Source organism: Onthophagus taurus, unplaced genomic scaffold (assembly GCF_036711975.1).
Source record: "Onthophagus taurus isolate NC unplaced genomic scaffold, IU_Otau_3.0 ScKx7SY_15, whole genome shotgun sequence".
NCBI lineage: Eukaryota > Metazoa > Arthropoda > Insecta > Coleoptera > Scarabaeidae > Onthophagus > Onthophagus taurus.
In genome coordinates, this window is record NW_027248940.1 from 4,861,779 (window position 1) to 4,933,867 (window position 72,089).

Genomic DNA, 72,089 nt, shown 5'->3' on the forward strand with positions numbered 1-72,089 from the left:
ATTGAACTAGAATTTTTTCAAGCTTTTCAATGATATATAATACTCTATACTTACCTTTATAATTAACCTCGAAATTAAAAAAACCACATTATTTTATAAGTAGGTTATGATAAATTAAGTGATCGCGTTGCTAGGATACCAGAATAAACAAAGAATTTTGAAAATACTATATACTAATACTAATACTAATATTAATTATTGACTTATTAAAAAAATGTATCTATTAAATTTTGTTTGCTAAAAACGAAAAATTATTAAAAACTAAACATTATGCAAATATAGCTTCACGTTACAAGAATTGTTCAGAGTTGTTACCATTTTGATGCACACATTGTTCACAAAGTTTAGTAATGCGTTTAATTGCATTTAGAATAGTTATGGGATGTTGCTGTAAATGTGAAAAAGCATCAGTTACAGCAATTTTCAATTCCAATTTTGTTCGATTCTGGGTACTATATACCCGATTCTTGATATATCCCCATAAAAAGAAGTCCAAAATAGATAAATCAGGTGATCTTGCTGGCCATCGCGTTGGACCTTGTGTGCCTATCCACCTACCAGGAAATTCTGCAGTTAGGTTGCGACTCACTAACTGCGCATTATGAGCGGGAGCTCCGTCCTGCTGAAAATAAATATTATTTAGCCGAATAAGAGGAATATCATCCAAAATCTCTGGCAAAGCCTCTTGCAAGATGGCCAAATAGCGATTAGCGCAAAGGTTTCCTTCAAATATTTTGTAAACAATTCGTGGCCCAATAATAAAACATGCCACGCTAAAACCTCGCTCAATTATAATATGTTGGTTTTCTTGATGCCAATGCCTGTTATTATGACGATTATAGATTCCTGTGCTGGTAAAATATGCCTCATCAGACCATATAATAGAGGAACTAAATTCAATATTATTTTGTGCATGGTTCAAATACCAGTTACAGAATTCCAAACGTCGTTCGGCATCTCCCGGGTGTAAGTGGTGAACTATTTGTTCTTTGTAGGGTTTATATTTATACTTTTTTAGAATCGCACAGGCTGTCGATTTTTTAATTCCAACGTGACATTCAATTTCCCTACATAATGTTTTCAGGAAAGCAGTGATGTATAAGAGGAAATTCCAGCGCCAGAGTATAACATCCTAAAGAAATAAAAGAAAATTATTACCAAAGAAACAACTTTTTAAGCAGTCAATTTCAAGTTTAGACAGACTAAAACAATCCTTTTTTTTTGAGCCAATATGACAACGAAGGAAGAAGGTTGCAGGGGAGGCGTTATACACTTGAGACAAAATATTGGCATTACATTTAATGCTACAAAATGGAAAGGGGTATAAGGTGTTATAAAGTGTAAAATTACAGTGTGAGGAATAAACAGATTAACACCGTATTTTTAACATCTTTTAACAAAGTTATTTTGACATTCAAATGTGTTGCAACCTATTAGAATTTAGTTAAATTTACCACTTCTTCGCGGTAATATTTCATCTTATATCGAAAGAGTTAAATCACTTCGTAAAATTTTTAACAGTTATCATTAATCATTAGATTATTACACATTGTTTATAGTTATTGTTCTTTTATATTAAAATAAGACTTTATGGTTATGATAATAATTTTAATAAAAAGATTATTAAAATCCACAAATGTCTTTATTTTTTTTATTTAATTCCACACAAAAAAATTAGAAAATTTTATATTTAAGATTTATCACGTTAGCCGCTATTTAATATTAGTATTGGTCCGAGCCGTTCGGAGCGCTGGTGCTGTGTACAAAAATTTTACGTAAATGTCACATCTATATAAGTTATCTATGACAGTAATTAACTATATTTACTTTGTTTATTCCGGTATCCTAGCAACGCGATCACTTAATAGACAACCTAAGCCTTGACGTAACAGAGATGGGCGGAGCTTATATCGACTCCAAACATTTTCATAGCTAACTGTGTTGCTAACGGTAAATCACCATATGCAATTTTTCAATTAGTGTTAAAATAAAATAAACTAAGTGACTTTTTATGACATTTCAAATGACATTTTTATTACGGTTTATCATTAGCAACTGTGGTTAGCAACGAAATTGTTTGGAGTCGATATAAGCTCCGCCCATCTCTGTGACGTCATGCTAGGCAGTCTATTTATCATTATTGCCTACTTATAAAATAATGTATTTTTTTTCAATTTCGAGGTTAATTATAAAGGTAAGTATAGAGTATTATATATCATTGAAAAGCTTGAAAAAAATCCAGTTCAATAAAAAAATAAAATATAGGTGGTTCCATTTAAAAAAACCTAAGTTGTGTTTATAACTCAAAAACCGTGATGACTAGAAAAATTCTACGTGCACCATTGGATTCTCCGTGAAAAAATCTATTAGAACCCGTTTTTACTTTTTTACTAAGTTTCCGGATAGCCGAGATACGGGGGGTGTCTGAAAATCATAAATTTTGAAATACCAAAAACAGAGGTCTATGAAAATTTGGTTTGCGGCATTATAAGTTTCACAAAAAAGTAGCTCAGGTTCGCGAAAACCGCAACTTTCTATCTTTCATAATAACTGAGATATCCTGCAAACCCATCGAAATTTGGACACCCTGTACATTGAAAAAAAAATCTGTATGTCAAAATTGTGGTGATCTAAATAATAACTAAACCTAAATAACAAACAAATAATATTATTACTTTTTATGTAAATAGATGTATATACAGGGTTCCCCATAATAGACTACCCATTTTATTTTATTAATAAATTCCCTATGAGATAACTAAATAAGTTTTTCTCTGTGGGAATATCTTCTGTAGTCTTTGGGATTTAAGTTAATTATTAATCAAGTAGTCGCCTGTCACAAATAAGTTTTAAATTATTAATTATTATTATCGAGATAATATTCGATATTATTTTTAGTTTCGTCATTTTTTTTCAACATCTGTTTGAACTTTCATGGATTACTCAGTCCAACAACGTGTGTTTTGTGTAGAAACTTACATTAGAAGCAATTCGATAGAAGAAGTTAGGCGTGCATTCCGGCGTCAGTTTAATAACAACAATAGGGGTCACACGCCAAATCGTAAAACTGTTAAGTTATGGGTTCGTCATTGGCGTGAAAATGGTTCTGTACAAGATTTGAAGAAGCCTGGACGTCGAAGAACAATTCGTACACCAGAAAATATTGAACGAGTTAGAATTGCGTTTACAAGAAGTCCTAAAAGGTCTGCTAATCTACAAAGCCTTATCCTAGGAATATCAAAGGGAAGCTTAGATCGAATTATTCGAAAGGATTTAAAATTTCATCCCTATAAGTACCAAATGGCACAGCACCTTAGCAATCAAGATAAAGAAGCAAGGTTAGCATTTTGTCAAGAATTTTTGGATTTACATCAAGTAAATTGTGAATTGCTCCACAATCTCCTAATGAGCGACGAAGCAAATTTTTATTTGAATGGCATGGTTAATAAACAGAATTTTAGATACTGGTCAAATGAAAATCCTCGTGAAATCTTTACACAGAACCTCCATAATCCAAAAGTTATTGTGTGGTGTGGAGTAGGATCTTTTGGTATTATTGGTCCATATTTTTTTGAGGATGAAAATAACCGCGCTGTAACAGTAACATCCGAGCGCTACGTAAACATGCTAGAGACATTCCTCATTCCAGAATTAAATAGACGAGGATTACTAAACAATCCCTTACTATTCCAACAAGATGGGGCAACAGCTCAAACCGCCAGAAACTCAATGAGGGTTCTGCGAGAAATGTTTAATGGTCGACTCATTTCTCGATTCGGAGATTTACCTTGGCCTTCGAGGTCCCCCGACTTAACGGCACCCGATTTTTTCCTGTGGGGATATTTAAAAGCCAAAGTGTTTGCGAGTCGTCCAGGTACAATCGAGGAACTCAAAGTCAAAATTCGTGAAGAAGTTGAAGGAATAGACGAAGGTTTGCTACGCCGTGTAATGAACCACTTTTTATCTAATATTGAAAAATGTGTTGAAGTTGGTGGAGGTCAATTAGAAGACGTGATTTTTAAAAGTTAGAATTAAATTAGCCAAATATTTATAAGTTATCATAAATCCCAAAAAGTTAGCTGTAATTTAGTATAATAAAAAGTTTGTTTTGTTAACTAAAAAAATTTTAATTCAAATTTCGAAATGGGTAGCCTATTATAGGGAACCCTGTATTTAAAACTTTTCTCTGCATTTTTATATTTCCTCAACTATACAACAACTCTTGGTAGTTCTAGTGTTAATCAGTCTTTCGAATCGGTGCAGTAATATATCAGCGCGACAGGTAGGTAAACGTCCCGAGGTTTTCATGCCATAGCTGGGATTCGTCAAAATGCCTAAGTGTACTTCGGTTATGGAGATTCTGCGGGGCGCAAGTTAAGAAGCTGTGAGACATAGTTCCCGACTAAGGTAGGCTTCTTAGACAACGAATAAAAGCCCCGGAATATAGGAAATGGTTAGAAAAATTTCATTTTCGGATCTGAAACAATAGGCGACCAGGAATACGATGCCGTTGAAATAGATCGATTAGAAACCCCGAACAGACCGAAATTTGCGATTGTTTGAAGAAAAACTATTTTCCCGGAATATAAGAAGTGGTTAGGAAAATTTTCTTTTTGAATCTGAAGTAAATGGGCACCAAGAATACGATGCCGTAGAAATTAGATCGATTAAAAACACTGAACGAGCCGAATTTTGCGAAAGTTTGAAGAAAATCGATTTTCCCGAAAAATAAGAAATGGTTAGGAAAATTTTCTTTCCGAATCTGAAGCAAGAAGCCACCGGGAATACGATGCTGTTGAAATTAGATCGATTGAATACCCCGATCACGCATTTTTTTCAGTTTAAAATCTATGGCCAACTTCACACGCGTACTTTTTTTTTGACCTAACAAGGTAGAAACCTCCCTTAATATACAGGATTAATGGCCTGGGAATAAAATTACACGTCATAATTCAAAGAACAAGAATGGAAATATTAAATCATAATTTTTAGCAAATAAAACAACATCTCTATATCAAAATCTATATACACATTTCTTAATCAGTCACCAGAACCTCATTTGCTGCCTAAATTATGTTACAGTTTCCACATTAATTTAATTATCACCCAGTCGTCCACACAAACGGTTCCAAACGATCCTCAATGTCCAAATAATCATTCAACGTCTCAATCGACTCCAAAGTTTGATTCAAAATCATATGACACCGATTTAATTGGTGCGATAACTCTTGGATTTTCATTAATCGTTCGGCGTATCGCGAATATTTCTTTTGCCGGTCAGTCGCGACGGACATAATCCCTTGGATTTCAGCGTCCGTTTCTTTAATCCGTTGTGTAATTTGATTTTGTTCGGTTGAAACTAAAGTGGCGCACGAATTTAAATGATCTTGATAGCGGAGACAAAGTTTTGTCAACGGGATCGGATCCAAACGTTCCAAAACTTCGGGATCTCTCGCTGCGGGGAGATTTAAAGTTGCTCGCATTATCGGTAAAAACATTGGGATACTCTTAAACAAAATAATCAAATTAAATAAGTATTACTTAAAGGGTTAAATATTTACTTGTAGTTTTAAAATGTCGGGATCTCTTTCAACGTTAGGCCCCACAAGGGCTGGTTTTACAACAACGATGCTATGAGTCGAAGACTTTTTGATGCTTTTTTGTTGTAATTTCCGCTGTACTGGTTTCGATTTGTTTATTTGCTTGTTAGTTAGTTTGGGGGAATCTCCTATTGGGCGATTTACGGTGTAACTAATGTAGGGTAAATCGGAATCGCTACAAATACTGGGGCCCGGAGATGTTGATCCGGGTCTCTCCACATCATTACTTGACTCTGGATTTGCGATTGTATGCTGTTTGCGTAATACATTATTTGGTTGTTTATCACTGTGCAAGCTATTTTGGCGCAAATTTGATTGCTCAGAACCCATTTTTAAACACTTTTAAAGAATTTATTGATTTATTTATATTTTGAGGTTATGTAACGTGGCGACATCTTCTGATAAAATTTTGTAAGTTAATTATTTATTTAATATTAATTATATTTATTTATAATTTTTGGGGAAAATAAGTTGGGGAATAAATGTTGCTTTAATTGATTGTTTTAAATAAAATTTTTATTTTATTAAAACGGATTAATTAATTTATTTGTGTTTTTAGAATTTGTAAAGTGGCGACATCTGTTGGAAAATTAATATAATTTAATTATTTAATATAAATTATATTTATTTATAATTTATTGGTGAAATATGAAAAGTTACTTTAATTTTCTATTTTGAATAAAAAAATTAGGGAATTGTATATGCTTAAAGTTATTGTATAAAAAACGCCGTTAATTGTATAAAAAGTACAAGAAATTGTTATAATTCAAGCATTTAATGTTATATAAATTCATAACTTATTTAATAATCGGTTTGGAATCATGAAATTATCAGGAATTATGTTAAAAAGTATGTAGATTCGATTAAAAGAAGCGAAACTGCTCTCAAAATTGAGATTAAACTCTTCTGGGTGATTAAATCAAAAAGAATCAAAAATCAATGCGTTTTTGTTATAAAATATCATAACTTTTTAAATATTAAGTTGGAATCTTCAAATTTTTAAGGGAAGCTCTAAAAAGGGTGTAGATTTAAATAAAAAATACGATTCTGTTTCAAGAGTTGTTTATAAAAACGTTTTAGGTGCTTAAAGTTGAAAGTACAAGAAATTGTTAGTATTCAAGCATTTAATGTTATATAAATTCATAACATTTACTAATCAGTTTGGAATTATGAAATTTTCAGGAATTATGTTAAAAAGTGTGTAGATTCTATTAATAGAAGTGAAACTGTTCCAAAAATTGAAACTAAAGTGTTTTTGGGTGATTAAATCAAAAAGTATCGAGAATCAACGTTTTTTATTATAAAGAATCATAATAACTTTCTTAAATATCAAATTGAAATGTTCAAATTTTTAAGGGAAACTCTAAAAAGAGTGTAGATTTAAATATGAAACACGATTCTGCTTCAAAAGCTATTTATAAAAACGTTTTAGATACTTAAAGTTGATAGTATAAGAAAGCTGCAAAAATTCAAGCATTTAATGTTATATAAATTCATAACTTATTTAATGACAGGTTTGGAATCATGAAATTTTCAGGAATTATGTTAAAAAGTGTGCAAATTCGATTAAAAGAAGCGAAATTATTCCTAAAGTTGAGACTAAATTTTCTGGGTGATTAAATCAACAAATATCGCAAATCATCGTTTTTCGTTTTAAAAAATCATAACTTTTTTAAATATGTAATTGGAATCTTAATTTTTTTAAGATAAACTCTAAAAAGGGTGTAAATTTAAAGTATAAATACGATTCTGCTTCAAAAGCTGTTTATAAAAATGTTTTAGGTACTTAAAGTTGATAGTATAAGAAAGCTGCAAAAATGCAAGTATTTGATGTTATATAAATTCATAACTTATTTAATAATCGGTTTGGAATCATAAAATTTTCAGGAATTATGTTCAAAAGTGTGTAGGTTCGATTAAAAGAAGCGAAACTGCTCCCAAAATTGAGATTAAACTGTTCTGGGTGATTAAATTAAAAAAAAATCAAAAATCAACGTTTTTTTGTTTTAAAATGTCATAACTTTTTTAAATATTAAGTTAGAATCTTCAAAGTTGTAAGGGAAACTCTAAAAACGGTATAGATTTAAATAAAAAATACGATTCTGTTTCAAGAGTTGTTTATAAAAACGTTTTAAGTGCTTAAAGTTGAAAGTACAAGAAATTGTTAAAATTCAAGCATTTAATGTTATATAAATTTATAAAATTTAATAATCGGTTTGGAATCATGAAATTTTCAGGAAATATGTTAAAAAGTGTGCAGATTCGATTAAAAGAAGCGAAATTATTCCTAAAGTTGAGACTAAATTTTCTGGGTGATTAAATCAACAAATATCGCAAGTCATCGTTTTTCGTTTTAAAAAATCATAACTTTTTTAAATATGCAATTGGAATCTTAAATTTTTTAAGATAAACTCTAAAATGGGTGTAAATTTAAATTAGAAATACGATTCTACTTCAAAAGCTGTCTATGAAAACGTTTTAGGTACTTAAAGTTGATAGTATAAGAAAGCTGCAAAAATTCAAACATTTAATGTTATATAAATTCATAACTTATTTAATAATCGGTTTGGAATCATTAAATTTTCAGGAATTATGTTAAAGAGTATGTAGGTTCGATTAAAAGAAGCGAAGCTGCTCCCAAAATTGAGATTAAACTGTCACAAACTAGCTCTCGAGAACTGCTCGTTTCCCGTAGTGGGTTTCCTAGCTAGGTCCACGGAGCGGCTCGCGTACCCAACTGTCCACGCACTACCGTTTTCTTGATAGCTAGCAATGACTGAGTTAGGGTTTGGCACACTGCATTCGTTCACTTGAAAGCGAACGGCAGTAATTTGAAATTAAGAATAAAAATAGATTGAAAGAAAACGAAATTTCACTGCTAAAGAATAAGTTTGCTTTATTTTTGAACAAGAACGTATTATATTATATATAAAAAAAAACAACTGACAAAGGTTTTAAAAAGTAAAAATTACATGACATAAGCTATTCAACAACATCATTACGAAATTTGCCGAGGTGGTTAGCAGGTTCAATGAGAAATCGGAAGTTTAAGATTTTAATAACGCTTACCCGTTTGTTAAAGTAAAATATTCATCGAAGAAAGAGAATCCAATTCAACGAATTTTATAACTAAATTGCTATAAGTTCAAATCGCACGACTCGAATTTAAAAACACAACAAAAACTTTAATTTCCCGGTTTCGCCCGATGCTTTTCTGTTCCAATCCCGTAACCGACTCCCCGATTTTTTCTTCATTTCTCCCCTGCTCCATCTACTCTAACTGCCACCTCGGCACATTCCTGCCAGAACCGCCTACGTAGTATTTAGTCTGGACCCTCGGTTCTCAAGACGCAACTTCGTAATTAAATTACAAAGTTCTGCCTGTATTGCGTTTTATTATTTTTTTTTAATCGCTTTCGAATCCCAAAATGCGGTTTGTTACATCCCTCCCACCTTTTTAAAAGAAGGCTCCCCTAAGAGCCTTATTTATGATACCAAAATGAACAATACAAACCGCATTCTAGTATTTCCGATATCTACTTGAAATCTTAAGAATCAACAATCTCAATCGTTACAAAAAGTCTACATCTAAACACTTCTCAGTAACATAGAGTCCAATTTTCACATAATTTTAATTACGAAAACACATTTTTAATGATATTCTTTTGAAACAAAAAGTCAATTTTTTTTTTTTTTTTTTTTTCATATGCATTTTAGTCACTTTCTTAAGAGTCTTTCACCGATTTTAAACTTAATTTATTAAAAATTATTTTAAAAGTTGTAACATAGTCCTTCACACCAAAACGTTTAAGAACTACCACGCACGCACAGTCAAGTAGTCGAAGTAGAGAAGCTGTCATCACATCTCGGGGCGACCTGACGGGTGCTACTACATTTGTTCGGTGGAAAATAAACATGTTCTCAGCTGGCTCCATTTATGTGTCGACGATAAGACATTGTTGATTTATTTAGAATGTTTTTTTTTTTTTTTTTTTTTTTATTTAATGATTATTTACAAATGATAGGAATCGTATATTTCAGGATTTTTTTGAATGAAGGACAATTTCGGAGTAAGTATTCTTGGTTTAATAGGATCTGTAACAGACGAAGTTTTCTGAATCTTGGTTACCATTTATTTCCGCATCCAACTTGGAGAGGTCGGTACCTCAGAATATATATTTGAAACCATCACTTCAGGGCTTGTGGAATTGGTTGCCTCAGGAACTATGTTAGTCGGAGTTTCTGGCGAAGCAAGATCCTCACCCCTTCTCTGATTAAAAAGCCACATCGTAAAATTTTTCCACAACTGGCCAAGATGACGATACCTCATCCCAAGGTTTTAAATATTGCGTAGCCATTCAATATCACGCTAGCGAGTCCCTTTACGAAACACAATAAAACAATCACTCGTGCGATAACGTGCTCTTAGCAAATTTACGCAACTCTTCCGCATGAAATAGTTGAATCCAGTCCTTATTTTTCTGTCTTCTTTCCCTGGATTTTTCTAATAATGACATTGTTTATAGCTGATCGTTCCAAGCCGACTTGTACTAGTTCTTGTGCTTGTCTGACGTCTTCGTTGTTATAAATTTCGGCCACTCCCAAATTCATAATGGTACTAAATTTTGATTTCTGAATCTTCATAAGGTAGAAGTCCATCAGGTGGTGTCTGGGATACCTGCAGTGGAGTTAAGGCTACCCAGGGCTTTTCAATCTGATACATTGGTGAACTAATGAGGTTGCGGTCAACCTGGTCTGCATAGTCCAGGAGTACATGTGTCATTGGCGACTCAAAATAGGACCGGTTATCCGTATCAGAGACAGGAAGTTCATGGTAACAAGTATACGTTTTTCTTACTTGCACTCTCTTTGGTACACATTTCAATATGTACAGGACTTCTCCGATTGCACGGCCGACATAACTCGTTTCATTCTTAGCGAGCAAACTAACGGTGGTTGGTGATAACGGGGCCAATAATAAGCGATTTTTATGTGTTTCTATATACGATTTGTCGGTGAATCCGGGCTCTTTGGACTATTTGCACTTGTAACATGTTTTCTACATAATTGGACCTTATTTGTGAACAATCTCCAACTTTTTTTTTTTTTTTAGCGATATGAGACTAATATTAACACTACGGGCGCTACAATCGTATGCGATAATAAATTGTTAATCCTATATTTATGTAGGCTCCAATCGCCAATAAAGTAGTTAAGAGCGCTGAAACAAACAAAAACAAAAATCCGATTTTCCGGTGTTTAGTAATCAACAACAAAATAGACAATAAAAGCTATTAATTATATATTTTTTTTATTATTTGAAAAGAAAAAAAAAAATAAATTTATTTTCTTTTTAATTTTAGTATTTAACTTATTAATTTACTTATTTTAATATTAATATTTTTATTTATTTATTTATTTTTTTTTTTTACCTGTATACCTTATACTTTACCTATACCTAGCTGGAAGTTTTATGGCTCTCCTCTCCCGTCGTATTGCCAACGGTTCTTCAAGGGGTTCATCTATTAATTCTGGTGCCTTAATAATAATACTATCGTCCTCACGTTCTCTTTCTATTTCTGAAGGGTTTTCAGAAGGTTCAGCTATTGACTCCAACAACTCCTTACTCATACATTCATTTTTCCCTTCCAGATTTTCTGCTGTACTAGTATCATCACTCTCTTCCAGAATTAATCGTCTCGGACATATATTAATTTTTGGGCAGGGGGTCTCATTTAGTAAATCTGTTACTCCTGTATTTTTTCGAAAAGTCAGATCCGGTGTATGTAAACTGATTATCGGCATATGTGGCTCAACATACCGGTCTTCGTTTATTTCTTCGAGGTGTACATTCGAATCTAGGCTTTTACACTCTTTCGGGGTTGAGTCTTTATTAGTTCGAAATGATTTCAATCTATTACTATGTACAATAGATTTTAGCTTTCCGTTTACTGATGTAATTTCGTAGTTCTCTGGTCCTTTAATTTTTGTAATCATGTACGGTCCTATCCAAGGTTGGGCTAATTTTCTATTTAGACCTGGTTTTATAGATGTGTCTTTTAAGAGTACCAACTCTCCTACGTAAAAATCTCTGTGCTTACTTCTTTTATTATAATACTCAGCCTGTCTTCGAGCGGCAAGCTGCAAACTTTCAAAAACCGTCTCATACACGTGGTTCATTCGCGCTGCCAATTCCGTCACATAGTTCTCATCACAGTCGTACTTACACCTGGAGGGTCGGAGAAAAACATCCACTGGTAATTCCATTTCCCTGCCGTATAACAAAAAGTGGGGGGTATAGCCCGTACTACTATGCACCGTTGATCTGTACGCCAGAAGAACATAGGGTAGCCATTCATCCCAGGTTCTTTGGTCCTTTTTAACATAGTGAGATAGTACGTCCTTGATCACCCGATGACTTCTCTCGATAAGACCATTGCACTCGGGATGATACGGTGTGGTTTGTATTTTGTCGATATTTAATAGCTTACAAATTTCCTTCATGAGTGACGACACAAAATTTGTACCCTGATCGGTGAGCAACTGCAGAGGAGTACCGTGGCGACTTACTATTTGCGTTACAAAAGCTCGAGCCACAGTATCAGCCTTCTGATCAGGTAAGGCTACTGCCTCTAAATATTTGGTGAAATAGTCCTGGAACGTAAGTATATACTTGTTTCCTTTGTATGTTGTTGGTAACGGACCCACTATGTCCATTGAACTTCTTTCGAATGGCTTTCGAACAGTTGTAAATTTTTGCAAGGGTGCTCTAGACATATGGGGGGAAGTTTTACGTCTATTTCATGACTCACAATTCGAACAATACTTTTTAACATCACGTGTCATAGACGGCCAAAATACCCTATCCTTAAGTAAAGCTAATGTTTTCGCTTGACCGCCATGACCTGCAAATGGTAAATCGTGGTAATCATGCAAAGCCTTCTGCACAAATGATTTCGGCAACACTAGTACTTCTTTTCCTAACTCATCAGTTTTAAATAAGAGCTTATCATTATCTATGAAATAACTATCCCTAAGATCTTTGTTTGATGAAAGCGAATCCCGTATTTCAATGCAAAACTCGTCCTTATCTTGTTCTTTCAAAATAACATTTTTATCCCAAACTGGCGTTGCTATATTTTCCTGTATTTTACATAGTGTTTTATTTTTAACGAAAGGTAATTTATATACCATTATCATGGTATTCGTTCCCTCAAAACATTCTCTTAATTCTTCTTTAACTAGGCTCCACTTTAGTTTATCGAGACCACATCCTATTCTGGGTATTGCCAAATATCTCTCCCCAGATTTATTCATTTCCTCCCGTAACGTTTCTAGACACTGTCTCAACATGTGGTACGTTGGTTTATGGTAGTATTCGTCCTTTGAAATTAAATGGTATATTTTTCGTTTCTCCGCTATTTGCGGTACTATGTCACCAACTCCTTTCTCCTCGGATCTTAATTTTTCAACGGAGCCAAATCGCTTTTTAAATTCCTTTGCAATACCAGCTCCCATCGCAAAATCCGCCGAAACGCAATGAGCTAATACCCAACCTTGGGGAGCATCAAACAAATTTCCCTCTACTTCATTAATGCATAACTTATCTTTCTCATCCTTTCGGATTAGGGAAACTATACTGTTTCGGCTGAGAGCATCCACGTTTCCATGCTTTCGGCCCGGTCTGTGGATAATCTCGAAGTCATACTCCATTAGCATTAAAGCCCATCGTGCTAGTCTCGAGCTCGGGTCTTTGATATTCATCAACCATTTCAATGGTCTGTGGTCTGTTATGATAGTGAAACGGCGTCCATATAAGTAGCACCGAAATTGCTTTATCCCAAATATGACAGCAAGACACTCTTTTTCGGTAGTCGAATAGTTTAGCTCAGCCTTCTTTAGTCCTCTACTAGCGAAAGCCACAGGGCGTTCATTTCCCTCTCTCACCTGGCTAAGTATAGCACCTAATCCTGTGTTACTCGCGTCTGTAGCCAAGATGAAAGGCTCATTGAAATCTGGGAAAATTAATACCGATTCTGATGTTATCGCGGCCTTTAAGCTTTCCACCGCTTCCAATTGCTCTTTTTCGAATTTAAACGCGACATCTTTGCGCGTTAACTTCGTAATTGGGGCCGCTAATCGGGTAAAGTCCGGTATAAATTTCCTATACCATCCCACCAGCCCTAAAAATTCTCTACAATTCCTAACGTTTTTTGGAACGGGGAAATTCTGTATCGAGTTGATTTTTCCCGGATCCGGTTGAACGCCTTGGGCAGATATTATGTGACCAAGATAAGACACCTTTGGGACCGCGATCTGGCTTTTCTCCATCTTAAGTTTTAGTCCTGCATCTCGGATTCTATCAAAAATAGTTTGTAGTTTGTTCAAATGATCGTCGACACCCGTTCCATTGAAAATTATTATATCATCTAAATAGACGAGGCAATGAGTACCTAACAATCCCGAAAATGTAAAATTCATGAAGCGCTGAAACGTCGCGGGGGCATTTACTAGCCCAAACATCATTCGGTTGCTCTCATAGTGCCCGAACGGCGTGGAGAAAGCTGTTTTTTCTCGGTCATTCTTCTCCACTTCTATTTGATGGTACGCCGACGCTACATCAAACACGCTAAACAGATTAGTCTTCCCTAACACATCTACTGTCTCTTGCAGATTCGGCAACGGGTACACATCTTTCTTAGTTACCGCGTTGAGTCCTCGGTAATCTATACATACTCGGGGTTTTATCGATCCGTCTGACATCTGCCGGTTAACGATTACAACCGGCGCCGACCAGGGTGAATGAGATGGTTTAATAATATTTTTCTTTAACAGCTTATCTATTTCTTCCTGTAAGAACTCTCGTTGATGAACTGATACTCTATATGGACGTTTACTAATTGGTGGTACATTCTCAGTAATAATTTGATGTTTGACCTTGTGAGTTTTCGTAAACCTTTCGTCACCATTGTCGAAAATATCTCGATAATCCAATAACAATTTTTCAACTTTCTCTTTGTCTGTTTCTGATAGATGAGCCAATGAGATCGATTCCAAAAATGTTGATGTCTCTCCGTTTTCTCTTATCATTGCAACCATCTCGCTTTTTACTTCTGGATTAACCTTCTTATTCGGTATTATACAACTATACGCTCTAGCTATCTCTGTATGCTTTGGGATCGTTATTGATTCTTCTCCTATGTTTGCAACCAATACTCGTGGTTTTTCCCCTCTTGGAACAGCACATCTTCCTATTAATATATTTGGATGAAAGGGCGTTTTACTTGATTCAATTACAATGTCGTTCTTTTTATTATTATTACGCACGTCAACCGCTAACACCTTCTCTGTAAACGGTTCAACGATATCTTCTTCAACGGTGATAACAGGATTACATTGACAGTTTTTATGATTGTTTATTTCGTTTTCTTTCGTATCTTTCATATTAGTTTCATCCTTAATTTCTTCTTCATTTTCGCATTCCCTTAACTCATTATTTTCTGCAACAATTCGTGACTTCTGCGTCACTAATCCACTACTTCCGCTGGGGTCTTCTTGAATTTCGCCTTCTCGGCTCTCCCTATGACTTTCTTTAGTCTTTAATTTCTCTATTTTTTTTTCTTCTTCTTCTATTCTTTTATCGTGACAATCCCTGTCCACATTTACATCGATCATTCGGCGATACCCGGTTTCATAGTCATCGTTGCTATCTGAACTTAACTCCCCAAACTCTTCTACCAAAACATTTACCTCGAGTGGCATAAACCTCGTTCGTTGATTCGTCTCCTCGGTTACGTACTTTTCTTCGACTTCACGTTTCTTTATTAGATACTCCGTCCTCGTTACTTGCGGTTCGATTAAATTTATTTCCGTTGATAATTCTGATACATAATCATTCGCGAGTTCCAAATTATCTACCTGACCTACACCCAAACCTGATGTGGTGGATTCTCTACATTCAAGGGAATCTGTAGACACAATACGCTGCGACCCCAAATTGACGTTCATGATACTTGAAAATCTAACATCAATACCTCCTACATTTAGGCTACCTTTACTAAAATCAATAATTACATTGTGAAATTCCATAAAATCGCGTCCCAATACTCCATCTGTGGTTAAAGGCAAATTGTCCAAACATACATAGCACGAGAAATCTCCTAAATTCGATTCATTCCCCAATGAAAAATTTAACTCAGTCGTACCTAGCATGTCAATTCCGTGTCCCGTTATTCCCGAAATACTAAAATCTCCTGACATAGGTTTAATTGCTTCCGAAATTACACAAGAATGTTTAATTATCGTAACAGGAGAACCGGTGTCTACTAACATCGTTATTGGTTTGTTTTTATTGAACAATTTAATAGAAAAAGGTGTTTCAAAAATGAGTCTCATATGCGGTATAATCTTATTTACAGTTGGGTCATAATTTTCGACAGGCTTTATTGACTTATCGTAACCCTTTAATTCGAGTCTCCTGCGGTTCGGGTATTCACCGCAGGACGATATGCGTTTAAAGAGTTCGTCTCATTGTACCTGTTATTTGCGGGAATTTGCGGTGATCTAGTAACCCGCGGGGGCGATTGTCGGCCCGTATAATTGTTATCGTTTACATTACGTCGCGGTTCGTTTTGATAATCTCGCTGTTGGTAATAAAAATTTCTTCGGTCGCGGTTGTTTACCTTATCGGATGAATGACCCTCTTGAAAACTAACACGGCGTGGGAGGTCACGCCTTTGGTCGTAGTTCGGTTGCATTTTATTTGAAGGTAACCTACATTGTTTACTAATATGACCGGGTTTTCCGCAATTATAACAATTAAACACGGTTGTCTGTGCATTACAAAATTTCGCAAAATGACCTGACTTTCCGCATCTGTAACATAATCTAGTAGTCGTATCCACCGCTCCTATATTAATTCGATTTGGACGATTTCGGTTTGTAGCCTGATTTAATTCTTCAAATGATGCGATCTCTTCCGCTTTATCTAGAGTTAAATCCGTTTCACGCATAAGTAACGTTCCTACCATTTGACTTAATTCACGTTTCATTCCCACTTTAAATTGACTTAGTGCTAATTCATTAATTTTTATAATAACTCCCGGTAATTCTGCTGCTGTTACTTTCGCTTTGTCCTCCTCGATAATCTCATTCGCGATAGACTTTATACTGGTTACGTAAGACGACACGGATTCATCGTGTTTTTGGAACGCGCGCATTAATTTCCCTAGTGCTTCTCCCGGTAATTTTCGCGGGGTAAACTTTTTAATTAATTTTTCCCGTAATTCTACATATGTGACCTGATTACTCTGTAAGTTTGTTTCCGCCTTATAAAATTTATAAGCCTCTCCACTCAATCGATACCTAACAATATGAAGCATTTGTGTTTCATTCCAATTATCTAAGATCGCACGTTGCTCTAACCTTTCAAAATACAGTTTAACATTTTCTCGACCTGAAAAAGATTCTACCGTTCCTGCTAACATTCCTAAAGAAATCGGTGTAACCATCATTGGTGTTGTTAGAATAGAACCTTCAGCTTCGCCCGGAATTTCTGCTACGTTATCATCGGCGTTCATAGTGATTAAGATTTTTATTATTTTTAATGATAGTCACAAAATATTCACCTACTAACCCCTGCACGACAAAATTTATTACTTTATACGTACAAACAAAAGAATGATTGACAAAACATTAAAGAAAATTAACTCGAAATCTTTAAATTTTGAAACAGGAAATAGTAACAAAAACAAAATAAAAAAATAACAATTAGATTTTATTTCTACTTTTACATCAAATTGTGCCAACCCCACACCTGACACCAGTTTGTCACAAACTAGCTCTCGAGAACTGCTCGTTTCCCGTAGTGGGTTTCCTAGCTAGGTCCACGGAGCGGCTCGCGTACCCAACTGTCCACGCACTACCGTTTTCTTGATAGCTAGCAATGACTGAGTTAGGGTTTGGCACACTGCATTCGTTCACTTGAAAGCGAACGGCAGTAATTTGAAATTAAGAATAAAAATAGATTGAAAGAAAACGAAATTTCACTGCTAAAGAATAAGTTTGCTTTATTTTTGAAAAAGAACGTATTATATTATATAAAAAAAAAAACAACTGACAAAGATTTTAAAAAGTAAAAATTACATGACATAAGCTATTCAACAACATCATTACGAAATTTGCCGAGGTGGTTAGCAGGTTCAATGAGAAATCGGAAGTTTAAGATTTTAATAACGCTTACCCGTTTGTTAAAGTAAAATATTCATCGAAGAAAGAGAATCCAATTCAACGAATTTTATAACTAAATTGCTATACGTTCAAATCGCACGTTTCGACTTTAAAAACACAACAAAAACTTTGATTTCCCGGTTTCGCCCGATGCTTTTCTATTCCAATCCCGTAACCGACTCCCCGATTTTTTCTTCATTTCTTCCCTGCTCCATCTACTCTAACTGCCACCTCGGCACATTCCTGCCAGAACCGCCTACGTAGTATTTAGTCTGGACCCTCGGTTCTCAAGACGCAACTTCGTAATTAAATTACAAAGTTCTGCCTGTATTGCGTTTTATTATTTTTTTTTAATCGCTTTCGAATCCCAAAATGCGGTTTGTTACAAAACTGTTCTGGGTGATTAAATTAAAGAGAATCAAAAATCAACGTTTTTTTGTTATAAAATGTCATAACTTTTTTAAATATTAAGTTAGAATCTTCAAAGTTGTAAGGGAAACTCTAAAAAGGGTGTAGATTTAAATAAAAAATACGATTCTGTTTCAAGACTTGTTTATAAAAACGTTTTAGGTGCTTAAAGTTGAAAGTACAAGAAACTGTTAAAATTCAAGCATTTAATGTTATATAAATTTATAAAATTTAATAATCGGTTTGGAATCATGAAATTTTCGGGAATTATGCTAAAAAGTGTGCAGATTCGATTAAAAGATGCGAAATTATTCCTAAAGTTGAGACTAAATTTTCGGGGTGATTAAATCAACAAATAACGCAAATCATTGTTTTTCGTTTTAAAAAATCATAACTTTTTTAAATATGCAATTGGAATCTTAAATTTTTTAAGATAAACTCTAAAAAGGGTGTAAATTTAAATTAGAAATACGATTCTGCTTCAAAAGCTGTCTATAAAAACGTTTTAGGTACTTAAAGTTGATAGTATAAGAAAGCTGCAAAAATTCAAACATTTAATGTTATATAAATTAATAACTTATTTAATAATCGGTTTGGAATCATTAAATTTTCAGGAATCATGTTAAAAAGTGTGTAGGTTCGATTAAAAGAAGCGAAACTGCTCCCAAAATTGAGATTAAACTGTTCTGGGTGATTAAATTAAAGAGAATCAAAAATCAACGTTTTTTTGTTTTAAAATATCATAACTTTTTTAGATATTAGGTTGGAATCTTCAAATTTTTAAGGGAAATTCTAAAAAGGGTGTAGATTTAAATAAAAAATACGATTGTGTTTCAAGACTTGTTTATAAAAACGTTTTAGGTGCTTGAAGTTGAAAGTACAAGAAATTGTTAAAATTCAAGCATTTAATGTTATATAAATTTATAACTTATTTAATTAATAATCGGTTTGGAATCATGAAATTTTCAAGAATTATGTTAAAAAGTGTGTAGATTCGATTAAAAGAAGCGAAACTGCTCCCAAAATTGAGATTAAACTGTTTTGGGTGATTAAATTAAAAAGAATCAAATATCAACGTTTTTTTGTTTTAAAATATCATAACTTTTTTAAATATTAAGTTGGAATCTTCAAAGTTTTAAGGGAAACTCTGAAAAGGGTGTAGATTTAAATAAAAAATACGATTCTGTTTCAAGTGTTGTTTATAAAAACGTTTTAAGTGCTTAAAGTTGAAAGTACAAGAAATTGTTAAAATTCAAGCATTTAATGTTATACAAATTCATAACATTTAATAATCGGTTTGGAATCATGAAAGTTTCAGGAATTATGTTAAAAAGTGTGTAGATTCTATTAATAGAAGCGAAACTGTTCCAAAAATTGAAACTAAAGTGTTTTTGGGTGATTAAATCAAAAAGTATCGAAAATCATCGTTTTTTTTATTGTAAAAAATCATAACTTTCTTAAATATCAAATTGGAGCGTTCAAATTTTTAAGGAAAACTCTAAAAAGGGTGTAGATTGAAATAAGAAATACGATTCTGCTTCAAAAGTGGCTTATACAAATTTTTGAGGTGCTTAATGTTGAAAGTATAAGAAAACGTCGAAAAATCAACCGTTTAATGTTATAATAATTCATATCTTATTTAATAAGCGATTTGGAATCATGAAATTTTTAGCAATTATATTAAGAAGTATGCAGATTCGATTAAAAGAAGCGGAACTGTTCCCATATTTGAGATTAAAATGTTCTGAGTGATTAAATCAAAAGGTATCAAAAATCAACGTTTTCGATTAAAAGAAGCGAAATTATTCCCAAAATTGCTATTAAAATATTCGTGATTAAATATTGGGTGATTAAATCAAAATGTGTCGAAAATCAATGTTTTTTTGTTATAAAAAATCATAACGTTTTTAAATATCGAATTGGAATTTGCCAATATATAAGGGAAATTGTAAAAAGGGTGTAGATTTACATAAAAAATACGATTCTATTTCAAAAGTTGTTTATAAAAGTGTTTTAGTTGCTTAAACTTGAAAGTGTAAGAAAACGTATAAATTCAAACATTTAATGTTGTAAGAATTCATAACTTATGTAATAATCGGTTTAGAATCATGAAGTTTTCAGGAACTTTATTAAAAAGTATGCAAATTCGATTAAAAGAAGCGAAACTGTTCCCATATTTGAGATTAAAATGTTCTGAGTGATTAAATCAAAAGGTATCAAAAATCAACGTTTTTTGTTATAAAAAATCATAACTTTGTTAAACTTCGAATTGGAATCTTCAAATTTTTTAGGAAAACTCTAAAAAGGTTGTAGATTTAAATAAGAAATACCATTTTGCTTCAAAAGTTATTTATAATAAAGTTTTAGGTGCTTAAAGTTGATAGTATAAGAAAACATCAAATATTCAAACGTTTAATGTTATAATAATTCATATCTTATTTAATAATCGGTTTGGAATCGTGAAATTTTCAGGAATTATGCTAAAAAGTATACAGATTTGATTAAAAGAAGCGAAATTGTTCCCAAATTGAAATTAAACTGTTCTGGATGATTAAATCAAAAAGTATCGAAAAACAACGTTTTTTGTTATAAAAAAATCATAATTTTTTTAAATATCAAATTGAAATGTTCAAATTTTTAAGGAAAACTCTAAAAAGAATGTAGATTTAAATAAAAATATGATTCTGCTTCAAAAGTTGTGTATTAGAACATTTCAGGTACTTAAAGTTGAAAGTATAAGAAAACGTCAAAAATTCAAACATTTATGATTATAAAGATTCATAATTTATTTAATAATCGGTTTGGAATCATAAAATTTTCAGGAATTACACTAATACGTGTGCAGATTCTATTAAAAGCAGCGACACTGATCCAAAAATTGAAACTAAAGTGTTTTTGGGTGATTAAATCAAAAAGTATCGAAAATCAACGAATTTTTGTTGTAAAAAATCATAATTTTCTTAAATATCAAATTGGAGTTTTCAAATTTTTAAGGGAAACTCTAAAAAGAGCGTCGATTAAAATAAACGATACGATTCTGTATCAAAAGTTGTTTATCAAAACATTGTAGGTGATTAAACTTGAAAGTATAAGAAAACATAAAAAATTCGAACGTTTAATGTTGTAAAAATTCATAACTTACTTAATAATCGGTTTGGAATCATGAAATTTTCAGGAATTATACTAAAAGGTATGCAGATTTCATTAAAATATACAAAACTGTTCCTAAATTTGAGATTAAAATGTTCTGGATGGTTAAATCAAAAAGTATCGAAAATCAACGTTTTTTGTTATAAAAATCATAACTTTTTTAAATATCAGATTGGAATTTTCAAATTTTTAAGGGAAACTTTAAAAATGGTGTAAATTTAAATAAAAAATAAGATTCTGTTTCAAAAGTTGTTTATAAAAACATTTTAGGTGCTTAAAGTTGAAAGTACAAGAAAACGTCAAAACTCAAGCATTTAGTGTTATATACAATCATAACTTATTTAATAATCGGTTTGGAATCATGACATTTTCAGGAATTATACTAAAAAGTGTGCAGATTCTATTAAAGGAAGCGAAACTGCCCCAAAAATTAAAATTAAAATGTTCTGTGTAATTAAATCAAAAAGTATCGAAAATCCACGTTTTTTGTTATAAAAAAAATCATAACTTTGTTAAACATCGAATTGGAATCTTCAAATTTTTAAGAGAAACTCTAAAAAGGGTATAAATTGAAATAAAAAATACGATTCTGGTTCAAAAGTTGTTTCAGATGCTTACATTTGAAAGTATTAGAAAATATCTAAGTTTAAACATTTAATGTTGTAAAAATTCATAACTTATTTAATAATCGGCTTGGAATCACGAAATTTTTAGCAATTATATTAAAAAGTATGCAGATTCGATTAAAAGAAGCGAAACTGTTCCCATATTTGAGATTAAAATGTTCTGGGTGATTAAATCAAAAAGTATCAAAAATCAAAGTTTTTTGTTATAAAAAATCGTAACTTTGTTAAACTTCGAATTGAAATCTTCAAATTTTTAAGGAAAACTCTAAAAAGGTTGTAGATTTAAATAAGAAATACCATTTTGCTTCAAAAGTTGTTTATAATAAAGTTTTAGGTGCTTAAAGTTGATAGTATAAGAAAACATCAAAAATTTAAACATTTAATGTTATAATAATTCATATCTTATTTAATAATCGGTTTGGAATCATGAAATTTTCAGGAATTATATTAAAATGTATGCAGATTCGATTAAATGAACCAAAACTGTTTCCAAAATTGAAATCAAAATGTTCTGGGTGATTAAATCAAAATGTATCGACAATCAACGTTTTTTTGTTATAAAAATCATAATTTTTTTAAATATCGAATTGGAATCTTCAAATTTTTAAGGAAAACTCTAAAAATGTTGTAGATTTAAATAAGAAATACCATTTTGCTTCAAAAGTTGTTTATAATAAAGTTTTAGGTGCTTAAAGTTGATAGTATAGGAAAACATCAAAAATTCAAACGTTTAATGTTATAATAATTCATATCTTATTTAATAATCGGTTTGGAATCATGAAATTTTCAGGAATTATACTAAAAGGTATGCAGATTTCATTAAAAGATACAAAATTGTTCCTAAATTTGAGATTAAAATGTTCTGGATGGTTAAATCAAAAAGTATCGAAAATCAACGTTTTTTGTTATAAAAATCATAACTTTTTTAAATATCAGATTGGAATTTTCAAATTTTTAAGGGAAACTTTAAAAATGGTGTAGATTTAAATAAAAAATACGATTCTGTTTCAAAAGTTGTTTATAAAAACATTTTAGGTGCTTAAAGTTGAAAGTACCTGAAAACGTCAAAATTCAAGCATTTAGTGTTATATAAAATCATAACTTATTTAATAATCGGTTTGGAATCATGACATTTTCAGGAATTATACTAAAAAGTGTGCAGATTCTATTAAAGGAAGCGAAACTGCTCCAAAAATGAAAATTAAAGTGTTCTGTGTAATTAAATTAAAAAGTATCGAAAATCCACGTTTTTTGTTATAAAAAATATCATAACTTTGTTAAACATCGAATTGGAATCTTCAAATTTTTAAGAGAAACTCTAAAAAGGGTATAAATTGAAATAAAAAATACGATTCTGGTTCAAAAGTTGTTTCAGATGCTTACATTTGAAAGTATTAGAAAATATCTAAGTTTAAACATTTAATGTTGTAAAAATTCATAACTTATTTAATAATCGGCTTGGAATCACGAAATTTTTAGCAATTATATTAAAAAGTATGCAGATTCGATTAAAAGAAGCGAAACTGTTCCCATATTTGAGATTAAAATGTTCTGGGTGATTAAATCAAAAAGTATCAAAAATCAAAGTTTTTTGTTATAAAAAATCGTAACTTTGTTAAACTTCGAATTGAAATCTTCAAATTTTTAAGGAAAACTCTAAAAAGGTTGTAGATTTAAATAAGAAATACCATTTTGCTTCAAAAGTTGTTTATAATAAAGTTTTAGGTGCTTAAAGTTGATAGTATAAGAAAACATCAAAAATTTAAACATTTAATGTTATAATAATTCATATCTTATTTAATAATCGGTTTGGAATCATGAAATTTTCAGGAATTATGCTAAAAAGTATGCAGATTTGATTAAAAGAAGCGAAATTGTTTCCAAAATTGAGATTAAAATGTTCTGGGTGATTAAATCTAAAAGTGTCGAAAATCAATTTTTTTTGTTATAAAAAATCATAACTTTATTAAACTTCGAATTGGAATCTTCAAATTTTTAAGGAAAACTCTAAAAAGGTTGTAGATTTAAAAAAGAAATACCATTTTGCTTCAAAAGTTGTTTATAATAAAGTTTTAGGTGCTTAAAGTTGATAGTATAAGAAAACATCAAAAATTCAAACATTTAATGTTATAATAATTCATATCTTATTTAATAATCGGTTTGGAATCATGAAATTTTCAGAAATTATACTAAAACGTATGCAGATTCGATTAAACAAAGCAAAACTGTTCCCAAAATTGGGATTAATATGTTCTGGGTGATTCAATCAAAAAGTATCGAAAATCATGTTATAAAAAATCATAACTGTTTTAAATATCGAATTGGAATCATCAAATTTTTAAGGGAAACTTTAAAAAGGGCGTAGATTTAAATAAAAAATACGATTCTGTTTCAAAAGTTGTTGTTAAAAACGTTTTAGGTGCTTAAAGTTGAAAGTATAAGAAAACGTCAAAATTTAAACATTTAACGTTGTAAAAATCCATAATTTATTTAATAATCGGTTTGGAATCATAAAATTTTCAGGAATTATACTAAAATGTATGCAGATTCGATTAAAAGAACCAAAACTGTTTTCAAAATTGAAATCAAAATGTTCTGGGCGATTAAATGAAAATGTATCGCCAATCAACGTTTTTTGTTATAACAAATTATAATTTTTTTAAATAAATTGGAATCTTCAAATTGTTAAGGAAAACTCTAAAAAGATTGTAGATTTAAATAAGAAATACCATTTTGCTTCAAAAATTGTTTGTAATAAAGTTTTAGGTGCTTACAGTTGATAGTATAAGAAAATATCAAATATTCAAACGTTTAATGTTATAATAATTCATATCTTATTTAATAATCGGTTTGGAATCATGAAATTTTCAGGAATTATACTAAAAAGTATGCAGATTCGATTAAACGAAGCAAAACTGTTCCCAAAATTGGGATTAATATGTTCTGGATGATTAAATCAAAAAGTATCGAAAATCAACGGTTTTTTGTTATAAAAAATCATAACTTTGTTAAACTTCGAATTGGAATCTTCAAATTTTTAAGGAAAACTCTAAATAGGTTGTAAATTTAGATAAGAAATACCATTTTGCTTCAAAAGTTGTATATAATAAAGTTTTAGGTGCTTAAAGTTGAAAGTATAAGAGAACCTCAAAATTCAAACATTTAACGTTGTAAAAATCCATAATTTATTTAATAATCGGTTTGGAATCATGAAATTTGCAGGAATTATACTAAAATGTGTGCAGATTCTATTAAAAGAAGCGAAACTGCTCCAAAAGTTGAAATTAAAATGTTCTGGGTAATTAAATCAAAAAGTATCGAAAACGAACGTTTTTCTGTTATAAAATGTAATAACTTTGTTAAACATCGAATTGAAAACTCCAAAAAGGGTGTAGATTTAAATAGAAAATAGGATTCTGCTTCAAAAGTTGTTTATAAAAAAGGCTTGAAGTTTTAAATACATATAAATACTTGAGGTTATAAAAATTGATAACTTAAACTTAATAACTTTAATAAAAGAAGTTCAAATGACGTTATGACACCTCCTTTTATTCTCCCTATATTTTCTTTGTCTCTCCCGATCCTTCCTTCGCTTCTCATTCAAAGCATTATCATCCGTAATTAATTTCTTAAAATTTCTCCGCCTCTTATCCCTTTCCCTTTCCTTCTCCAAATGATTTTTAAGCTTTTCAGGATCCTCTTTCAATTTAAACCTACATTTTTGCATCCTACTCGTAAATTCCACATCTAAAACCAAAATAATTTCATCTCTACAATTCCAATAATCACAAATACTTACTTAACGGATCTGGAATTCTCGTATGATTATAAGAACTCATTTCGTAACTTTCTTTACACTCAACAAACTCCACTTTCGGTGTGGTGATTTTTTTGTGTGGCACAACGTTGGGTTTTAATTTTAATCTACACACCGATAACTTTTTTTTGTAATAATTGAAATATCCCCAATTCTCTGAGTCATTTTCTAACTAAAATTGAGTCGATTATTATTATTATTAGGATATTATTGTTACAATTTACGTCGAAATGGTCCTCGCAGCAAATGAGATTCGAAGCCGTACTTGGATCTTTAAGCACTCCAACAGCTTTGAACCACTTTATTCGACGAATTTGGCTTCGGGGAACTTTTACAAAATATAACTCAGTATTCTTAAGCTTATTGTTATTGCAATTTGGTACAAAACAGGTTATTTTTGAGTTTAAACTCATCTTTAATTATTAATTTATTGATTTTTGGAGGTTATGTCAACTTTTTTTTTTTAATCTTTACCCCTCTAATTAACTAAGCTTTTTAACGTTTATTTAATAGCCTGAAAAGATTATGTGGTTAATTCTAAACCCATTTAATTCGTTTTTGTGGTTTATTAACACTTTAATAAATATAAAACAAATATTATAGTTTTCTGTAAATTTTACTAAAATTAGCGATTTATTCCAAAGATGTCGCTTTAAATTGTTAAATTTCTTTGGGTTACTCCTGAGGATTCTGTTATCCGAATACAAAAAGGAATATTACGGAAATTTTAGGAACTTGCTTCAAATTTAATTTAATCATGACATAACATTAAACCAGGAAATAAATATTATTGCAATTATTTAATACCAGTACCACTTTACAGGGAGGCGCAAAATTCTTTGCTAATAAACAATAAATCTATGTTAAAAGAGAAAAATGTTGAGCCAGCCAGATGATACTCACCATCTGGTTAAATTACACAATCATCTGCGGTTTTTTTTTATTAACTAATCGGTTAAAAGTTTCATTTATCATTTCTTTAAATCAATTTCAAACGAAGATTTTTTCTTATAACAAATAAATTTGTTTATTGTTAATGTTTATATCTTTGGTACGTTTGGCGGTGAAAGTGGTTTTTTTCGGGGCGTGTAAAGTGGAAGTTTCTATTTTCGCCAAACCGCGTAAAGCATCTTCTCAATTTCAACCGAACACTTAACCTCCATTATGTAACGAAATTCCATTTGGAATTATGCACCATACGGAACTTTGTACTCAAACGCACATTCATGTGGTGGATATCTCATTAAGAGTTCGATTTAACTCGATTAACCGAAATTGATTTTGTACAAAACTCAATTTCAAACAGAATTGTTAAATAGTTAACAAGTTATGTTAAAAGGGAACACGTTTTTTGTTATTACAATGTAGAATAATTCGTTTAAAATTGTCTAAAGTTATCTTGGAATCTATGGTAATGCTTAAATTACTAAGAGGATATTTCATAATGTTAATTAATATTAATGTATCGTTGAAGTGAAGTGAAGGAGACTTAATGTAATGAATTTTAATTGGGCTAAATTAAAGTTTTTGATTTCAACAACAATTTAGATCTGGTGTGGGGATTTACTCACATATAATAAATAAAATAATCAGTATTTTTGAAAATTGATTTTGTATTAGTAAAATGAAAAATTGACTTCCTTTGGCTGAAGTCTATTGAATATAATAATAAATGAATTTATACAAAACGTAAAAAAAATAACCGATTTCTTGATTTTTGAAGAAGTAATTATAATCAATATGGCATTGAATATATGCCACACTGGTCTAATTTTTTGTAAACAACTTAAATTGTTGTAATTATAATCAAATTAGCTACAACTAATATGCTACATTTCCCGAGCTTTCCCATGAAGTACTAGAAAAGCAGCAACTTCATACAACTTTCATATTTTCGTATTATTCTTGACATTGACGGATCTGAGAGCAAAAATTAAAGAGACCAATACTGTTAACAATAAAATTTGCTACAACTACTGTTTGAAATTTTTTTTTGTAAAATGCTTTGTTTCCCGAGTACTACTATACAGGTGAATAAAAAGTCTAGAACACCTGAAATATCTTCAAAACGAGTTTCTTTTTTAAAGAATCCTTTCAGGTGTCAAATAAATTTGTCGTCTTTGCCTATGTCTAATTTTTTTTTACAGTGGCGTTCATTTTCGGGGTCAAAGGGGGCAACATTTTTTAAAATTAATATTTATTTGGTTATTTCTTTCCATCTCAAATTTAATCTAAATGCAATAAAACATGTGTGTATTTATAGATGAATTCTTTTAATTTTAGCTCTACCGGTTTCGATCAATACATTTAATCATCTTCAGGAGCAACGTCAGTAAATATATTTTCAAAAGACATATTTGTTAGTTAATTAGGCTGTTATCCTCTTACACTACTACACTACTACTCTTACTTTTACTTTTAAAAAAGTAAAGAAACGCATGGCGCATATTGTTGCATGGTAGGCTTATTGGATATTTCTGAATAACTGGGTAACAAGGAAAAGAAGAGTTAAAGTATCAAGAGTAAGAGGATAACAGCCTAATTAACTAACAAATATGTCTTTTGAAAATATATTTACTGACGTTGCTCCTGAAGATGATTAAATGTATTGATCGAAACCGGTAGAGCTAAAATTAAAAGAATCCATCTATAAATACACACATGTTTTATTGCATTTAGATTTTTTTAAATGGCAACCTCAATTTTTTATTTGATAATATGAAAGAATACATTTTTTTGAGTATCTTAGAGCAAATTTTGCGTTAGGTTACATAAGAAAAATTTTTTTTTATTAATAATTATTTGATTTTGAAAAATTTCTAGAAGGCGTTGTAATTCCCATTTTTTATTCCATAGCATGCTAGGCCAGTTGACTTTAAGAGTAAGCTTTGTATTACGTTGCCATGTAATAATTTTATGAAAAGAAATACATTTATAAGCAGAAAAATTGATTTTATTTACATGCAAAACAAAACAGAAAATGTCAATGAATAAGATGCTCAAACTATTGTCCATTTACTATTTGACAGTGCCTTAACCTAAAAATAAACTCATCTTGCACTCTTTCAATTATGTCTGATTCAATTTTTCTTATCTCCTCCCGAATTCGTACCTTTAAATCGTCGATGTTCGCGGGTTTATTAACGTATACCTTACTCTTTAAATGACCCCAAAGAAATCCAGGGAGTTAAGTCTGGGGAACGAGGTGGCCATTCTAAAAACCCACGTCCACCTATCCATCTTTTTGGAAAAATACCATCCAAATATATTCGAACGGGAAAAGCATAATGAGTAGAGCTCGGATTTTTATGTAGTCAACTTATAGGAAATATGCGCATAAATATGCAAGCTTTTTATTCAAAATATGCAAAAAATATGCAAAAATATGTGGATATATGCAAACATATACCTTTCTTATAGTTGTTATCAATCGATTTCTATCACATTTTTATATATGTTTTGCACTTTTCACATGTTGTTCTATTTATTTTCTTCCTCTCACACGTTATCTTAAAAAGAATAATTAAAGAAGTTAGCCATAGATACTCTAACGGATGAAAATTTAATTCTGAGACTATAAAACAGATTCGTATTTTTTATTGTCGATTGTCTAGAATCATATGTAAAAACATATTCCAAGAAGATGGGACATCAAATCTAATATAGTTTTATTTAGTTTTAATTTAACAGTTTTCCATTTTTTTTAACTCCTAGTGTAAAACTCTATGCGAAATACAATTCGGGAACAAACCATTAGTAACTCCTCTGAAAACTCTAATTTTTAACTTAAATCTTTGGCTAAAACGCTACGACATAATTTTTAAAAAAATACTTACAACTTTATTGCACAAGTTTTACAAAATAATTCCTCATTATTTAAATTTAGTTCGGGATAACTTTTTATCCACTGGGACACAAGACACGATATCACTTTAGGCATTGTTGTTATAGATTGATAGATTAATGTTCACTCAAACTGAACACAGCCACAGTAACTATGGTTGGGGATTTCCTTAAACTTAAACTCAATAGCGCTAGGGATTCCCCGCATGTTTCTGTGAATCGTTGTAAACAAGAAACCAAACCGCAATCAAAAAATATCCTGTATTGTGCCTTAAACTAAAAGGTATGTTCGCATATTTAAAAATCACGCAGTCATTATATTTATTTTATTAAGCAACACGAAACAAATCTAGTAAAATGACAAAATATGCGAAAATATGCAGTAAAAGGCCAATTTATGCAACAATCAAAAAAATTGTAAAAATATGCAAAATATGCATTTTTTTTATTGTACCATCTGCCTTATTTTTATGTAATTCGCCCAATTTTGAGATTTGATATTTTTGAAAAAAATATTCCAGAAAATAAAGAAGATGCATTTTGCATAAAATCCGAGCCCTAATAATGAGGTGGTGTGCCGTCCTGCTAAAACCATAATTAAAACCAATATTCTGTTTCTCACTATACTAGTCCAAATATTAACTTTTCTTGGAAACTGTGTATCTCTCCTGCATCCACCTGGGATTCCCTAAGGCCCAATATCTGCAATTTTGTCGGTTTACGGTTCCACTTAAAGAAAAGAGAGCATCGTTCGAAAAAACAATATTTTTCGCAAAGATTGAGTCATTATTACACAGAATTTCGCAGAATTGCAGTCGACGGTCAAAATCTTCTTCTAGTAGTTCTTGAGTTAGTGAAATTTTATAAGGATAGAATTTATGTCGGTAATACATTGAGAACAGTACTTTGACTCAAATTCATTTCTAAACCTACTTCACGAGAAGCCGTACTCTTAACAAAATTTCAAGTTGCGCATCTTCATCGATTGTGGAACGACAAGATCTTGGCAACTCGCGCACATGCCCATCTCTGTATTTAGCAAGAATTTTACTCACCGTGGATCGTGATATTGCTGGGGATCGTTATGTGCTTCATTGAAAAGTGCGCAGACTTCCACAGTGGTTCTTCTCATACCTCCGTAACCACACATCATGAGGATTTCAATTCTATCTTTTTCAGAAAGACACATTTTTTAGAAGATTTTTTGAAATTAGCAGTAGAATCATGTATTTTCGAAGAAAATTTAATTTAACTAAGGTCACATTAAAGTAATTTTGAATGTTCAAACAACTATTCATTTATTTGTTTGTAAAAATATCATTCAACGTAACCATAGCTACGAACAAAGCAAAGCCACTTCGATTATTTTGATAAGTTGATGCCATTGCCATAGTTTGAAAGCATTATCAATTAGTTTCAACGTCTACTAGAAATTTTTCCAAATCAAATATTTTTTAATAAATAAATTTTTTTCGCCAAATTTTTCTTATGCAACCTAATTCAAAATTTGCTCTAAGATACTCAAAAAAATGTGAACACATCAAAATCAAACACCTGAAAGGATTCTTTCAAAAAGAAACCCGTTTTGAAGATATTTCAGGTGTTCCAGACTTTTTATTCATCCTGTATAATAATATCTTTATTTAAGCTATCGATCCGGTATCGGGTCTTTCCGCTTACTGTGGACAATTCTGTGTTATTAACGTAGGTATATAACTTAACATATACAGGGTGTATCTGAATGACTGCAACAAACTTCAAGGGGTGATTCTTTAGTGAATTTTAAGGGTACTTTGATATACGAACCATGGAAAATTTGGTGAACCTTGCTCAATTTACTTCTGTTCCTATTCCAGTGTGTGCCAAAGGTATACACCCACATTTTGCATTGACGCGTCGGTTTAATAGGGTTAATCTGAGTAGTTTTGTAACAACCCAGAGCACTTTTAAATACTTAAACTCCCATCTCAATTTTCAGGCATCTTTTTCGTCATTTTACAGTCACTTCTATAATGGCTTCCAATCCAGCTACCCCTTGAGGAAATCTGTTATCAAATCCACCGACAAGGGGTGGATTACGCAGGATATTAGGAGACAGTCTAGCGACCTGAGGAGCCTCCATCACTTATGTAAACTAGTAAGGAATCCGGCTTTAGATGCGGAATATAAGGATCGGCTGAGATGTCATTTGGGGTCTATTGAGACTGCCAAAAAGATGTACTATAGTAAGCTATGTTCAACAGCAAGCAATAAGTCGAAAATAGCATGGGACCTGGCCTGACAGGAGCATTCCTTAGACAAAATTATTACAGCGACTAATACCTTTATAGGTGATAATGGTGCCGAGGTCTCAGCACCCATTGATATTGCTGAACTTTTTAATGAATTTTTTATCAATTCTGTTGGAAAATTGGTGAGCTGCTCGACTGTAAATGTTTCTGAGGCACTAATAAGCATAAAAAATAATGACTGCTCACTTTTTCTAACTCCAGTTACAGCTTCAGAAGTTGCTAACATAATTAAGTCCGTGGCTATCAAGCACTCGAGCGGTTGTGATGAGATACCTTGTTCCTTGTTGGGCAAGATATCTCACATTGTAACTGATACATTGACAGCTCTCATTAATAAGTCGTTTGTATGCGAGGAATTTCCGTGTGAGCTCAAGATAGCCTTTATAACCCTCATTTTCAAAAAGGGGCTGTTCCTCCGGCAACTCCGAGCATTTTTTACGCGACTAAATGAATTCGTTAACAAGTGTAATATAATTAATAATCATCAGTTTAGCTTCAGAACTGATAAGTCAACTCAGGATGCTGTTTTGGATTTTTATGCATCTGTGGTGGAGGGTCTGGATGCTCGGTCTGTGTGTTGTGGCCTATTCTTTGACTTGTCTAGAGCGTTTGATACTCTACATCACCAACTACTCTTAGAAAAGTTGAGTCGATATGGTATTCGAGGCCCAGTCTTAGCGTGGATTCAAAGTTACCTGTCTGGTAGGCAGCAGCTGGTAAAGTGGTCAAGGAATAATAGTACTGTCTACTCGTCTCTCCTCCCAGTGCAATATGGAGTCCCTCAGGGGGGCATATTGGGGCCGTTGGTTTTCATTTTGTACATAAACGATGTCCCTTTATCTTGTGCAGATTGTACACAGGTTTTATTTGCCGATGATCGTTCCGTCGCAATAAAGGCTAAATCAGTTCCGCAGTAGTCAATGAGGATCACTGATGTTGCTCGCGAAATGCTACACTGGTGTAACGCCAATGGTTTGATATTGAACTGTGGTAAAACGCAACTAACGCAGTTCACCTCAAAATACAATAAACCTGATTTCAGCGTGCTGGGTAAAGTCGACGGAACATCGGTTGAATCTGCAGACAATGTGAAATTTCTTGGTATCCAGTTTGATGCACACTTTTCCTGGGATGAGCAGACACGAGTTCTTTTAAAGAAGCTGTCCTCACTCTCGTTTTTGCTTTTGAAACTTCGGAAGGTACTTGATACCGAAATTGTCAAAACTATTTATTACGGTTTGGTTTATTTCCATCTAAATTATGGCATTGTGTGTTGGGGCAATTCTTCGATTTCACAACGGGTGTTTGTGGCCCAGAAGAAAGTCATTAGGTCGATGTTTGATTTGTCTTATAATGAATCATGTAAAAAATCATTTCGAAAGAATCGCTTATTAACCATGCCTTGTGTTTATATTCTGCAATCACTTTTATATGTAAAGAAAGACCTTACGGAGTTTGGTAGGAGTGGTGATATAAATACTCAATACCCCATTAGGCAGGCTGACAATCTGTACATACCGAAATGCCGACTGTCTCTCACCCAAAATAGCCCTTAACATATGATGATTCGCTTATACAATCATTTGCCGATAACATTTAAAAGGCTTGATTTCAACCGTTTCAAGTATAAATTGAAAATCTTCCTTATATCCAAATGCTTTTACTCAGTGGGGGAATATTTACTAAACACGGAATGGGACCACGACGATGACAGAGAATTGCAGTAATTTGTTTTGTTTCCTTTTGTGATTGTTTTGTTGTATTTTCGCTGTGCATGTTCGCTGTGAGATGACGAAACGTACGTATTGTACTAACTATCTTTTGTAATCATTAGTGTAATGGCAATTTCTGATGCTGTACAGCCTATGGAAATAAAGATATTATTATTATTATTATTATTACAAGGTGTAAACGCGGTTTTAAAATGTTCTGCAAAAGCTTCAGATTTTTCACTATCTGTATGATACAAGGAATTGTTGTATACTAACGTATTAATGGATACTCTGGAATCTTTTGTACTTGGTTATACGTTTAACTTTAGTCCAAAATGTCCTGCCTTTGTCGCCTTTTATCTCTGCACAAACTTCAAGCCATTTCTTCAATTGATAATCTTTGACCAACACATGTATCTCTTTATTTAATTGATTGAGATGTCGTTTCAACAAATCGTCCTTAGTACGTACGTATTTTCTGTAACATCTACATTTATCATGGATCTTATTTAAAATATACCTTGGAAGCACATTTTTATAATATGATACTGTCGATTGTGGTGTGTTTTGTTGAATTTTATTAGTAATATATGTCTGGAATTTCTCTATTATTGGTTCGTCCATATTTAAACCAAAGTGTTCGTCTATAAAACTTTCTAAATCTTTATTCAACTCTTCTACATTTGTTCTTCTAATATCGTATTTGATGTTTTTCGTAGTTTCTAATGGCAGAATATTACTAAGAATAGAGAATGTAATCTCTAAGTGATCAGAACCCAAATCTCCGGTTATTTCAACTTGTTCAATAATGTTTTTTAAATTGCTTGTATGTAGAATCACATCTGGAGTTGTATCATTATTCCCTGACATTATAAAAGTAGGTTCAGTATGTCTTTTAATGAAATTAGATGATTCAATAAAGCTATTCATTTGTTTCTTCTTTCTTTTGTTGATGTTAAAATCTCCAATGATTATAGCATATCTATACTGTGCAGCTTTCACAAAAATGTTGTCTTCAATTATTAGAAATGGGTGAATGTACACAAGGAAAATGTGCAAGAAGTCATCTTGAAAGGGTATGTAACAGTGTAAACATTCGTTCAGAGGATTATTTATTGCTGGTGGGTTGGCTTTATGCAGTTTAATGCTAGGTTTTAAAGTAAAGTATTACACCAAATAAAAATAAAATAAAATAATAAAAAAAAAAGAACAAGAACAAGAGAAAAAGAAATAGTGCAATCACGAGGCAAAGATTCAATCCAAGCCTTGACAATTATTAGAGAGATATGAAATACATCATAATCCTTAGCTCTACAAAAAATAAAAAAAAGAAAGAAAAAATATCTTAAATAAAGTAAAGAAATATTCGCAGCAAAACTGTGACTCACCGGTCTCTGCCAGAAATAGTAGTCACCTGCTCTCTAAGTAACCGTGCCCTCAAATGTTTTTTAACACAATTAACACCGAGATTCCTCAACTCGTCACCAATGCTCCCGTATGACTTATACAGGGTGTCACACAAAAAACGCCCCAACCTATAATTCTGTTATTTACATTCCGATTTTCATGAGCAAGGCATCAAACGAAATGGTTTGATGAATACTATGATTCATGGTACAAATAAACTTTTTCCAACGCCCTCTTCAGTTTCAAACGATTATCAACTTTTGATTTTCAAATTGCGCGGTACGTTTTTCTTCACGCTATTGGATAGAGATTCTTTTTCTGAATCCATTGATGTACAATATATCCATTTTAAATGTAATTTTAGCAGAAAAAAGACACCTATATATACAGATTGTCACACAAGAATGCCGCAAGCTGTAACTCTGTCATTTACATTCCGATTTTCATGAGCGAAATATCAATTGAAAAGGTTTGATAAATACTATGATTCATGGTACAAATAAACTTTTTCCAACGCCCTCTTCAGTTTCAAACGATTATCAACTTTTGATTTTCAAATTGCGCGGTACGTTTTTCTTCACGCTATTGGATAGAGATTCTTTTTCTGAATCCTTTAATGTACAACACATCAACATTAATTGTAATTGTAGCACAGAAAAACATTGAAATAGTTTCCTAACATTCTCTTAAAGTTACTTGTGTTATACTGTAGTGTGCCATGGAATAAATAAAAAAACAACTTATAAGTATCATTTACAACTGCTTCGGGCATTGATATAACATTTAATGACTGTTATCAGTTTTGCGTGTTATTTTTTCCATGGCACACTACAGTATTACAGAAGTGACCAAGACAATGTTCGGAAAATGTTTTAATTGTTTTTCTCTGCTAAAATTACAATTAATGTTATGTATTGTACATTAATGGGTTCAGAAAAAAAATATCTATCTAATAACGTGAAGAAAAATATACCGCGCAATTTGAAAATCAAAAGTTGATAATCGCTTAAAATTGAAGAGGGCATTGGAAAAAGTTTATTTGTAGCATGCATCGTAGCATTCATCAAACCATTTCATTTGATACCTCGTTCATGAAAATCGGATAGTAAATGACAGAGTTACAGCTTGCGGCGTTATTGTGTGACAACCCGTATATACAGGTGTCTTTTCTCTGCTAAAATTACATTCAAAATGGATGTATTGTACATCAATGGATTTAGAAAAAGAATCTCTATCCAATGGCGTGAAGAAAAATATATGGAGCAATTTGAAAAACAAAAGTTAATAATCGCCTGAAATTGAAGATGGCCTTGGAAAAAATTTATTTGTAGCATGAATCATAGCATTCATCAAACCATTTCATTTGATACTTCGCTCATGAAGATCAGAATATAAATGACAGAGTTACAGCTTGGGGCGTTTTTTGTGTGACACCTATATATGAAAAGAAAAAGATCTTTGGAAAAGTGACGTTCTGTGTCGAGGCGGGTCTATGCAGCACCTAAATCTAGTTTCACGATTGTGAATATCGCACCTGAAAAAAATCTTATTGTACAAATATATAGGGATTTTTAGATACTACTTAGTAATACGTTAGAGTATGAAGTTCTCTTCTTGAGCGCATCGACAACCAGCATGATTCAATAAGCCAGTGGGAAATGTGATCGAACTTCCGGATTCCATAAATAAAACGAAGACAGCTATTCGGAACTCTCTGAATCCTCCCCGAGTCATATGAGCACACAGCCGGATGATATAAGGGAATCATATAGTTAAACTGAGAAAGAACCAAGGAGTCACATAAAGTTTTTTTTCAACATGATAGGCAAATAGCTTCTATGGGGATATAGTAGCCTTAAAGAGTGATACGCTTTCTTGATGTAGTTATTAACTTGACTATGGTATCTAAAACTGTTATCTACAACTAACTCCTTGCCTCACTCATAATCGGCCCGGTTATGCCCTCAATCCGAACACACTGTGATCTCCGTCCAAGATAACTGCCAAGCAGAGGAACCGCCGAAGGATCAAGCCCAACAGAGTGAAGTATCCTAAAAAGGACCGCATGATTCACAGTATCGAACGATTTACTATAGTCTAACAAGGTAAGAACAGTAACTTCACTCTTATCAGTCGCAGGGATAATGTCATCTGTCACCTTCAGCATTGCAGAGCAACAATCATACCCTCGACGAAACCCAGACTGAGTAGATGATAGAGAGTCAGTATCCGTAATAAATTCCGTTAATTGACCTTTCAATGCTCTTTCAAGAACCTTTGATAACATTGGCAGAATACTAATAGGTCTCAGGTCCTTCAAAGCTTTTGGGTTACTACATTTACGTATACAGGGTGTCTCAGCGAGACCGGTCATTAGACGTTTTTGGGGTTCTGGCGAAAATAAAAATTTGAAAATTCAAACTAAATTCTCTTCGACTAAAATATTTTCAGATTTCTTGCACTTCCGGTTATACCGGAAGTCGCCACCTACTTTATTTTTTAAATGGAACACCCTGTATATTTTTACATATTTGGATTTGTCTGTTTTCAAGGTTTATAAATAACTTTACTTTTTGCAATTTGATTCGGCCATTTTCGAGTTATTCGAATTTTTCTAGAAAAATCTGCTCCAGCAGACATTTGTTCAAAAAATCAGAGAACACTCGATTTTTGAGATATCAATTTAGGATTCAGAACATACTTAAGCAACATGATGGAGCAGTATGTTTTGGTGCTGAGAACGACTGTCTAGAACGTTTGGTCACTTTACTATAGCACGTTAACTTTTCAAAACTTGGAAGTACCATAACATCATTTTTTTAAATGGCACCCTCCATATATTATTACTTAGTCGTCTTCGGTGTCTCATTCTACATCTTTTATATCCCATATGTCCCATACCTAACATTAATAGTTTGGGAGATAATTATGGATATTTAGCCTAGTGTGCCATGAAAAACAAGCCTTCTCATTGCTTGTCACTCACTTGTTTACGTCACTTGATGCGAAAGAAAAATCATATCAAGAAAAATACGAAAATATAAAATTGGATGAATTTATTGCTTTTTTAAGTTGTTAATGTAACAACAATTTTATTCTCAACAATATTTCTCTGTTGCACTTTAGCTCTAAAATGCGTTAATATCAAGAAAAATACAAAAATATGAAAATTGGATGAATTTGTTGCTTTTTTAAGATGTTAATGGTGACACTCGGAAAACGGAACTCGGAAGTTTTGAAAATCTATATCCGTAGATATGCTGATAAATCGGTAGGGTTGGCTACGCTGGATATACATAGCAGCCGAAGCGCGAGTACAAAAGGTATCTTGTATATCGAGTATGTGACTCCAATCATCAGTTTATTGACTATTGATCATTTTTTAATCACTACTGGTGGCAGGCTTGATAGCGACACTACAGTAAATGATGTATGCCAATACACAGTGTGTCCCCGGATAGGTGAAACGACTCTTATAAAATGTAAATTTTTTTCGATATTAACTGTCACCTTTTGGGGTTCAGGCCTGCTTGATTAAAGACTAATTTTGAACATATTTTCAAATTTTAAAAAACAAGTGAGTGTTGATACTGAAGCTAAAACTTCTTGTGTGTCAGGTAAAGTACCTTTTCTGTTTACAGTATGGTAAAATGTTACTAAGAAATTTTATTCAGAATGAAAAGTTATGGCCATATGCAAATTTTCATCAGCCTACTTTGATAAAACCTATTGTTTATTATTTTCGTCAATAGTACCTTATTACGACTTTTTGTTTTGAGATTCAGATTATTAGGGAGAAATAAACAAACCATTCTAAAAATGTTCACAAGAAATTAAGTGTGTGTTCGCCCACAAAGGAAAACAGTTGATCATAGTTAATCAGTTTCATCATAATTTTTTTTTCTTAGAGTGAATACTTCCTGCTGTAAGAAATCTTTTGATTAAACGCCAACAAGTACTTCTTTTAATTGCAGTATTTGGAAATTTGTCACAAAATAAAGCAATAATCGGTTTTTTCCCGGTTCCATAACACTGAATCACGTAAACTTTTTCCTGTAATGTTAACATTCTGTTTAAAAAACACTTTAAGTTTACTAAATTACAGTTTGAGAGATTAACAGTGACAGGAAAGCAATTTTGTTTTTCCATGGCAGTCTTTGTTAGAAATAAAATTGTTTGATATGGATTTTTTCAAAGTAGGCCGATCAATCCGAAAATTTGCATATGCCCATAGTTTTTCATTCTGAACAAAACTTCTTAGTAACACTTTCACGTATTGTAAACAGAAAAGGTACTTTACCTGCCACAAAAAGAGTTTTTCTTTCACTGTCAAGGCTCACTTGTTTCTTAATAATTGATAATATGTTCAAAATTAGTCGTTAATCAAGCAGGGCTAAACCCCAAAAGATGACAATTAATATCGAAAAAATTTTACCTTTTATAAGAGTCGTGTCACCTATCCGCGGACACACTGTATAAATAACAAAAATAATAAAGTAGCTTTTGTAGTAGAAGAGATACAGAAGGCGAAAGAAAATGAAAGTTTGACAAAGTCAAACTTAGGTGTTGGTTCTTTAATTGAAACAAAATGATAATAAAGATAAATAATAAAACAAAAAAATCACAACTGATTACATTTAATATAAATAAAGTTAAAAATATAATTACCTTGATTTAATATAAGTGTGAGCGTGGGTGGACGTCAGAGCTGGGACGGATACAGGAAAAAAGTACAATGTATCCGGATACTTATTTAAAAAAATCCGTACTTTTTCCATAAAAGTATCCGGATACATGTATCCGACAGTTTCCGGATACATTCTCGGATACTTTTAAAATGACCTAAATTATTGTGAAATTAATATATTTTCATCCATATTTTACTTATAGTGACTCCTAATCTTTTCTCCTATATTTTTCCCGAGTGGTGTCTCGCTGGGGAAATTTAGTGTACACTTGCTAGGGAATAAGTTCTTTGAATTTTTTCTAAAAGGGGAAATGTAGCCTACAAATTTTAATCGGAGAGAGAGCCCTCGATTTTCCCACAATAATAAAAGAGAAGAACAACTAACCTCCAACATGTAAAGCCACAATTATTGATGTAGTCACAAAAGATATACAATAGTAGAAGAAAAAGAAAAAAAAATGGGGATTCAAACACTCTGGTGTAGATGTACGTCAGTAATAATAGAATAGGAAATAAAAAAAAACTTAATTAAAAGGTATCCGAACATCGAAAAAAGTATCCGGATACCGAATACTTTCAGGTTTAGTCACGGATACCGGATATCGGATACCAAATTTGAAAAGTATCCGGATACAGAGTATCGGATACTCAAGAAGTATCCGGATACTGTATCCGGATACTTCTGTATCCGGATACCCAACACTGGTGGACGTATAGCAGAACATGGTTTCTCGAATGATTGACACGTGTGATAGAAAGTATGATTGAAAAGTAAGTGAGTGAGAGTATTTTAAACTTGAAAACTCCAGGTTGAACCCGCGCACATGCGTGCATAACTCAGACATGGGGCGAAAATAAGAAAATTAAATGCAGGACAAACAATAGGTTTTCCGCTGAAATTACTCAACGAACTAAAAACAGCGGAGTTTGATTTCATTCTCGTCGAGGGAAGAACACAGACAAAGTGTTGGATGACGCTACTAAACATAAACATTTAATCTTTAACTAATAGAATGAATGCATTAGAAGCCGTACTTCATGAGCAAAACATCGACGTCGCCTCGATTTCCGAACATTGTAGGTGATTTCAATATTAATGTTTTGGATGGAGACGCGCCGTCTTCCAGGCTTTTAGAGGACCTCATGTGTGCGTACGATTTGCTTCAGATTGTGAACTCACCTACTAGGGTAACTGCCTCTAGTTCTACGCTTATTGATCTTATTTTGGTGACGGAAGGTATTGTGCTGCGGGAGTGCGGTGTTCGGGAATTTTTTAAATTCTCGGATCACTTTTTCACTTTCTGCACCATTTTGCATGAACACTTCAAGCCCCCTCTACTCTTTAAAACTGTCTGGGATTATGGCTTTGCAGATCGGGTTGCTCTTGAGAGGGACCTGGGGATGCTGCCGTGGATGGATATTATTTATACGCAGGATGTTAACGATAAATTGAGAATTTTCAATGAGCTGCTGCTCTCTGTGTTTTATGTACACATTCCTAGTAGAGTGGTGAGAGTATCCAGCCCTCGGCCTCCTTGGTTGACGACCACTATTAGAGAAATGATTAAACTTCGTGACAACTCGTATAAGAGATTCAAGCATACGAGGCTGGATTCTCATAAAGATTATTATAAAAGCTTGAGAAACTATGTTACAGCCGCTATCAGAAGGGAAAAAAGGGCCTACTTTGACTCGCAGCTCTCCCCAAACACTTCCTCCGAGTATTGGCGTCGCATTAGGGAAAACGTAAATATTACTAAAGGTAAGGGTATTATCCCGGAGTCGTTGGCCGATGCAAATGAGATTGCGAATCATTTCGGCGGCGTTGTTCCTCAAACTGATATCGACTGTGATGTGTATCAATACTACAATAACAACAAGGCTACTGCTTTTCAAACTGAATTCCCTTTCTGGGCTATAACGGAGAACGATCTATACTCCACGTTGTTTAGTATCTCTTCCAATGCCGTTGGAGTCGATGGCATAGCACTAAAATTTGTTAAGATGTGTTTTCCTTTTATATCTAGATATATTTTACATATCGTAAATTTCTGTTTAACAGAAAATGTATACCCTACCATCTGGAAACAGTCTATTGCAGTTGCAATACCCAAAAAACAAATCCTTCCGATTATAGCGATTTAAGGCTCATTTGTCTTCTACCCGGCCTTTCCAAGGTTGTTGAAAAAATTGTGGATCGTCAGCTGCGAACACACCTAACTCAATATAATCTTCTGCCTGATTCCCAATCGGGTTTTCGTCCGGGTTTTTCGTGCGCTACTTCTCTTTTAAACCTTACTACCTTACTTCTCTTTTATTGTGCGCTCCTCTGATTCTGGCCTTGTTACGGCCCTGGTGACACTTGAGTATTCTAAGGCATTTGACACTATCAGTCATCAAATGTTGCTTGCAGTTCTTAGGTTTTTGGGTTTTAGCCATGAATCCGTTGATTTCTTTCGACATTATTTGGAGGGCAGAAGTATGAAGGTGCGCGTTCGTGATTCTACTTCTCGTGAATTTTACACTCCTACAGGTGTATTAGCAGGGTAGTATTTGCGGTCCTATCTTATTTGTCCTATATACTAGTGCTTTCTCGTTATACGTCCGTTACTGTAAATTACAAACTTATGCGGATGATACACAACTATATTTGAGCTTTCCGTTGTCAGATATTGAAAGTGCAAATAGTCGTTTAAATCAAGATATCGAACGGGTGGTGAATATTTCGGAAGCGCACGGTCTATTGATTAATGGTACGAAATCATCAGCTATTATATTCGGTAGAAGTAAAGACCTTGGTCCTGCCAGAGCATCATTGAGCATTCGTGTGGGCGGCGATGAATTGCGCGTAGTTGATACTGTAAAACTCTTGGGGGTATGGCTGGATTCGGATATGCGTTTTAATACACATCAATCACTTAATTAGATGTTCGTATGCCACGCTAAAGTCTTTATACGCCAACTGTCACATTTTAAACACGCAAAGTAGCGCCTTGCTCACTGACACGTTGATACTTTCTCGGTTTAATCACTGCAACGCTGTTTATTGACCTCATCTGCGTGCAGATGCTGCGGCACGAATCCAACGAGTCCAGGGGGCATGTCTCCGTTTGATATTTGGTATACGTCGAAATCAAAGGATCTCTTACAAGTTGCCCGAGATACGGTGGCTGAGTATGAAAGCAAGGAGAATCTCTTCATGAGGGAGTATTATTTTTCAAAATTATTATGTTCAAAACTCCGGCTTACTTGCACAATAAAATCAGATTTAGAACGGACGTTCATAATATAAACGTTCGCAGAAAGAACTGCCTGTCTATCCTGCCTCATAGCACCCAACTGTTTAAACAACTGCTCTAAACAATCAGTGCCTGCCTTCAAAAAAGCATTTAAATTACAATTTGTTTTTTGATGTTGTTTGAAAAAACAATTTTGTTTTTGTTCTTTTGTGTTTTGTCATGTTTTGCGTGTTTTCTCGATTTATTTGTTTTCTTGTTTTCTTCTATTCTCTTCTTATTTATAGTATTTTAGGGCGATTGTGAAAATCAAAGTTGTTTATCTAAACCTACTCTGACAATCGTCCGAGTTGACTTGATTTAATTAATAGTATTTTTATTTTGATATGTTATTATATGTTTGAATTAGGTTTTTGTTATCAGGTCAATAAATGAATTATTATTATTATTATTATTATTGGTTGTGTGAAGAATGCGGTGTGGCGAGTTCACACACATGGGGTTCTTTTTACGGTAGGAAAAATACTGAAGGTGGAGGTGTCGGCGTATTAATAAAACGAGGAATAAAGTTTAGAGATATAACATATATAAGTAATCTCAATTGAGAAAAAAATATAGAGATGGCTGCAGTGTAATTGCCAAACAGAAGCGTTGTAATAATGGCGATTTATCATTCACCTAACAGTAATACAGAGTTATTTCTGGAACTTTTTCACGAGGCCTTGTTGTATATTAACAATTACTACAAAACACATATATTAATTATCTGTAGTGATTTTAACATCGGTTTTATTAAAAAATCTAAAACAACAAATATTCTGCTGGAACTGACAAGCAGTTTCGGGTTGGAACACATTTTTGAATCTCCGACGAAATAGACAATCATATCAAGCAAATGTATTGATAATATCTTCACAGACATAACCAGGGAGCGACTATGCGGTACAACCAAACAACTGCATCTGGGAGATCACTATGGCCAAATTCTGAAAATAATCGAGGAAAATTATGGTTCTAAAGCAAAAACAACGGCACAATTCACCAAGCGTAGAAGATATGATGACAACAGTTTCCGTCTCTTTGAAACGGCACTGGATGATACAGATTGGACTTATGGCTGGTTTAGGATATCAAACGTAACCGTTACCGTAGCAGTAGTTGTAACCGTAACAGTAAGGAACTTAAAGCTTACAGCTGACCCGTTTAGGAAGCAACTTTAAGATTTTAAAAGTTTCCAATAAGTATATTGATTATTTTATTTTGTGTATAGCAAAAAATGGATAATAAATTAATGAAATACGTTGGTTAAAAAAACAACGTATAACAATCGAAAACTGTAATATCAACAACTATAGTTGTTGTAATATATACAAGTGTTAGAAAAAGTTCCACTGGTGCTGTGGTATTGTTGTGTATTATCATCGTGTTTTATTACCTCGCTGTGTATTATCATCGATCGAAAAAAAATTGTTGTAACTGCAACAACAGCATGTCTAGCTGCAGCTAGTATTGTTATATAAATATTTATTAGAATTAGTAGGACCTTCTTTGACCAAAAAACCAATGAGAAAAGCTTTGTCTCCGGCTCACCGTCTGATAATTACTTTGCAGTAAGTATGCGTTATTGAAATGTGTGCTCCTAACATATTATAATATATTATAATTGCATGTTTCATTTATTTATTTTGTTTGGTTTGTAGTTATCTAGCTGAAGACTGCTCAATGCAGAAGATGGCATGGAATTATCGTGTAGGAAAAGCTACTGTACATATTGTAGTTAAGGACACAACAGCTGCTCTCTGGCATATTTTACAGCCAAAAGTAATGCCAACGCCCGAAAGAGAGGATTTTTACATAATTGAAAGAGCTTTTTCCCAAAGATGGCAACATCAGAATTGCATTGGTGCAATAGACGGAAAACATATTCGTATTCAAGCACCAAACAAGTCTGGAAGTGAATTTTATAATTATAAAAATAGTTTTAGCATCATTCTAATGGCAGCAGTAGATGCAGAATACAATTTTATCACAACGACGCATCAGGTAGAAATCATGACAGCACAGTACTAAGAGAAAGCTGTTTTGGCAAAGCACTTCTTAATGGAACATTCCCCATTCCGCCACCGAAGAAACTTCCAGGTAGTAACATACTCCTATGGTTGATACCATACTCCCACATTTTGTGATAGGGGATGCTGCATTTCCATTGTAGGAAAATATAGTGCGCCCATATCCAGGCCGATATTTAGGCATTGATAAAAATATCTTTAATTATAGGCTCTCTAGAGCAAGAAGAACAGTTGAGAATGCCTTTGGAATTTTATGTCAGAGATGGCGCATATTAAGAGGAACTATAGTAGCTTCAACTGAAATGGTTGAGCAAATTGTTCAAGCTACTGTTGTTCTTCACAATTATCTACGCAAATATAGGAATGGGGGATATTACTGTTCACCTGGTTATGGCGATCAAATTGGGGCAAATGGGGAAATAATCGAAGGACAATGGCGTTCAGAATCATTTCCGCTAGAAGGTGTACAACGATTAGAGAGCAACAATTCTTCAAGAAAATGCATGGAAAATCGAAACTTATTGTGCCAGTATTTCAATAATGAAGGTGCAGTTCCTTGGCAATTGAAGTATGTGTCAAGAACTGGACAATAAATCCTTTTCAATAATTTTTTATATTTTGTTATTTTTATTAAGTAATATTACTTTATAACCTGCAATTCAATAACATTAAGTTATCGAGAATAAACAAGAAGTTTTTTTAACATATTTCTTATTTATAACACATTTTACTTCAAAATAAATAAAACTTTATCGTTAAAACACATATAACGTATTAAAAAATTTAAACTTAACTTACAACATATGTACAGGCTGTCCAAATTTCGATGGGTTTGCAGGGTATCTCAGTTATTATGAAAGATAGAAAGTTGCGGTTTTCGCGAACCTGAGTTACTTTTTTGTGAAACTTACAATGCCGCAAACCAAATTTTCATAGACCTCTTCGTTTTTGATATACTGGGAGTATTTAAAAATTTACGATTTTCAGACACCCGGGGGTGTCTGAAAAAATCGTAAATCTCGGCTATCCGGAAACTTAGTAAAAAAGTAAAAACGGGTTCTAATAGATTTTTTCACGTAGAATCCAATGATTCACGTAGAATTTTTCTAGACATCACAGTTTTTGAGTTATAAACACAACTTAGTTTTTTTTAAATGGAACCACCTATATTTTATTTTTTTATTGAACTAGAATTCTTCCAAGCTTTTCAATGATATATAATACTCTATACTTATCTTTATAATTAACCTCGAAATTAAAAAAACCACATTATTTTATAAGTAGGCTATGATACATTAAGTGATCGCGTTGCTAGGATACCAGAATAAACAAAGAATTTTGAAAATACTATAATATTAATTATTGACTTATTAAAAAAATTTATCTATTAAATTTTGTTTGCTAAAAACGAAAAATTATTAAAAACTAAACATTATGCAAATATGGCTTCAAGTTACAAGAATTGTTCAAAGTTGTTACCATTTTGATGCACACATTGTTCACAAAGTTTAGTAATGCGTTTAATTGCATTTAGAATAGTTATGGGATGTTGCTGTAAATGTGAAAAAGCATCATAACAAAAATAAAGTAAATTTTGGCAATGTAGGGAAATAGGTATGTAGCAGTTGGTAACACCGGAACACTTGAAAATAAAAACTTTGAATTGACAAGAAGAGGTCTATGAAAATTTGGTTTGCGGCATTATAAGTTTCACAAAAAAGTAGCTCAGGTTCGCGAAAACCGCAACTTTCTATCTTTCATAATAACTGAGATATCCTGCAAACCCATCGAAATTTGGACACCCTGTATATATCAAAATCACAAGAAATACAATGACATTTTATTGCAAAAAGAAAAAGATGTATGAAAACCAGAAAAAATAAAACTAAACCAGCGCAAAACAGCTAAATAAAACTTAACTTTGTCTTAGACAATATTAACAATCATCACCATCAAGAAGTTGTAATATTTTTATTCTGAACTTGTTTTGTAACCCGGGTGGTTTTTCATTTAATAGCTGGCCTACCAGTTTTCGACCAAATTCGACATTGTATGACTAAAGGTACGTTTTCGTAAGGACAAATCCGGACTTGTCGGCCCGACATGTTTATTGGGCGATATAGTTGTCAAAATTAACGTGTGGTTACGTAGTTACTTGTCGGCAACCGACATGTCGTGAAAACGATCTGAAAATCGAACTCTGCAGTTCAAGATGGCAGACGATCAAGTCGAACAAGTAGTGTCAGCTTTCGTGGTGTTGGCAGGAAGTCTTGCAATAAAGTTATTAAAACCACAAAAGAATTCACTTCGAAAACGCAAAAGGTGGTATATTAGAAGCTTTTTAGCGAAAAGACGTTTCGAAGATGCATACAGAACTTTTTATTTTATTGAAATGACTTGCAACATGGATTCCCAACATAATATATGATCACAACACAAATTAACGACTGTTTACGTAGGGACAAATGAACGGTGACCCGACATGTGCGGTTGATTTTTGTATCCGACACCGACATGTCATTTTACTGTCCCGACAAGAAATGCATTTCGTTTACGTTATAACCGACAAGTCGGCCGACATGTTGTGTCCTTACGAAAACAAGGCTTAATAAATACACGAGTACTGAAACACCAGCCCCTGATGTCAACGCGTAAACGCAAAACAGCTGTACGGAGCCATGTTTAACAATGATCCTTCGCATTAGTGCGCATGCTCAAATTTTGTCCTAAACGTAAGAAGTTAAAAGTTGGTCAACTTTAGGTGTTACGGCTACTTCGGCCGTAGCCTTAAGCGGTTCCCTAAACGGTGCTATTGAAACACATTGGTTTAACTTTTCTTACTGCTACGGCTAAGGTTACGGCTACAGCCGTTAAGTTTGACATCCTAAACCCACCATTAACGAACATGACGCTAACGCTTGTTACAACATCTTCCATAATAAATTTCTAGAACTTTATGATGAAAGCTTTTCTGAAACTAATCAAAAGTTGACTAAAGGGAAATAGAAATTTCAGAAGTCACAGGAAGCTAAAATAATGGAAAATTTTTTCAATGCACTTGGATTGATGGCATCGGCTACCAAATCAAAACTTTCGTATGACACATACAAGTCATACAAACAAAAATACCTCCATTTTTTGGATAATGAGAAGCGTATGAAAAGTATAAAAACAATCGAATGTGCAGATAATAAACAAAAGAAAATGTGGGAAATAATAAATAGTCATTGCCCCTCAAAGACAAACCGGGAGACATCCCTGGAAGCTCAATTAGATGCGGAGGATTTTAGCAGGCATTATGCTGAAAAAGCCCAAAGACTTATTGCGGGGACAGGTATTGCCTGTTGAACTCCTGATGACTTCCTGAAAAGGAACAAGTCTAGATTCCTGTTATTTAAAACCAACCAGTGTAGAAGAAATACAAGATATTATTAAGAATCTAAAAAGCAAAAGAAGTGAAGATGTGTATGATCTCAACACCATGGTAATATCTAAAAATATCTGCGCCCATTTCAATAATTAATTTTTAATAAAAGTATAGAAGCTGGAGTTTTTCACAAAAAACTAAAAATTGTTAAGATTACTCCAATCTTCATAAAGAAAGACGATAATAATTGTGGGAACTACAGGCCGAATTGCAGTGCTGCCAGTCTTCCCAAAAATATTTGAACAAATTGTAAGGGAATAAGAGAAATCTGGAACGATAGTCAGCATGGATATCGTGATGGGCGATCAACGATTACAGCCATTATAAGCATGGTTGATGAAATAATGAAAGCACACGACAACTTTGAAAAAGTGTAAATAACTTGTTGTGACCTGAGTCGCGCCTTCGACACGGTCGACCATGAGGTGCTTCTTGGAAAGATGAACTACCACGGCATAAGAGGATTAACGCTTGATTTAATGAGGTCCTATCTTACAAACAGAAAACAGTGTGTAAAATGGAAGAACAAAATTTCCGATCTGAAAAACTCAACTGACGGTGTTCCACAAGGTTCCATTCTTGGTCCAGTCCTCTTTGTTATTTATGTAAATGACCTAAAAAAACGGCGCGTGAAATGCAACCTCTTGTCTATATGCGGATGATACAAAATTCATAACACGAGGGCCGACTACAAACGAAATATCTCAAAGGACTGAGGACACTCTAAAAACAGTTGGGGCATGTATGAATGCTAATAAACTAATTTTAAATGAGGACAAAACGCAGAAAATGCAATTTTTTATTCATTTAGAACAATCTGTGGTGAGGTTCCTGGATCTGTGCGTGGACAGCAAATTGTCGTGCATTAACTCGTTGTGCAAGCACCTCGCGAGTGTGGTTTTATTGGTGCGCTCGCTGATGAGAAGTGCTAATCGGAGTGCGCGAGGGCGACCTATTTCCCGAACTTCCGTGGCGAGCTATGGTATTGCGATCTGGGGAGCTGCACCGGAGATGAAGAGGGTGTTCCTGTTGCAAGAAAGATGCGTACGCATATTGGATAATCTTTAAAAAAATGATAGTTGTAGACAAACCTTTAGTAAATACAATATACTTACCATTCCGAGTACATATACAGGGTGATTCAAAAAATACCTGAAAAATTAAGATGAATAGTCTTAATATACATGGAGTCGCAAATACCTCCTTAACGAGATATAGCGGGTCAAAGTTTCTTTAAAATTAAACAGTATCTGCAATAAAAAGCCCTTTTTTAAAAATATTATAAAAATTAATATTATGACATTGCTAATTTTGTCAAACGGGCAGTATTTTCGTGTAAAATGATCAACGGGCACGGAACTTTTGGAACGGAATGATTCGATTTCTCCCCTCCATTTGTTCTCATTGGCTAGTTTTCTGGGTTTGTTTTCTAGGAAGCCACTGAGAACAAGTGGAGGGGGAAATTGTGTCCTTTTGTTACAAAAGTTCCGTGCCTTAGATCAATTATCTATCAATTGGTCTTTTACAAAACTATGATGAAAGCAATAGTTTTTAAGAAAAACACGTTTTTTCGACCAATTGATAGATAATTAACTTTACACGAAAATTATTGCCCGTTTGACAAAATTAGCAGTGGTGTTCAAAATATTCTTAAAAAAGGGCTTTTTATTGTAGATAATGTTGTTCTGTCAGCGGTTTAGTGAATCACCCTGTATATTGACATGTTTAAATTATATACATAAAAATAAAACCAAATTTTGTACAAATTCGCAGATACATGAACATGACACGCGTCAAAAAAACATGTTTGAGATACCATCTCACCGCTTAAGAGTGACTTAACAGAGCGTGGATTATCAGGGAATTAAATTTTCTGCTGAACTATTGTAAATTTGAAAACGTTATTAAAAGAGCATTCATTGAAAAACGTTTTTATACAATCGATGAATTTTTGTGTTGCAAAGATTTGTTTAAAGCCGTTATCCGATAGATGTTTTGTATTCACGATTTGTATTGCCTTTGCAAACAAATAAAGAAATATTATTATTATTTTTTTTTGCCAACCCTGCCGGTAACCCCCGTGGAGCCTCCAACCCCCCGCAACCGCCAATCCATACAGGATGTCGGGCACCGGCAGACAGGGATCCCCGTGACCCAGGAGATAGTATGTAGGGTAAGTGATAATATTTATTGTTAACAATAAAGAAGTAAAAACACTTTCATATCTTCTGCTCATCAGCATGTCGGTTGGCGGAGACAGGCAGTTCGCGATTACCTGTCCCCGCCTGTTGTTCCTCTTCCTCGTCGTCTAAGGGCGATATGGGGAGAGAGGATTTTTGGTGACCAGCTTCGTGGGATCGAAGAATGCGCAGGGACCCCAGGATTACTGCGTTCTGCATTCCTATTACCACGCTGTACGCCTGCTTCTCGGGAATGTCCAGCAGCTGTAGTTGGCCTAGTAAAGATGGATGAACGCCGCCCATTACACCGATTATTGTTGGAAAAAAAAATCGTGTAACGTGAGTAAGTTCTGCCCAACTGATATAAAAACGGGCGATACTTACCCTATTTTTCTTCGTATTTCTCGATGACCCACATTTTCTTTCCCCGTTGATCTAGTAGCACCATGTCTGGTCTGTTGGCATGTATCTCCGCCGTGGTTGAGAAGACGAAGTCCCATATTTTGCATCGGTCGTTGGGTACCGCCGCCGATGGCGGCACCTCCTCGGTGGTGTATGGAGGCTTCTGCACCACATCGATTCCGAATTTTTGCCGAAGGGTGTAGTACAGTACTTTCAGGGCTGAGTCGTGCCGGTGGATATACAAGGTTTTGGCATAGCTTTTACACGCAGCTAGCAAGTGCATCGTCGTCTTGTCCACCGCTCTGCAGGCCCTGCATCATCTGCAGTTGACTTCGGGAACCTGTATAACTCTCGCTCTTTAGGCCTGGGAGTGAAAAATGCCGTCTTGGACTGTCGCAATATATCCTTTTGTCTTCGAGCGGAGTGTGGTTGATTTCAGAAAGCCGAACGTGAGGCTTATGGGCAGTAACTGGGATTCTATGTTTCGGTAATACACTCCATGCATTGCTTTCTCTATTTGTGTTTTTTAGTCTAAACTCAAGTGTTTCTCTTTTTAGGATGGTCTTTTACTCTTACGGGAGAATGTGTAGAAGCTCTCCGTTTGGTCGATAGCCAAGTTTTAACGTTAAACCTAGCTCATTCGCTAAATTTTCCGCCTACTTGTAGAGAAATGCGCCATTCCCCTTTTGTTCATGCATGGCAACAAATTTCAATAGCGAGTCTGGGGATTTTTGTACTTTAGATGCGTCCTCTCCCGCCCTCGCATCTTCGCATGTAGAGCCTCGGCACAGAGGCGTTGGGGTGTAGGCTGCGGTTCTTATGCATTAGCTTTCTAGTAAGCCTGTCTAATTTTTGTATTTCAGACTTTTTCTATTTGATAGCACCGAAGGTGTGTGTTACCAAAGGAACTGCCAGGTCGCTGCGCATTTGTAATACCCGGACAGTCATTTTCCACGTGCATGCCCCTTTGCGGAACACCGAGGTAAGTGTATTGACTATCTTCTCCAAGATGTTGAATAGCAGTTCCATCAGCCAGGTCTATTTCATCGCCCACATGGCTTTTCCCTCTGATGATGTTGTGATAGGCGCACATTTCAATACCAAACTCCATTCTGATGTCGGTAGAATGTTTACGGATTGTTTCTAAAGCCGTTTCGATTTCCTTTTCGGACTGCGCGTAAACTTTTTTAGGTCATCAAGATAGAATAAGTACTAAAGAAGAGGACTCAGAGAATCGCCCCGAAACACGCCTCGTCTATATGGTATTTGTGCTGATGTTTGCTCCGCTCTTCCGGACTTTAGGTGTATTTTCGTGGTTCATTTATGGTACTTAGCATCTTGATATACTGAGCGATCAATAAGGAGGTTTTCACGGACTCCAGCAACTTCTCTCTTGATTCCATGTGGCTTCGCATGCCTTTAATGGCTCCGGTCACTTCTTTTTCTCCGATGTCTCTTATCTCATCACCTTCTTTCACCAGCCACCGCGCGGTCGTTTCGCAAGGTCGGATACCAGCATTGTTGATTTCGAAGTTCGATGCTTCTCCATACAGTTGTTTCCAGAATCGCTCGACCATATCAATTAGTGGATGTCTAGTTTGGGTTTCCGCCTGTCTAAGAAATCTAGCGGAGGCGGTGGAAAACTTGAGCCGAATAACTTTAAGCGAACTTAATTTATCAAGCACTTGCTCTTTTAGTAGCGTTAGGATATTTCTATTGAGAGTGTGGTGCCTAGTCTTTAGGTCTCTTACAATTTTAGCTATGTTTTTAGTAAAGCGTAACCCCTGTCTAATATGGTAAATCACTGATTCAACCTGGGATGCTTTCTTCCTCCACATTTTTATCTTTCCCTCTATTTGTTTTAATCTCTCCTTCCGTTTTTTCACATACTTATTCTTTTGTTTGTCTCTTTCAGGTGTAGCAATCTTGGTGGTAGCATGAGGAGCTTATTTTCAAAATGCAACATGTCCAAAATTCGTAATTTTGAGATATAGATGTCCTTACGTAGTCTATAACCATCTTTAAAAGTTGGTTATTAAACTTTTATGACAAACCGCAATAAGTCCTACTACTTAAAGCGACAAATATCTCTTAAATTTTTAAACTGCAACAAGTCCTACTTATTTTTATTTTCTAACCGCAACATGTCCATTCAGCCAATCAGGAATGCCGGTATGCTCACAGAGTAGGGGTATTAGCGTGTTTTACTTAGTTAATTTCATTGCTCCTTTTTGATAACACTAAGATTACGTAGATTGTGTCATTATAATATTTAACAGAAAAAGTTTGTATTCAAGTTTTACAAAAATGGAAGAAGGGGGAGGTGTGTCAGTGTCTGAAAACAGTGTAGGTAGCAGAAAACGGAAAAGTGTTAAGAAAGAGGTTAGAAAACAAGTAAAGGAATCTAAGTAAGTTGCTATATGCTTATTACTAGCTAATATTATAATTAATTGAATTTGTTTGTAGATATGCTGCCAGAGATATGCAGTTGCAAAACTGGAAGTTGCAGTGTAATCATCCGCATAACAAGAAATTCGAATGTAAACAAGTTGGACAAGAAACGATGCTTCGTGTTAAACGGTGGTTTTATAAAGACAATAACTTAATGAACCAAAATGTGAGGCTTTCTCATGTAATAAAAGTAAAGCATCCGAAAAGACATCGTGAACGTGTATCGGCCTCAACTAGAAAACCGCATCAGTTTCAAATAGAATATAAGATTGCAACGAAAACCAAAAGTTATCAAGTGTGCAAGAAATTTTTCGAAACACTTTTGGAACTTTCACACCGGCGAGTTTTATGGGTAGCAAAATGTATTAACAATGGCGAGGAGTTATGTGAAAATCGAGGTGGAAATCAATGGAAAGACAAACTACTACATAAAAACGAATGTGTTGTTTCCTTTATAGGGAAATTTAAAGCAGGCGAGTCACACTATAACCGATAAAAATCCCAGAGGCTGTATTTACCGTGCGATTTAACGATTTCTAAAATGTGTACCATGTACAATTCTAGTGTTGATGAATCTTTACAAGTAAATTACGCCTATTTTCATAAAGTGTTTTCAAATGAGTTCAATTTGGGGTTTGGATCACCAGCTAGCGATATCTGCAGCTATTATGAAAGGCTAAAGTATCAAGTGAGAACAGCATCTTCTTTGGAAGCAAAAACTACTGCCACCCGTGATTACAAAGCGCCCAAGATGCGTGCAAAGCAATTTCACTTATTGCTCAATCAACAGCAAAATGATAATGTCCAAACATTTTTTTTGACCTCCAACAAGTTCAAGTGCTCCCAAAACTTCCAATACAAGAAGCATTCTACTCATTACAAGTGTCATACTACGCATTTTGCATTGTAGATCCAAAAAGTCTTCACCCAGTATTTTATAACTGGACAGAGAATCTTTGCGGTAGAGGATCCAATGCAACCGGTTCCGCAATCCTCCATTTCCTGAAAAATCAAGATTTCACAGATATCGAGAAGATTCGTTTCTTCAGTGACGGATGTGGGGGCCAGAATAAAAACTGCCACATAATCCATCTTTTAATGTACTGGCTATATAAAGAAGCTTCTGCATATGTTACAAGCATTGACCTCTTTTTCCCTGTCACTGGACATTCTTATTTACCAGCGGATCGAGTTTTTGGCAGGGTCGAAAAACAACTCCGAAGAAAACCTGAGTGCATTCTGCCTGAAGATTATGAGAATATTTATAAAACAGTTGGTACTGTCAATGTATTGCAGAGGGATTGGATTGCTTACGACATAAAAGCTCTACTGGACACGTTTAAAAAGATTGAAGGAATAAGTGAACAAAAAAGGATGTATATTAGGAAACGTACTAAGAACGGTGAGACAATAGTCGAATTTAACAGCGATATTCGTTATAGAAGACGATGATTCCAAAAAATGGCAAACATTGCTAATTTTACCGCCGCTTGAAGGTACGCCAGGCATCAGTTCCGACAAAGGAAAGGCGGTCAACAAACTGCTAAAAAACAGATTTGGCGAGCAGTGGATTCAAGATCAAAATCTGAAGTGGTACTTTGACTTGCTCATTGAAGATCCGATACCACAACCAGTTCAACCGCCAGCAACCGAAGAAGAGTGTCAGTGCTTAACAAAAGATACTGAACCGAAATATTAACCATTCTTAATATTTCATAAATATTCACATCTCGAATATTTCGAAAATATTCATTTTTGGGTGTTCTGTAACGTTTCTTTTGTTTATTCGTAATAAATGGTTTTACCTTAATAGTGAGTTTACACATGCATGGATTTAGTGGCGCCAATAAAAACTGGCGCGCCAGTAAAATTAAATTGCATGTGTTAACATCAACTGGCATGCAAGTTGAAACCATGCATGCATGGATCGGAAAAGTCTGCTCCCTTCTGAAATAACTGGCGATGAGTAATGAGTCTAAAACATGTAACCATGGCAACATAGGTGAGTGTCCACAAAAATAGTTGTAGTAACTACTGGCGCTACTAATTCCATGCATGTCTAAACTCACCTTAACAAACAGTTTTTTTTTCAAAGCGAAACAAGTCGACTAACAAATTCAACGAGTTTTTAGACAGATATAGATTACAGCTTACAGTAGGTCACACATTTTAAGTCTATGAAGGAAGTTGTCCATGAACTGTACTAACAGGTCTCGTTCAATCAAATCTACTTCTTCTGGATCGGCATTTTTCAACAAAATTAAAGTGCGTGGTTTGTGAAGTACAATGCATTCTTTTAAATATCCTTCCAGCAAAAAATAAAGTCTTGAATTATTAGCATCGATCAACTAGGGGTCCTGGTAATTGCCTCATCCATTTTGACGATGTTTCCTGTTGACCTGGCACTTCTTTTATGTGCTAATGGATTTTTCATTACAGTAGGAAACATTGCAAAGAAAAATCCACTTTGTTGCTTTATCGTCCACTCCATAGTAGTTATAACGGTCTCTATTATAATTAAACTTTCTATTACCACTTGTATCTGTATACTAGAGATTCTAAAAACGTCCCCTTTCCATATATCAAGATGTTTTTAATCCATCAGAACCGTTTTGATCCAGCTTTTTCCATATTTGAAAGTTTTTGAATTTTCTGGAAACTATCATTTTTAATGTTATTAACATGACTTGTCTTCTTCAACTAACTTTAAGATGTTTCTTATCAATAAGTACCATTTTGAAACAATCCAACAAGCTTTTTCTGTTTCTTGGTGTGTTTCAAATACTTCAAAAAAACATCAAAATTATTTTTTTAATGTATTTTCATCTTTATTAAGTATTCTAGATATATTTTTAGGCGATTACAACCATTTTGATTCACACCAATCAGTCTTTTCCTCATTTCAAAATTTTTGAATTTTCTGCAAAACATCACCTTCAATGTTATCAATTTCGCTTGTCTTTATCAAACTACCCATAGGTGTTTTTTTATCGATTAGTAGCATTTTAACTCACACCAACAAGCTTTTTCTGTTTCATGGTATCTTTAAAACACTTCCAAAATGATCTAAATTAATAAATTTAGATAAAATAAATTAATAGATACAAATTAATACAATTTTATTTTATTCCCAATCTATATTAATCCATTTCGACTCAAATCAATAAGCTTCACGATCTAATTCCTCATTTCATCCCACATATTTACACACGTGCCCGCCGTAAAACCGCAATCACTTCCAACCCCCGCCCCCACCTAAAACTAACGACGAGAAACCACCCTCTCATCTGTCCCCATTTTCCGATTTTCCCCCCAAAACCCAACAGATAAACCCACATTTTTCGAATGGCGAATTGGTGGAGGAGGGCGCATAAAAACAAACCGGCGTGATGTCACGGACGCCGTTCTGTCTCGACGTTTCGGCGCCCGAAACTCCCGTCGGCCATCCTCAGGAGCAACCTCCAAATTATACTCCTGACGAAAGAAAGAGAAAGATGTTCGTTTTAATCTTAACTACCCCACGCGTTTCAAGATGGTTTCAATTTTTATGGATTTTTATTGGAGTGTGTAGGGAATTTTCGTGTGTGGGTGTTAATCGAAAGAGGTAAAGGGGTGGCGAATTGAGGGGGGTTTTTGGAGTGAGGTTTAGTTGCAATTGATGTCCTGGTTTTGTGTTCGAGAAAGACGAAAACAACCCGTTCTTGTTTAGCTCTTTGTGTTACCGAAACTCGAACGTTCGATAGTTTCGAATTGAAACGTAAATGAATAAAGTTTAAAATGTCACTAAGTTTTTCGAAATGGGACGCTTTAAAGTTGCCTCTTAAAAGCAATAGAATTTTTTTTTTAATAAATTTATTTCTATTTCTACTCGTTATTTGATGAAAAAGGAGTATGTAAACGTAAAATAAATACGTGACATCTCTTGTAAATTTCAAAAACTTTAATTAAAATGTTTATACGTAGTAGTTTAATTAAAGTTTACCCGACAGAGGCATTCCGAAACGATCTTGTAATAATAACCCAAACATTTAATTTTCCATACAACTCGCAGAGATGAACTAAAAAAGTCATCATGTCAAAATTTGTAAAAAGGAAAAAGTGGTTTTCAACACATTAAATATTAACTAAATTTGCTTTAAAATGTTTCTTACTTCAAGATGATATCTCAAACCGTTCTTGAGATACGATGCTATAAATAAAATGTTTAAAATTTTAACCTCAATAATCGCATGGTTGAATCAAAAAAAATGTATCACCTATAATTATAGAAACGAAGGAATTATTTTTATTGTGTCGAAACTACATTAAGTTTGCTTCAAAATGCTTCTTATTTCAACTTAATATCTTAATTCGTTCTTGAGATACAATGCTCTAAATAAAATTTTAAAAAGTTAACCTCAAAAACCGCATGGTTGGATTAAAAAAATCGTATCACCCATAATTATAGGAACGAAAGAATTATTTTCGGTGCGTGGAAACTACGTTAAATTTGTGATATAATGGTTTTTATTTCAACTTGATATCTCATTTACTTTTTGAGATATGAGTTAATAAAGATTGATGTTTAAATAAACCTGTTTGAGTTGATGAATAGATGAACTAAAAACTTCATCACGTCAACATTTATAGAAACAAAGAAATGATTTTCAACACATTAAGTATTTATTAAATTTACTTTAAAACGCTTCTTATTTCATGATGATATCTCAATCCGTTCTTGAGATACGGTGTTACAAATAAATTGTTTAAAAATTTAACCTTTAAAACCACATGGTTGAATTAAAAAAAATCGTATCACCCACAATTGTAGGAACGAAGAAATTATTTTTGGTGGGATGAAACTACATCAAATTTATGATAAAATGGTTTTTATTTCAATTTGATATCTCATGTACTTTTTGAGATATGATCTTATTAAAATTGATGTTTAAATAAACTTATTTAAGTTGATGAGGAGCTGAACTAAAAAATTCATCACATCAACATTTATAAAAACAAAGAAATGATTTTCAACACATTGATTATTAATTAAATTTGTTTCAAAATGCTTCTCATTTCACCTTAATATCTTAATTCGTTCTTGAGATACAATGCTATAATTAAAATTTATAAAAATTTAACTTCAAAAATCGCATGGTTGAATTAGAAAGATCGTATCACCCACAATTATAGGAACGAAGAAATTATTTTTGGGGCGCTGAAACTACATTAAATTTATGATAAAATGGTTTTTAATTCAATTTGATATCTCATTTACTTTTTGAGATATGATCTTATTAAAATTGATGTTTAAATAAACTTATTTAAGTTAATGAGGAGATGAACTAAGAAATTCATCACATCAACATTTATAGAAAATAAGAAATGATTTTCAACACATTAATTATTAATTAAATTTACTTCAAAATGCTTCTTATTTCAACTTAATATCTTAATTCGTTCTTGAGATACAATGCTATAAGTAAAAATTATATAAATTTAACTTCAAAAATCGCATGGTTGAATTAGAAAAATCGTATCACCCACAATTATAGGAACGAAGAAATTATTTTTGGTGGGTTGAAAGTACACCAAATTTATGATAAAATGGTTTTTATTTCAATTTGATATCTCATTTACTTTTTGAGATGTGATTTTATAAAGATTGTATTTTTGAGATTAAAAGATAAAAATGTTGAATTTTAAAAAATCGTCCATGTCATAATTATGAGAGTTAAAAAATAATTCTCGAACCAAATTATAGCTTAAATCTTCCTCTTTCAGGAAATATTAAAGTTATTCTTTTAGCACAAAAAGATTTTTTAAAAAAAATTTTAAAGGAATGATTCGTTTTTGAAATTTTAGGAGATTCACAAAAAAAATGATAATATTCAAAAAATCGTGGAAGTCTTATTTTTGAGAATTAATAATTGACTTTTACCTCAAATTATAGCTTAAATATTCATCTTTAAAATAACATATAACTCGCTGTTTCAATTTGAAATGGAGTTCATCAAAAATTTTTTAAAGGAATTATGCGTTTTTGCAGTTTTAGAAGAATCTCAAAAAAATGATAAAATTAAAAAAGTTGTGGAAGTCTTATTTTTGAGAATAATAAAATGACTTTTATATCAAATTAAAGCTTAAACTTTTCTCTTTAAGAAGACATATAACTCGTTGCCTTAATTTGAAACGGACTTCATTAAAACTTTATAGACAAACTTGCACGTTGAAATTAAAAATTTTTAACAAGTTAATTTTTGTAAATTTATTACTGAAAAAGATCGCGAAAATAAATTTTTACCGAATGTATTAAGTTTGAAATATATGGATACTTTTCAAGTTGGTTATCCTATATTAAAAGTTACCTGAGAATAAGAATTACGACTTTTAATAGATGTAATAAGTTATGAAACAGAGAATAGTTTCGAGTTACGTTCTGAGGAAATTAAATCTATATTGTGGTTTCCACCGAAACGTGACGTTAAAATTAATCAGTGACATGACGAATGGATTACTTTTAATGTTAAAGCCACGGGTTTATATCTTGTTAATTACGATGAGGTTAATACGAATCTTATTAATTGAAAGTTAAACCCACCAAAATTCAGCAACATTCTTATTTTAATTTCTTAATTGTTTTAGTTTTTGCATTGAAGATTTTTTACATGAAATTTAACTGTGAATTTTATATCATAAGCTAAAATAACAATTTTCCGATTGAATTAAGCTTATTCGAGCGTGACATAATTTAAAAGGAGCGTGAAAAAAGCTCTCTAGGAAAATATATAGACTAATTTTCCACCAAGTGGATCATAATTTATAAACAAAACATGTTTTATCTTTAAATAGATTTAGTTTTTGGTATTTTTGGATAATTACATAATTATATGTATAATAACCAAATATTGATTGAATACCCGGAAAATAAGTTTTGTTAAAGGTTCATTTGATTTCTGTTGCGTCTGGAACGTTTTACGCTGGGTCAACGAAAGTCTGGTAATTAAAAATTAATGTCTTCTATTAACAAATTAAAACCTGAAGTTAATAGATTTTGTAATTAGAGAAGCCTATAAAAATAATATAGCCTAAAAATTTTGTTAAGATAATTGAAATATTTTAGAAGAAAGGAATTTACGTAAAAATAAATTTAATGTAGTTTTATCGCAGCAAAAATAATTTCTTCGTTCCTATAATTATAGGTGATACGATTTTTATAATTCAACCATGTGGTTTTTGGATTAAATTAAAAAAAAAATTATTTATAGCATCGTATCTCAAGAACTAATTAAAGAATTAAGTAGAAATAAGAAGAATTTTGAGGCAAATTTAATTAATAATTAATGTGTTGAAAATCATTTCTTTGTTTCTATAAATGTTGATGTGATGAATTTTTTAGTTCATCTCCTCATCAACTGAAATAAGTTTATTTAAACATCAATTCTAATAAGATCATATCTCAAAAAGTAAATGAGATATCAAATTGAAATAAAAACCATTTTATCATAAATTTAATGTAGTTTCAGCGGCCCAAAAATAATTTCTTCGTTCCTATAATTGTGGGTGATACGATTTTTCTAATTCAACCAAGCGATTTTTGAAGTTACATTTTTATAAATTTTACTTATAGCATTGTATCTCAAGAACGAATTAAGATATTAAGTTGAAATAAGAAGCATTTTGAAGCAAATTTAATTAATAATTAATGTGTTGAAACTCATTTCTTTGTTTCTATAAATGTTGATGTGATGAATTTTGTAGTTCATCTCCTCATTAAGTGAAATAAGTTTATTTAAACATCAATTCTAATAAGATCATATCTCAAAATGTAAATGAGATATCAAATTGAAATAAAAACCATTTTATCATAAATTTAATGTAGTTTTATCACACCAAAAATAATTTCTTCCTTTCTATAATTATGGGTGATACGATTTTTCTAATTCAACCATGCGATTTTTGAAGTAAAATTTTTATAAATTTTACTTATAGCATTGTATCTTAAGAATGAATTAAGATATTAAGTTGAAATAAGAAGCATTTTGAAGCAAATTTAATTAATAATTAATGTGTTGAAAATCATTTCTTTGTTTCTATAAATGTTGATGTGATGAATTTTTTAGTTCATCTATTCATCAATTTAAATAAGTTTATTTAAACATCAATTTTAATAAGATCATATCTCAAAAAGTAAATGAGATATCAAGTTGAAATAAAAACCATTTTATCATAAATTTAATGTAGTTTCAGCGCCCCAAAAATAATTTCTTCGTTCCTATAATTGTGGGTGATACGATTTTTCAAATTCAACCATGCGATTTTTGAAGTTAAATTTTTATAAATTTTACTTATAGCATTGTATTTCAAGAACGAATTAAGATATTAAGTTGAAATAAGAAGCATTTTGAAGCAAATTTAATTAATAATTAATGTGTTGAAAATCATTTCTTTGTTTCTATAAGTGTTGATGTGATGAATTTTTTAGTTCATCTCCTCATCAACTTAAATAAGTTTATTTAAACATCAATTTTTATAAGATCATATCTCAAAAAGTAATTGAGATATCAAATTGAAATAAAAACCATTTTATCATAAATTTGATGTAGTTTTAACCCACCAAAAATAATTTCCTCGTTTCTATAATTGTGGGTGATACGATTTTTCTAATTCAACCATGCGGTTTTTGAAGTTAAATTTTTATAAATTTTACTTATAGCGTTGTATCTCAAGAACGAATTAAGATATTAAGTTGAAATAAGAAGCATTTTGAAGCAAATTTAATTAATAATTAATGTGTTGAAAATCATTTCTTTGTTTCTATAAATGTTGATGTGATGAATTTTTTAGTTCATCTCCTCATCAACTTAAATAAGTTTATTTAAACATCAATTCTAATAAGATCATATCTCAAAAAGTAAATGAGATATCAAATTGAAATAAAAACCATTTTATCATAAATTTGATGTAGTTTTAACCCACCAAAAATAATTTCTTCGTTTCTATAATTGTGGGTGATACGATTTTTCTAATTCAACCATGCGTTTTTTGGAGTTAAATTTTTATAAATTTTATTTATAGCATCGTATCTCAAGAACGAATTAAGATATTAAGTTGAAATAAGAAGCATTTTGAAGCAAATTTAATTAATAATTAATGTGTTGAAAATCATTTCTTTGTTTCTATAAATGTCGATGTGATGAATTTTTTAGTTCATCTCCTCATCAACTTAAATAAGTTTATTTAAACATCAATTCTAATAAGATCATATCTCAAAAAGTAAATGAGATATCAAATTGAAATAAAAACCATTTTATCATAAATTTGATGTAGTTTTAACCCACCAAAAATAATTTCTTCGTTTCTATAATTGTGGGTGATACGATTTTTCTAATTCAACCAAGCGATTTTTGAAGTTACATTTTTATAAATTTTACTTATAGCATTGTATCTCAAGAACGAATTAAGATATTAAGTTGAAATAAGAAGCATTTTGAAGCAAATTTAATTAATAATTAATGTGTTGAAACTCATTTCTTTGTTTCTATAAATGTTGATGTGATGAATTTTGTAGTTCATCTCCTCATTAAGTGAAATAAGTTTATTTAAACATCAATTCTAATAAGATCATATCTCAAAATGTAAATGAGATATCAAATTGAAATAAAAACCATTTTATCATAAATTTAATGTAGTTTTATCACACCAAAAATAATTTCTTCCTTTCTATAATTATGGGTGATACGATTTTTCTAATTCAACCATGCGATTTTTGAAGTAAAATTTTTATAAATTTTACTTATAGCATTGTATCTTAAGAATGAATTAAGATATTAAGTTGAAATAAGAAGCATTTTGAAGCAAATTTAATTAATAATTAATGTGTTGAAAATCATTTCTTTGTTTCTATAAATGTTGATGTGATGAATTTTTTAGTTCATCTATTCATCAATTTAAATAAGTTTATTTAAACATCAATTTTAATAAGATCATATCTCAAAAAGTAAATGAGATATCAAGTTGAAATAAAAACCATTTTATCATAAATTTAATGTAGTTTCAGCGCCCCAAAAATAATTTCTTCGTTCCTATAATTGTGGGTGATACGATTTTTCAAATTCAACCATGCGATTTTTGAAGTTAAATTTTTATAAATTTTACTTATAGCATTGTATTTCAAGAACGAATTAAGATATTAAGTTGAAATAAGAAGCATTTTGAAGCAAATTTAATTAATAATTAATGTGTTGAAAATCATTTCTTTGTTTCTATAAGTGTTGATGTGATGAATTTTTTAGTTCATCTCCTCATCAACTTAAATAAGTTTATTTAAACATCAATTTTTATAAGATCATATCTCAAAAAGTAATTGAGATATCAAATTGAAATAAAAACCATTTTATCATAAATTTGATGTAGTTTTAACCCACCAAAAATAATTTCCTCGTTTCTATAATTGTGGGTGATACGATTTTTCTAATTCAACCATGCGGTTTTTGAAGTTAAATTTTTATAAATTTTACTTATAGCGTTGTATCTCAAGAACGAATTAAGATATTAAGTTGAAATAAGAAGCATTTTGAAGCAAATTTAATTAATAATTAATGTGTTGAAAATCATTTCTTTGTTTCTATAAATGTTGATGTGATGAATTTTTTAGTTCATCTCCTCATCAACTTAAATAAGTTTATTTAAACATCAATTCTAATAAGATCATATCTCAAAAAGTAAATGAGATATCAAATTGAAATAAAAACCATTTTATCATAAATTTGATGTAGTTTTAACCCACCAAAAATAATTTTTTCGTTCCTATAATTGTGGGTGATACGATTTTTCTAATTCAACCATGCGATTTTTGAAGTTAAATTTTTATAAATTTTACTTATAGCATTGTATCTCAAGAACGAATTAAGATATTAAGTTGAAATAAGAAGCATTTTGAAACAAATTTAATTAATAATTAATGCGTTGAAAATCATTTCTTTGTTTCTATAAATGTTGATGTGATGAATTTTTTAGTTCATCTCCTCATCAACTTAAATAAGTTTATTTAAACATCAATTCTAATAAGATCATATCTCAAAAAGTAAATGAGATATCAAGTTGAAATAAAAACCATTTTATCATAAATTTAATGTAGTTTTAGCGTCCCAAAAATAATTTCTTCGTTCCTATAATTGTGGGTGATACGATTTTTCTAATTCAACCATGCGATTTTTGAAGATAAATTTTTATAAATTTTACTTATAGCATTGTATCTCAAGAACGAATTAAGATATTAAGTTGAAATAAGAAGCATTTTGAAGCAAATTTAATTAATATTTAATGTGTTGAAAATCATTTTTTTTGTTTTCACAAATATTGACGTGATGATGTTTTAAATTCATCCTCGTATCAACTTTTTTTCTATAACAATTAATGTCTTAATTAATAAAAATTAATGTTGTTAATTTATTTAATAGAAAGAAATAAATCTTTATTACAGTTATCGACCTAATGGTCTTTCCGCTGGCTATAATTACAACAAACAATTTAACAATATTATTATTGATTATCAGATAAGTATTTATGAAAAAAGTTCGAATATTGTCTTCCTCTCATCAACTTCTATCTGTGCAACTTGTCTGTTTAAACATAATTTATGTATTTTTTCATAATTGTGTCTGTTGTCTAAAAATTTCTTCCGTAGTCTGTCTAGTCTTAGTCTTATAGGTTCAATACCAGTCATTTCGTATAAGATCTCATTTCTTACGTTGTGCAATGGGTTGTTTGGGTGTCTAATCTTAGAGATAATCCTCAAACATTTTCTTTTCGCTTTGTCAATTATGTCTCCCGTTTTTCCGGATGGATTCACTAATACAATATTACCATATTCAATCAATGGTCTACATATGCTCTTATATATTTGCATCGCTGTCTTCGTGTTTATATCCTTGTCTTTATAACTTAGAGCTCTAAAATATTTCGCCCGTTTCCTGTAGTGTGTACTCAAGTTTAATTTGAAATCGATGTTCATTCTTAGGTACTTAATGTTCTGTAATAGTTCTGTAATGTTAACCGTATCCATCTTAATAATTCGTAATAAGACGTTTCCACTATTCTGTGATGTGGCATAAATAATTGAAATTTAGTTGGGTTTGGATTAAGTCTCCATTTATAAAATCATGATATTACAGATATTTTGGAGCTTGATGATCGTTTTCTCTAGGTTTTTGTCGTGTCATACTAGGACAGTGTCATCGGCAAACTGTAGGATATCTGCACAATAGATGTTATACAGGAAAGGTGAAATTGGCGAACCTTGTGAAACACCTTGTAATGGAGTAAACGATTTAGATAATGAACCATTGATCCTAACTCTAGTTTGGCTGTCAATCAAAAAGTTTTCCACCATTCTTATTAAATGTAAGGGAGCACGCATTTAATGTAATTTATAGATTAATCCATGATGCCATACTGAATCAAAGGCTTTGTTGATAATAACAGTGCTGCAAATCGGTTCTTTGTCAACCGTGATATTTGTATATTGTTTATGAAAATTGATAGAGGGTGTATAGTAGAATTTTTAGCTTTAAACCCAAATTGAAATCGAGGAATATTACTACCTATTACTTTATCAACTCCATCTTTAACAATGTCTTCTAAAATCTTACCCAGTACTGGTAGTATATAGATTGATCGGTCTATAGTTTTTGGGTTGGCAGTGTTCTAAACCGGGTTTGGGTTTATTTAATATTTTCATAACCATTTTGTTTCGAATTTATTCTCCAAAAACTCCTAAATCGCATTAATCTTTAAAAATTTTTGGATGAATTCCATTTCACATTGAAGCAATAAGTTATGTATCATCTTAAAGAAGAAAGTTTAAGCTTTAATTTGATATAAAAGTCATTTTATAATTTTCAAAAATAAGCTCTCCACGATTTTTTGAATTTTAGCATTAATTTTGTGATTTTCCTAAAACCTCTAAATCGTATTAATCTTTAAAAATGTTTGGTTGAACTCCATTTCAAATTGAAGCAATAAATTGTATATCATCTTAAAGAGGAAAGTTTAAACTTTAATATGATATAAAAGTCATTTTATAATTTTCGAAAATAAGTTCTCCACGATTTTTTGAATTTTAGCATTAATTTTGTAATTTTCCTAAAACCTCTAAAACACATTAATCTTTAAAAATGTTTGGATGAGCTCCATTTCAAATTGAAGCAATAAGTTATATATCACCTTAAAGAAGAAAGTTTAAGCTTTAATTTGATACAAAAGTCAATTTATAATTTTCAAAAATAAGCCCTCCACGATTTTTTGAATTTTAACATTAATTTTGTGTTTCTCCTAAAACCTCTAAATCGCATTAATCTTTCAAAAAATTTGGATGAACTACATTTCAAATTGACGTAATATGTTATACACCATCTTAAAGAGGAAAGTTTAGGCTTTAATATGATATGAAAGTCATTTTATAATTTTCAAAAATAAGCTCTCCACGATTTTTTGAATTTTAGCATTAATTTTGTGATTTTCCTAAAACCTCTAAATCGTATTAACCTTTAAAAATTTTTGGATTAACTCCATTTCAAATTGATGCAATAAGTTATATATCACCTTAAAGAGGAAAGTTTAAGCTTTAATTTGATATAAAAGTCATTTAGTAATTTTCAAAAATAAGACCTTCACGATTTTTTAAATTTTTACATTAATTTTGTGATTCTCCAAAAACTTCTACATCGCATTAATCTTTAAAAAATTTTGGATTAACTCCATTTCAAATTGCAGCGATAAGATATATATCATCTTAAAGAGGGAAGTTTAAGTTCTAATATGACATAAAAGTCATTTTATAATTTTCAAAAATAAGCTCTAAACGATTTTTTGAATTTTAGCATTAATTTTGTGATTTTCCTAAAACCTCTAAATCGCATTAATCTTTAAAAAAATTTGGATGAACTCCATTTCAAATTGAAGTAATAAGTTATATATCATCTTAAAGAGGAAAGTTTAGGCTTTAATATAATATAAAAGTCATTTTATAATTTTTAAAAATAAGCCCTCCACGACTATTTGAATTTTAGCATTAATTTTGAGATTTTCCTAAAACCTCTAAATCGCATTAATCTTTAAAAATGTTTGGTTGAACTCCATTTCAAATTGAAGCAATAAATTGTATATCATCTTAAAGAGGAAAGTGTAAGCTTTAATATGATATAAAAGTCATTTTATAATTTTCAAAAATAAGCTCTCCACGATTTTTTGAATTTTAGCAGTAATTTTGTGATTTTCCTAAAACCTCTAAATCGCATTAATCTTTAAAAATGTTTGGATGAACTCCATTTCAAATTGAAGCAATAAGTTATATATCATCTTAAAGAAGAAAGTTAAAGCTTTAATTTGATACAAAAGTCATTTTATAATTTTGAAAAATAAGCCCTCCACGATTTTTTGAATTTTAGCATTAATCTTGTGATTTTCCTAAAACCTCTAAATCATATTAACCTTTAAAAATTTTTGGATTGACTCCATTTCAAATTGATGCAATAAGTTATATATCACCTTAAAGAGGAAAGTTTAAGCTTTAATTTGATATAAAAGTCATTTTCTAATTTTCAAAAATAAGCCCTCCACTATTTTTTGAATATTAACATCAATTTTGTGATGCTCTTAAAACATCTAAATCGCATTAATCTTTAAAAAAGTTTGGATGAACGCCATTTCAAATTGAAGTAATAAATTATATATCACCTTAAAGAAGAAAGTTTAAGCTTTAATTTGATACAAAAGTCATTTTATAATTTTCAAAAATAAGCTCTCCACGATTTATTGAATTTTAGCATTAATTTTGTGATTTTCCTAAAACCTCTAAATCGCATTAATCTTTAAAAATGTTTGGATGAACTCCATTTCAAATTGAAGCAATAAATTATATATCATCTTAAAGAGGAAAGTTTAGGCTTTAATATTATATGAAAGTCATTTTATAATTTTCAAAAATAAGACCTTCACGATATTTTAATTTGTTACATTCATTTTGTGATTCTCCTAAAACCTATAAATCGCATTAAATTTAAATATGTTTGGATGAACTCCATTTCAAATTGAAGTAATAAGTTGTATATCATCTTAAAGAGGAAAGTTTAACCTTTAATTTGATATAAAAGACATTTTATAATTTTCAAAAATAAGCCCTCCACGATTTTTTGAATTTTAGCATTTATTTTGTGATTTTTCTAAAATCTCTAAATCGCATTAATCTTTAAAAAAATTTGGATTAACTCCATTTCTAATTGCAGCGATAAGACATATATCATCTTAAAGAGGAAAGTTTAGGCTTTAATATTATATGAAAGTCATTTTATAATTTTCAAAAATAAGACCTTCACGATATTTTAATTTGTTACATTCATTTTGTGATTCTCCTAAAACCTATAAATCGCATTAAATTTAAATATGTTTGGATGAACTCCATTTCAAATTGAAGTAATAAGTTGTATATCATCTTAAAGAGGAAAGTTTAACCTTTAATTTGATATAAAAGACATTTTATAATTTTCAAAAATAAGCCCTCCACGATTTTTTGAATTTTAGCATTTATTTTGTGATTTTTCTAAAATCTCTAAATCGCATTAATCTTTAAAAAAATTTGGATTAACTCCATTTCTAATTGCAGCGATAAGACATATATCATCTTAAAGAGGGAAGTTTAAGTTCTAATATGATATAAAAGTCATTTTATAACTTTCAAAAATAAGCTCTCCACGATTTTTTGAATTTTAGCATTAATTTTGTGATTTTCCTAAAACCTCTAAATCGCATTAACCTTTAAAAAAGTTTGGATGAACTCCATTTCAAATTGAAGTTATAAGTTATATATCATCTTAAAGAGGAAAGTTTAGGGTTTAATATTATATGAAAGTCATTTTATGATTTTTAAAAATAAGCCTTCCACGAATTTATGAATTTTAAATTTAGTTTTGTGATTTTCCTAAAACCTCTAAATCGCATTAATCTTTAAAAAAAATTTGGATGAACTCCATTTTAAATTGAATCAATAAGTTATATATCATCTTAAAGAAGAAAGTTTAAGCTTTAATATGATATAAAAGTCATTTTATAATTTTCAAAAATATGCCTTCCACGATTTTTTTAATTTTAACATTAATTTTGTGAATCTCTTAAAACCTCTAAATCGCATTAAATTTTAAAATGTTTGGATGAACTCCATTTCAAATTGAAACAATAAGTTATATATCATCTTAAAGAGGAAAGTTTAAGCTTTAATTTGATATAAAGGTCATTTTAAAATTTTCAAAAATAAGACCTTCACGATTTTTTGAATTTTTACATTAATTTTGCGATTCTCCTAAAACCTCTAAATCGCATTAAACTTTAAAAAAGTTTGGATGAACTCCATTTCAAATTGAAGTAATAAATTATATATCATCTTAAAGAGGAAAGTTTAGTCTTTAATATAATATAAAAGTCATTTTATAATTTTCAAAAATAAGCCCTCCACGACTATTTGAATTTTAGCATTAATTTTGTAATTTTCCTAAAACCTCTAAATCGTATTAATCTTTAAATTTTTTTGGATGAACTCCATTTCAACTTGAAAGAACGAATTATATATCATCTTAAAGAAGAAAGTTTAAGCTTTTATTTGATATAAAAGTCATTTTATAATTTTCAAAAATAAGCTCTCCGCGATTTTTTTAATTTTAGCATTAATTTTATGATTCTAGTAAAACCTCTAAATCGCATTAATCTTGAAATTTTTTTGGATTAACTCCATTTCAAATTGAAGCAACAAGTTCTATATCATCTTATAGAGGAAAGTTTAAGCTTTAATTTGATATAATTTTGAAAGATAACATCTCCACGATTTTTTTACTTTTTATCATTTTTTTTGTGATTCTTTTAAAATCTCAAAAATATATTATTCCTTTAAATTTTTTTTGATGCACGCCATTTCAAATTGAGACAACGTATTATATATCATCTTAAAGAGGGAGATTTAAGCTGCAATTTGGTGCAAGAATTATTTCTTAACTTTCTTATATAATTACAATGTAGACGATTTTTTAAAGTTGACGTTTTTTTGCATGAAAGGATAACAAATTTTCTCAATTTTTATCTGTTGCTCTCGTCGAAATCAATCTTATTCCCTTCGGAATTCCCCCCAAAACTGTTGTACCCCATCCTCTACACATTTTTAAAAGGGGTTCGGACGCCAGCGGAACTTTTGGGGCGGAGGGCTGGGGGTGGTTTGGCAAAGCATCACGCATGCAGCATCCTGACCCTATTTAAGCGTCGCAACGTCCCGAACCGATCCAGTTCAACATCGCAACCCCAAAACTAAACGTCTCAAATTCCTAAATAAGAATCGTTTCTAAATATAAGAAAGAGTCAAAGAGAGAGATTTAATTTTGTTGAGATGGGTCGAAAAATGTTTGTTGGAGTATTTTTGGTGATGGTTGTTTTGTTTAATTTCTGTGGGGATGTCGAAGCGAGGTATTTGCCAACGAGGGGGAATGGGGATAAACTTGATAAACTCAGAGAGTTATTAAAAGAAGTAAGTTTTAAGATAATCAAAGACAATGTTTGTTAACAAATAACTTTTAGTTGTTAGAAACGGAGATCGAAAACAACGAAAATTACGACTCCCAACCGAGATGGCACCCCGAAAGCAGGTTATTTTACAAACGAGAAGCGAGCGCTCATTAATAAATCAAAAAAGAATCAAATTAAAGGGCAACTTCCACGGATTTCGAGCCGGATTTAATCACAAATTACAATAAAAAGTCTTTATACACGTGCAAATTATGAAAAATCCACAAAAAAATAAATAAATAAATCAAAAATCTTCATTCCTACGAATAAACAAAGTTAAAAAAAATTTTAATATATGTATTTTCTCATTTAAAGAGTTTAAAGATTTAAAATAAATGTAAATTATTTGTAGCGTTGTGAATTGCATTTAATTCTTCTTTCTTTCATTCATCTCTCCTTCAACAAACCTAAAATAAGAATGAGGATGTTAATTTAGCGATGACATATCACGTATTCTAATTTGTTTTCTCGTTTAAATCGCGTTGTTGCTGCTAATCTCTGCGAGACCGCCAAGAAGAAATGAGTGAAAGTGAGACTTCGTTTTTATCGAACAATACGGAGCGGTATCGGATGCGTGTTATACGTAATTGTGGGGCACTCGTAAATGAGGGCAACGAACCTCTTCCTCGGTTCATCTCAGAGTTCGAAAAGATTAAGAAAAAATCGTTTCCTGCTTCTTGCTTGCTTATGTTGGTGGATCGGTTCGATGTTCGGAGCTTCGAAGAAGATTAATTAGTTTTTAGGTTAGAATTGGTTTTTAGAAATTCTTTCGAAACTCGGCGTTAATTAACTGATATAATCTAAATATCTCTTTAACAAATCGTTTCGATGTCTAACAGGTTTCGCTTTATATTCGAATAAAAAGAATATTATTGAGGTTACGTTAATAAATGTTGTTGGAATCAAAAAATGTTTCAAATAAAACTTATTTCTATTTGAATTTGCAACAATTTTTGTTAATAACATTTTTTC

The 72,089-nt window shown here is 32.1% G+C and overlaps 2 protein-coding genes across 2 annotated transcripts; both read right to left on the reverse strand.

Annotated features, from left to right (window-relative positions):
* Nucleotides 1–5,008: 5,008 nt before the first annotated feature.
* LOC111416314 (BLOC-1 related complex subunit 5) lies at nt 5,009–6,018 on the reverse strand. Its single transcript, XM_023048288.2, has 2 exons — nt 5,562–6,018; nt 5,009–5,507 (listed from the first exon to the last, which is right to left on the reverse strand). The coding sequence occupies exons 1-2, from the start codon at nt 5,928–5,930 to the stop codon at nt 5,103–5,105; spliced, it is 774 nt and encodes a 257-aa protein (XP_022904056.2). The 5' UTR covers nt 5,931–6,018; the 3' UTR covers nt 5,009–5,102.
* A 19,408-nt stretch (nt 6,019–25,426) lies between these two features.
* On the reverse strand, nt 25,427–26,315 carry LOC111416313 (uncharacterized). Its single transcript, XM_023048287.2, has 3 exons — nt 26,054–26,315; nt 25,812–26,001; nt 25,427–25,759 (listed from the first exon to the last, which is right to left on the reverse strand). Exons 1-3 carry the CDS (start codon nt 26,240–26,242, stop codon nt 25,536–25,538), a joined length of 603 nt encoding a protein of 200 aa, XP_022904055.2. The 5' UTR covers nt 26,243–26,315; the 3' UTR covers nt 25,427–25,535.
* Nucleotides 26,316–72,089: the final 45,774 nt, after the last annotated feature.

What these genes read in the sequence shown, in the direction of transcription:
- LOC111416314 (XM_023048288.2), bottom strand. Translation starts at nt 5,930, where the DNA reads ATGGGTTCTGAGCAATCAAATTTGCGCCAAAATAGCTTGCACAGTGAT. An exon ending in CCGACATTTTAAAACTACAA is followed by an intron (nt 5,508 to 5,561) that starts GTAAATATTTAA and finishes ATTTTGTTTAAG; the next exon opens with AGTATCCCAATGTTTTTACC.
- LOC111416313 (XM_023048287.2), bottom strand. Translation starts at nt 26,242, where the DNA reads ATGAGTTTAAACTCAAAAATAACCTGTTTTGTACCAAATTGCAATAAC. An exon ending in GCTGCGAGGACCATTTCGAC is followed by an intron (nt 26,002 to 26,053) that starts GTAAATTGTAAC and finishes ACTCAATTTTAG; the next exon opens with TTAGAAAATGACTCAGAGAA. An exon ending in GAGAATTCCAGATCCGTTAA is followed by an intron (nt 25,760 to 25,811) that starts GTAAGTATTTGT and finishes TTTTGGTTTTAG; the next exon opens with ATGTGGAATTTACGAGTAGG.